This window comes from Nicotiana tomentosiformis, chromosome 4, assembly GCF_000390325.3.
Source record: "Nicotiana tomentosiformis chromosome 4, ASM39032v3, whole genome shotgun sequence".
Taxonomy (NCBI): domain Eukaryota; kingdom Viridiplantae; phylum Streptophyta; class Magnoliopsida; order Solanales; family Solanaceae; genus Nicotiana; species Nicotiana tomentosiformis.
In genome coordinates, this window is record NC_090815.1 from 132175086 (window position 1) to 132247174 (window position 72089).

Consider the following 72089-nt stretch of genomic DNA (forward strand, 5'->3'; position numbering starts at 1 on the left):
GGGATTTGGATCCTCTTCACAGACGACGCTTCGAACGTGAAAGGGTCCGGGCTAGGCATCGTTTTGAAGTCGCCCACGGGTAATACAATTAGACAAGATATCAAAACTTCCAAGTTAACTAACAATGAGGTCGAGTATGAGGCCATGATTGCATGTCTCGAGCAAGCTAAAGGTTTGGGAGTAGAGATCATAGAGGCCAAATGTGATTCCCTACTTCTAGTAAACCAAGTCAACAGAACTTTCGAGGTTCGAGAAGATCGAATGTAGAGGTACTTGGACAAATTACTGGTGACTCTACATCGGTTTAAAGAATGGACTACAGCATGTGCTTCGAGAACAAAACAGCGAGGCCGATGCCCTTGCGAATTTGGGGTCATCAGTCGAAGACGACGAGATTAGCTCGAGGACTGTCGTACAACTTTTAATGTTAGTAATCGAAGAAGGCCACGCCGAAATCAACTCCACAAGTATGATCTGGGATTGGAGGAACAAATATATTGAGTACCTAAAGAACGGGAAGCTTCCATCGGATCCTAAGGAATCGAGGACTCTACGTACGAAGGTTGTACGATTCACATTGGTTGGAGATGGAACACTATATGGAAGGATGTTCGATGGACCATTGGAAATATGTTTGGGACCAGGAGATACCAAATACGTCCTACGAGAAATCAACGAGAGAACCTGCGAAAATCATTCTGGTACTGAATCATTGGTTCAGAAAGTCATCAGAGCAGGATACTATTGGGCCGATATGGAAAAGGATACAATTTTGAGAGCAAATCCACTCAATCTTATCCACATGGCCATTCATGAAATAGGGAATGGATATCGTCGGCCCCAAGTAAAGCTAAATTTATTTTGTTTATGACTGACTATTTCTCTAAGTGGGTTGAAGCACAAGCTTTCAAGAAAATTAGAGAGAAAGAAGTCATAGACTTCATCTGGGACCACATTATATGCCGATTCAAGATGCTTGCCGAGATTGTATGCGACAATGGAAAGCAATTCGTCAGCAGCAATGTGACAAAGTTTTTCGAAGATTACAAAATAAAATGGATTATGTCAACACCATATCATCCTAGTGGGAACGGACGGGCCGAATCGACAAATAAGACCATCACCCAAAATCTAAAGAAAATATTGAACGGCGCTAAGGGAAAATGGAGAGAAATATTGCCCGAAGTCCTTTGGGCGTATCGAACAATGCCAAAATCTAGTATGGGGGCAACACCGTTCTCTTTAGTATATGGCATCAAAGCTTTGATCCCGGTTAAAGTCGGGGAACCCAGCATTAGGTTTCGATATGCAAAGGAAGAGTCAAATCATGAGGCTATAAATACAAGCCTCGAATTTCTAGATGAAAATGGGAAGCCGCCCTCGTTCGAATGGCCGCATAGCAACGCCAGATCAAAAGGTACTACAATCGAAGAGCCAATCTTCGACTCTTTAAAATCGGGGACTTGGTTCTGAGTAAGGTCACCCTCAATACTCGAGACCCAAATGAAGGAAAACTTGGCCTGAACTAGGAGGGACCAGATCAGGTCCTCGATACCATCGGAAAGGGATCCTACAAACATGGCACGATGAACGGCGAACTATTACCAAACAATTGGAACATATCACTCCTAAAATGATATTACTGCTAAGGTACAACCTTCTCCACTTTCGTTTATATTTTATACTAACCATTTGCAGGTGCTCAATCGAAGACATCAAAGGATTCTTCAAACACAAAGTCCTTAGGTCTGAAAGCACGTGTTGCACTCTTTTTCTCTTAGACCGTTTTTTGTCCCAAATGGGTTTTCCGGCGAGGTTTTTAACTAGGCAACCATTGTTCGTTCTAACTTAGAGCAATTCAAAAGTATCTGAGGCTCCTTTACAATCAACCTCGAATACTGGGGGGAATCACCCTCGGATAATTACAAGGAAAATACTTTGTGCCGATAGGTTCTCGATAGGTAAATTTTGTAAGGGTCAAATGGTCGAACGAACCATGACCATGTAGATTACTCGAGCCCTAATGGAAAACATGTACGCTTGTTAATATATTGAAAAAAGTATTTTTTTTCTTGCCAGATATTTTATGCCTTAGAGAAAGCTTTACTTTACAATGTCATGCTTGGGATCTATTGTGGAAACTGGCTTAAGGGCCGGTCACAACTAAAGTTCGAACAATTGACCCCGCACTCGGCGACTGCCATCCAAAAAATCGACATAATCGAATTACTAAAATCTCGAGATCGTACGACCTTAAAAAGGCAACCCTCGATTTTATATGCGACGGCCACCCCATTTGGGGACTGATATGACATGGGAACAAGCCCAAAAGGCGATTCCCAAGCTAAAGGCTACGGCCAAATTAACACTGGTCGGAGACGTCCGATTTTCGTTATAAAACAGACCTTTGAATATTTTCATAAACCGGTTAGAAAGGCTACCCTCAGCTGAATTACTAAGGGTCTCGATAATATCGATCCTCGAAAACCCTAATGGATACAAAGTCGTTCGAACTCTTGAACAAATTCTTTATTTTATGTTAAGGCATTACGAAACAAAAGGTTTCAATAATATTGACCCTTGAAAACCCTAATGGGTAAGTTATCATTAGAACTCTCGAGCAAATCCCTTATTTAATGCTAAGGTACAACACATTTTATATGATTAAATAATAAACTTTTCAAGCCAAAAGAGGGAGAAAGCCACTCTTTTTACTATGGCTGTATCGACCTAATTCAAGAGCCTAAAGAGTTTTTTATTTTTGAGTTTGAGAAATCATCCTCACTCAATTAAAACCTAAGGGTCACCCTACTCCGAGTTCGAGCAAGTACTCACTCGATTAAGACTACACTAGTCCAGCTTCGATCAAGTTGCCTAAGCCTCGAACTTATGAGCAAAGTTTTCATAAAGTATGAATGAAACAGAAAAAAGATCTTTTATATATATGAAGATATGTACAAGGACCGGTCAGAGTCCCGTACAAAAAATCAAAAAATAAAAAGCCTAAGATTCCTAATTTTCCTGAGGGGCAGTTTCTTCTCCATCGAGGTCCTTCCCATTCTCGGACCCGCTCTTGTTTCCATCATCATCATCATCATCATCGGAAGAGGCCAATGCTCCAGCATCAACTTCATGCTCTATAGCCTTTATTATCTCATCGGTAAGATCGAAACCTCGAGTGTGGTTCTCCTCGAGGGTTTCCCTCCGAGATTGGCATTTGGCTAGTTCAGCAATCCAATATGCTCGAGTTTGAGCGGTCTCGGCTGTCTCTCTTACTTGTACTTGAGCGGCTTCAGCATCGGCCCAGTAGACGGCCACGATTGCATTTACCTCGGCATTTGCCTTTTCCGCTTCAGATTTGGCCTTTGCAAGTTTGAAAGCCAACCGAGCCTTGAGCTCCTCTATTTTCTTTGCCTGAGCTGAGATTTTCTCCTTCATGCCTCGAAGCTGACTTTCAACCAATGACAACTGCGCTCGAACAGCCTCTTTTTCTGCAGCAAAGCGGCCCATACCTTCTTTCCACCCCAAGGCCTCTGCCTTCATCATGTTGACCTCCTCGCGGAACTGCTCGATCCTCCTGACCTTATGTTGTAGGGGTGAGATTGAAATATTAGCCACCATTCCCAAATCAAGCCCATGAGCTTTTAAGATTTTCATTACCTGCTCGATCAGGTCAGTCTGATCTTTGTGAGTCGTGGCCAACTCGACTCGGAGTTCCATGATCTTTTATTCCTTTTGCCCATCAAGAAGGTTGAGGACATTCTTCTCCTTGGTAAGCCTTTGAATGTCGGCCTCGTACCTACTCAGCTCAACTTGAGATCGAGAAAATGCTTCCCGATGAAGCGTTGTGGCCTACGCAGAAAGAAGAAAAGAAGCTACATAGGAAGGGAAAAATGAACACAATGGTAATACCAACAAAGGGATTTAAGGCTTACCTGATTCAGAGCTTGCTGCACTTCGTTGAAAAGGCTCGATGCCTCGCCCGAGTCCTTCCTCGAGACCTCCAAGTCGCTCAGGTCGGTAGTATCTTCGACCCCAGTAATGTAATCACGGAAGGGCCCCCCCCCCCTTCTGTGGGCTCCTTCGATGGAGGGGGTCTTCAAGGCCCGAGCCTCTTGAATCATCTCCTCATAAAACGAAAGGAGCAGCGGGGAGACTCCAATTTCTATTTCCCCAAGTGGATCACTTGGAGCGTTTTCTCCATCTTGAAGGGCCTCGAGACCAGCCCCTACAGCCGTACCCACTGTTGGCTCATTATGATGGGAGGCATCTTCAATACATGGTGACTCGGGGACTTCGCCCAAGTCTCTTCCCGAGACCCCCTCATCTCGAGATGGAGTCTTTGTAGCCTTCACCTATTCAGTGGCCTTTGGGGCCTTGATGTTCATTCCCATCCGGGACGCCAGCCCAGAGTCGTCCTCTTTCTCTTCTTCGACTTCCTCCCTTAGACACCGAACAGAGTCTTCGGTTAGAAGAATGATGTTCTTCTTCGGCTTACGAGCCTCCTTCTTCTTAGACTCTGGATCCTCGGAGGTTGAGGTCTTTTTCCTTTTTCTGTCTTTCGCCGGTTTGGTGCCAAGATCGAAGTCTCCTCCTCACCAGATAGGGGCCTCATGAAATCATCTTTTCCAAGGCTTGTATGAAAGGAAATTAAGTAAGGAATGCTTTAGCAAAGTCATCAAAGACGTGGAAAAGGGGCTTACCATGATTTTTGGCCTCTTATCGACCCTTTGATAAGTTGTGCCATGAGCGCTCGGCGTACGTAGAGGTCGAGGACAGGTCCCGAACCCAGCTCTCGAGGTTAGGAATTTCACCGGGCATCCAAGCGACCGCTACATCACGGAAAAGGATATCGATAAGAAGAAGCATTGGAGAAAAACAATAAATAGGAGCTAACAGTGGGATTATACTTACGCTTCATATTCCATTTCTCGGGAAATGGTATCTTCTCGGCCGGGATTTAGTCGGAAGTCCTCACTCAAACTAACCGGACCATCTATCCTCAGTCCTTTTCATCATCTATGCTCGAGAACAGCATATTGGCAGCCCGATGCTAAAGTTTTATTATCCCGTCTTGATAGAGGCGGGGACTGTACAACCGGATGAGGTGGTCGAGGGTGAAAGGCATCCCCTCGACTTTGCTCACGAAAAATCGGAGTAGAATAACAATCCGCCAAAAGGAGGGATGGATTTGACCTAGGGTTATTTGATACTTGCGGCAGAAATCGACGATAATGGGATCGACGGGGCCACCAGCGTGAAAGGGTAAGTGTAAACACTCAGAAACCCTTCCACGTGGGTAGTGATGTCTTCGTCGGGGACCGGAAGCACCATCCTTTTGCCTTCCCAATTGCAGTCATTCTTCACCTGCTTAAGGAAGCTCTCAGTTATCGAGCAAATATACCTCGATATTGACTCGCATCGACTAGGGACCGACGAAGTTCTGTCAATTTTAAAGTCGGAAGTGAGGACGGACCCCCCGGGAACACACTCCTCAGGGCGCGGCTCCACCGGTGTTTTGTCGTCGGCCGGCCGCGATGAAGAAATGTTTTCCTTTAGTGGAACACTTTTTGATGTTTTCTCCATTTGGATTTAAAGTTAAAAATATATGGAGATAACAGGACTTGGCGTTTGACAAAGGATTAATAGCAAAACCTGAAGATTTGTATAAGGGAAGAACTTAAGAGATGTAAAATCATTGGATATTAGAAAGAAGTGAAAGTAAAGTTTGAATCAATGAGGAAGGGGTATATTTATTGGATTCACGGTGACGGTTCAAAGGCACTTGTGGCCGACCACCAACTGACACTCACTAATAACTTCGGAAACTGTACTGATGGGACGTTTCGGTCACTTCCGTCGATTACACCACCACAGTGACATCATGGTAGGTCGAGGTAAATATTGAAGGCTCAATTCTTTTCTTGTCATTACACTCCAAAAAATGAGGGGACTATCTGTATATGGTTAAAACCGTGTCCGTCCAATTTAGCTTTGACCGGGACCATGAAGTTGCATCTAGGGTCGGCCCCGTAGTGGATCAGACCAAGGTACGAGGACAAGGTACCAAGTTCGGGATTCGAGGTACCTGTCGAGATCGAGGTACCAATTTTAAGGATAAACACAAGTGCTTTAAGCACAACATGAATTCCATTCCAATTTGGTAAATAAAATCTTTAATTACCAAAAAGGATTTTCTCCAATTGAATAAATGGCCATGAACCCAAGGAAATACTGAATAGAGATTGCGAAGCATTATTTTCTTCTTATGAATATTCTAATAACAACACCAAACAGCTCCCTGTCCAAGCGCCAAACAAAATAAAAGCTGAATATGATGGATGGAGTGGGTAAACATATCAGTCGTTATTCCCTTGGTGATATTTTCTAGTCCAAATGGATATTTCAATATTACATTTTCCAACCTGTGTACTTTTATAATAGTTGATAGTATCATTAATTGAATTCTCTGTGATTACATTCTTCCCTATAGCGAGAGAAACTCTAAATCGAATCCTTCAATTCGATCAGAACCCCGTGGAATGTAGCTGTTGCCAGTGCTAAAAACTAAATATTGAACGGGCACAATCTTTTAAAATCAAAAATCAATAAATTGTAGAGATACCAAAAAATGATTTAAAAATAACATAAACTATGCAGTCAAAAAGATCCCACTTTCAATTCCAAACATAACAACAAAAAGAATATGTCCGGGGATAGAAAGAGCAAAAGAGTGAACTTACAAAGAGATAGAGAGAAGACCGAAGAAGAGCAAAGGATGGAAAGCCTGTCCCCGTCCCGTCCCGTCCCGTCCTGTCATATGCTTTGTAAATGTGGTGGGTCTCTCTAATTGTAGTGCTCTGCCTTTCAGTTCTAAAATTGCCCTTGATATTTACTCGTATTTATGCAAAAGAGAGTTAAGTGACAATACTATGACAAAGGGCATAATAGACTTACCAAAATACCTTACGAGGACGCCAAAGAGCCATTTAACTTCCATGGAAAGTAGAAAGTATACATCTTTTGTCGTAATCTGCACCTAGTATGGATCAAAGGATATTGAGTCTTAGAGGGAGTTTAGCTAAGCTTATAAGTAGGTCAAATTAGCTTATAAACACTTTTCGACTTATCTACGTGCTTATAAGTCAAAACTAAACCAAAAGTCATAAGTTGGTCATCCCAGCTTATTAATTTTTAGCTTATAAGTGTTTTAAGTTTGACCAAGACTTTTACTATTTTCTCCTTAAAATATTCTTTTTTAGAAAAAAACTCTTACGTCGATACTCACTACCTCAAGTATTGTTTCAACTTAACCCCCCCCCCTCCTCCCGCCTCTTCAAGTCTTGAATTCTCATTGACTATTTAAGAAAAGCAAATTCTCTATTCCTTTGTATATTTGTATCTATGTGATTGTGCATTAATCTTTGAAATATATGTAATAAATGAGGACATATCAAAATTTTTAGTGTATTACTTTCTAAGTGTTGTGGTGATGAAGACAGTGTTTGTTTCTCTTCAAATATTTTGTCCTATTTAGGTTTATTTTTTACTGAAAAACTTTTGTCAATTTATTAACTATTATAACTTATAATTATACGCTTATCATAAAATAAATTATATTTATCATAAAAATTATCTTATCTAAGCACATTTGTATTTAAAATAAAATGACAAATAGAATATTTTATATTTGAATCGATCTGGAATCTAAAATTTTGAAGACATTACGCCATTATAAGTGTAAACAATTATAAGGTTATTTAAGTCATTTTAACAGAAAAAGAGCTTATCATCACTTTTTTATCAAACACTCAGCAACTTATTATTAATTTCAGTACTTGTATCCAAACACGTAACTTCTTATTTATTAAATCAGTTTCAACACTTAAAAATGCATTTCAGCACCTAATGCTTATGAGCTACTTCAAATCAGCTAATCCAAACGGGCTCTTAATCCACTTTATGTTCAATTTTTAAGACTAGTCGTTTAAGACTAATCTGCACTAGTCGTTTAAGTCCATGATTGGGTGTTTTGGTCCATTTCGGCTGGAAGAAAAAGTCGAGGACTATGTATATTTTCTGTTTGAGACAAAATCAATATAAAAAGGGATAATTTCAAATAATATTCTCTACGATTTGATTTCGTACTAATTTCCTTTGTGGTTTACAATATTGCGCTTATACATCACATCTTATTTTTTATAACTGTATACGGGTGAAACCGGACCCATGAGACGACCCGATTTACATTAAAATATATCGAGTAAGGGACGTGATGACAAGGAGACGGAATCGAGGTAAAGGAGTCATCGAGACAGGTTCCGGGGTACTACGCCCGCCCTCGAGAATATCGAGGGTGCGACCCCGGTATCGGTCCAAATCTTAAAAGACTTCAAAGAGCATTATCGGGCGATCAAATATGATTAACATGAGGCCGTGATATTCGTGACTGGTCGGGTATCGTGGCGTGGATCTCAGCACGTACTGGTGAAAATCCGGTGATTAGTTAAATGGAAGATATTTTACCTTTTATGGAAGTGTACCTAAAGTAGGACTCTCATACTATATAAAGAGGTTCTAATTATTTATTAGCGATATTGTAACACGTATACCGAGGCAATATACTATTATTTTTCTATTGTTCAAAGCTCTTACATTTGTTGATTAGTGTTTCATTATTATAAGCCTAGGATCGAAGACGGATATCTCATTGTTTTCAAGTGGTTTGATAATTTACTACATCTCTTATCTATTTATTCTAGCAATCTTTACCGTTTGTATTGAATAAATCCATGTATCCTTAAAACTACTAATAAATTTAATTGTTATTCGTTTTTTAGGGTAAACAGTTTGGTTCCCACTGTGGGACTAAGGATAATAGTGGCAATTTGATACAAATTTGCATAACGCACCCTATTTTACACTTGTTCTTTGAAGTGCCTTTAATTTCAGGTCAAAGTTTAAAATGTTGAACTCCTAATTTTCCCCTCTAAACGTGGATGCTGAGTCCGGTCACCATGGCGAGAATAACAATATGGTACCATGTAATGAGGTGACCTTTGTCGATCCCAGCGGAGTTCTGGCCACTGACCCGATCGACGTTAACTCACATGTGTCCATCAATGCGAATTTGCCTATCGATCTTGATAACAGCGTCCGCGGGGAGTCTGATTGGTAACCCAAAATACGCACGACGGTGAAGGTGATGGGATCAACTTGTGGCTGATCTTCGAAATGATACAGGCTCCATAGGCAGCAATATCCCAGTTATAGAACCAAAGCCACGCCCCCAACATAGTTGAGCCCGAGTCGGCCCAGGAATTCCCTCGCACAAACAAACCAGTCACAGAGAGGCCGAATGAAGTTGAACCCGGGACTAACCCCAAGATCATATAGATGCTCGAGGAGCTAACAAAACACGTAGAATCGAGAGAAAAGAAAATCGAAGCCAATGACAAAAAGGTGGAAACCTACAATTCCAGGGTCGACCAAATCCCAGGAGCACCACCGATATTGAAAGTCATGTATTCCAAGAAGTTTTTTCAAAAACTTTTTCATCTGAACGCAGCTCCAAAGCCAATCCCAAAGAAGTTCCGCATACCCGAGATACCTAAGTACAACGGAACAACTCGCCCAAATGAGCATGTGACCTCCTACACGTGCGCCATGAAAGGGAGCAACTGGAGGATGATGAGATTGAGTGTGTCCTACTGAAAGAGTTCGAGGAAACTTTGTCAAAGGGAGTTATGATATGGTATCACAACTTACCCCCATAATTCTATTGACTCGTTTGTTATGCTTGCATACTCCTTCATAAAAGAACACACCGGGGCCATCAAGGGCGAGACCAGAAAGTCAGACCTTTTCAAAGTAAAACAGAGAGATAATGAGATGCTTAGGGAATTCGTGTCCCGATTTCAAATGGAACGAATGGACCTGCCTCCGGTCACGGACGATTAGGCCGTTCAGGCCTTCACCCAAGGACTCAATACTCGAAGCTCATTGTCTTCACAGCAGTTGAAGCAAGATATGATAGAATATCCGGTAGTAACTGTCACGACCCAACTGGAGGGTCATGACTAGCACCCGGGCCATACTTGCCGAGCACCAACGTACATTTTATCTAACCTTCCTTATTATCTTTAAGGGCCGACAAGATCAATATAAATGGTAGACATAGATCATGAACATCCAACAATGAAAGATAATGTCATGAACATACATAACATGGGACGACAAGACTGTCAAGAAACTATATATAAGGTACGAGCTACCATGAGTCGACACCTGTCTATGAGCCTCTAAAGGAACATAAGTTCTACAACATTGCCGGAACAGGGCCCCGACATACCCATAATGTCTATAACAAAAATGCATACCAAGACCACGGCAAGTCCGGAGAAGGGATCTCGCCAATAACCGCTGAATTGGACAGCCTACTGTGGTGGGGGAGCTGCGTCTACCCGTCTATCAGGACCTGCAGCACGACATGCAGCGTCCACAAATAAAAGGGACGTCAGTACGAATAAAGTACTGAGTATGTAAGGCAGGAAAGCATAAGTAAGAACAGTAATGTAAACAGGGATAGGGAATATACAACCTGTGACATCTGGGTACCTCTGAGGGCTACTGACATGAAACACATGATACATACATATATATACATAAACTTTTAAAACATACGCCTTTGTGGGCATCACCATCATCATATCGTACCCGGCCGTAATAGGCTCGGTAAAACGTACCCGGCCATCATAGGGCTCGGTAGAATCATACCCGGCCACGTGGAGCTCGGTAAAACCCAACTGATCAGTGGTTGCACAATAGGTGTCGTACCCGGCCAACTATAGCACGGCTCGGTAGAGTAAAATAGATACATATATATGATGCATGCTGGACTCATTGGAATCACATTTTGAACCTTTCGGAGTGACATAAGGTCGGTATCCTTCGTACACGTTATTAGGATTAAATCTTCATCAAGAATCTTATAAGAATTAGGAACTACCAACAACATTGATAATATAAGAATAAGACAAGTAACATCAATATCAATCATTTCATAAGAAGGGCAGCAATGTAAGTACTGCTAGCTTCTAAGAGTAGAGTATCTTTGGGAGCTCATTCATTACATTATGTACAATCGGAGTCATGCAAAAGAATGAAGGGGATAGCCTCACATACCTTGTATATACTGCCCAACCTCAAGCTATGCAAATGTCACGGCTCCTTAGTCTACAATAAGAGAAATGACACTATCATTATCGTTTAAGCATCGTAACTATTATGTATCGACCGCAACCTATTTTACGATGAAACGGACAGCACCTCCCCTATTTATATGACTTCCCACAAGTCAATACAATCACCAAACAGCCCAAACAACATCATTAATAATCATATTGAGCCTCCAAAACAGTCCACCAACTAACAACATTACTACCAAGCCTTTCGATATATATTTCACAAGTTCTAGCATCAACGACTTAGCCACAACTTGGATAATCTTAAATATATATAGAGTAAGAGGTTCCTTACCTTTAAACAGAAAGAACAACTCCAATTTGACCTTAATTTTCCACGAAATATCCCTTCAATTCTGCCACAAGAACAAGGAAGCGAAACTAGCAATTAATTCGGGTTTTTCGGCACTAGAATTACTTTAGAAGACTTGAAATCACCTAGGGTTGATATTAAAAACTTGAAAGTGTATTTACAGAACATTAAACACTTAAATCAACCTCCCACATGAGCTGGAACAACACAAAAATCAGCAACAACAAGAAGAACAAGAAACTTACTAGCGCCACGAGATTCCCGACATTTGATTTGTGTTGTTTGCCCTTTGTTTGGATCTTGGATCATGAGAGAACCTTGAGAGACTGTTTTTAGGGTTCTAAGGTCTGAATATGCTGAAAACTAATGACTTAAAACGGGGTTGAGGGATCTTATATATATCCATATGTCTTAAACCGCCTATGTGGGCCCCATAGAGAGCTGCTTGGCGCACTCTCACAAAAACGCAAATATCTCTCTATTCTGAGATCGTATCGATGAACGGTTTAATGCGTTGGAAAATAAACTCATAGATCTTCAATTTGATAGGTAGAGCACCCCATAATTCCAAGCACATTGGGAGAAAAATGCAGTAACATTTAACCTAAAGTTTAAGTAAAATTATAAACCTAAGTTGCGACAACTTTTATCGACTTTTGTTTCATAACTCGCTTGACTTCAAGACTTATGATACGGATATTATATGATTCAAATACATTAAAACAAGACCTCTTGGGATAGTTAATCACCTCTAGTGTTACTCGAAAATACGGGTTACAACATCCTTGATTCGTTTAACTTCTAATACTTGTTAACCACTCTTATACACCCTTGTATCGTTTAAGACCAATAGGATTAACTTCTTATCATCTCAAAGATAATATCTTCTTGGATTTACGTCGACTAACTTACGGCATGATATAAGGTATGCGAATTTGGGTTGTAACACCCTCTCCCCCTTAGGAACATTCGTCCTCGAATGTAAGGGTTTATGGGGTGTCTAACTCATCGTGGATTCCGACGGAAATTTCCGGCTGAGCTTCCCTATAAAATGGACACTAGCCAAACTTGCAAGCAGTTAAACCCAACCTATGGCCTTACAAGACTATACAAAGCATTATGGATATGTACATTATCTGCATATCACCATTTTGTATTAAAAAAAGTATTCACAAGCTATTGCTTACCTCATAGAGCCGTTCCACCTTATAATGCGTCCTTCTTTCCCCCGGCATCCTCGTTATCTTCACTCTGGAATAGGTAAGGGTATTTAGACTTCATCTCCTCTTCTGCTTCCCATGTCATTTCTTCTATATTCTTGTTCCTCCATAATACTTTGACGGAAGCTACATCCTTTATTCTCAGCTTGCGGACTTGTCGATCTAATATAGCCACTGGCACTTCATCATATGATAGATCCTCTGTAACTTGTACATCTTTGATAGGGACGACCCGAGTAGGGTCACCAATAGATTTCCTCAACATAGATACATGGAATACCGGGTGGACAAATTCCAATTCAGATGGCAATTCTAACTCGTAAGCAACCTGTCCAATTCGTCGAAGAATTTTGTACGGCCCAATATACCGCGGACTCAACTTACCCTTCTTCCCAAAACGCATAACACCCTTCATCGGCGAGATCTTCAGGAAAACCCAATCACCAACCTCAAATTCCAGATCACGACGTCGGACATCGGAATAAGACTTTTGCCTGCTTTGTGCCGTCCTCAGTCACTCTTGTATCACTTTCACCTTCTCAATGGCTTGGTGAATCAAATCTTGCCCATATAATTCTGTCTCACCGACTTCGAACCATCCAACTGGTGATCTACATCTCCTCCCGTACAGTGCCTCATACGGGGCCATTTTAATACTGGAATGGTAGCTATTATTGTAGGCAAATTCTATAAGTGCCAGATGGTCATCCCAATTCCCCTTGAAATCTAGAACACATGCTCGTAGCATATCTTCAAGCGTCTGGATGGTACGTTCAGCCTGTCCGTCAGTCTGCGGATGGAATGCAGTGCTGAGATTTACTTGTGTGCCTAAACCCTTCTGAAAAGACCTCCAAAAGTTAGCCGTAAATTGAGCTCCTCGGTCTGATATAATAGATACCGGCACACCATGAAGCCTAACAATCTCCTTGATATACAACTTCGCATAATCTTCAGCCGTGTAAGTTGTCTTAACTGGTAGAAAATGGGCAGATTTTGTAAGTCGATCAACTATCACCCAGATGGAGTCAAACTTATGATAAGAGCGAGGTAATCCAATAATGAAGTCCATATTAATCACCTCCCATTTTCAGGTCGGAATCTCTATATTCTGAATCAATCCACTTGGTTTCTGATGCTCGATCTTTACTTGTTGACAATTAGGACACTGGGCTACAAATTCTGCAATAGACTTCTTCATGTTATCCCACCAATACTGCTCCTTAACGTCATGATACATCTTTGTCGAGCCAGGATGGATAGAATATCGGGACTGATGAATCTCAATCATAATCTTCTCTCGCAACCCTGCCACACTAGGCACACATAATCGGCCCTGGTATCTCAGTGTCCCATCTCCTCCGATCTTGAAAGCTGTAATCTTACACTGCTGAATTCCCTCTCTCAATCTTACTAAGGTAGGATCTTCATATTGCCGTGCTTTTACCTCGGCTACCAAAGATGATTCTGCTGTATTCTGTACAGTAACACCTCCGTCATCAGAGTCCAACAATCTGATTCTCATATTGGCCAGCTGGTGAAGCTCTTTGGTCAACCCTTGTCTACCTGCCTTAATATGTATTAAGCTTCCCATTGACTTACGGCTGAGAGCGTCTGCCACAACATTGGCTTTACCGGGATGGTACAATATCTCGACGTCATAGTCTTTCAGTAATTCAAGCCACCTACGTTGCCTCAAATTCAACTCCTTCTGCTTGAAGATGTATTGTAAACTCTTGTGATCTGTGTAGATGTCAACATCGACGCCATATAAGTAGTGCCGCCATATCTTCAAAGCATATATTACTGCAGCCAATTCCAAATCATGAGTCGGGTAATTCTTTTCATGCTTCTTTAATTGTCTTGATGCATAAGCAATCACCTTCCCACGTTGCATCAATACGCACCCCAAACCTATACCTGAGGCATCACAATATACCACATAACCTTCTGTTCCTTCTGGGAGAGTGAGCATTGGCGCGGATGTCAATCGATTCTTTAGCTCCTGAAAACTATGTTCACAAGCATCAGACCACTGGAACTTGGTAGCTTTCTGTGTTAACTTAGTCAATGGTGCTGATATAGAGGAAAACCCTTCTACAAACCGCCTATAATATCCTGCTAGCCCCAGGAAGCTGCGGACTTCTGACGGTGTTGTAGGTCTCGGCCAATTCTTCACTGCATCGATCTTCTGAGTGTCGACACTAATACCCTCATCAGATATCACATGGCCAAGGAATGCTACTGAGTTCAGCAAGAATTCACATTTAGAGAGCTTAGCATATAACTTATGATCCTGAAGGGTCTGGGCATAAGCCTGAATACGGGAAATATCCATGCCCTCTACCAAGGAGGCTGTTGTGCACTCATTTATCAGATGTGGTCCCAACCCATTCACGAACATGTGCACCCTATCACTCATCTCGGCCACCATATGGGGAGTATACCTTGCTAAAGAATCAAACTGTATACTATACTCTCATACACTCATATTACCCTATCGAAGGTTCAAGAACTTATCAGCTCTAGCTCGTCGTATCTCAGCTGGCAAGTAGTGACGAAGAAAGGCCTCAGAAAATTCCTTCCACACGGCTGGAGGAGCGTTCGGACCCCTAGATCTCTCCCAACTATCATACCATAAAATCGCTAAATCCCGTAACCGATAAGAAGCCAACTCTACTGCCTCCGTATCACTAGCATGCATAACCCGCAATGTACAATGAACCTAATCAATAAATGTTTGCGGGTCCTCCTTGGGGCTTGATCCGGTAAACACTGGAGGGTCTAGATTAATAAAATCACGAACTCCTGCACTAACCGGTTTATCAGCAGCACCGGTATTCTGCCTCTGAGCCTGAGCAGCTACTAAGCTACTCAACAACTGCACTGCACTGCGCATATCGTGGTCTGTAGTGCCAGACGGAGGAACTGGATGTACTGGGTGCCTCCTAATATCCTCTGGAGGAGACAGAGAGGTATGAGACGGCATCTCACTCTGAGGCTCACTTTGGCCTGCTATGGCTGGAGGCACCTGAATGTTACCCTCTCCTACAGCTGTATCAAGCCGTTTACTAATCGCTTGCTTCCTAGTCGAAGGCATCGCTAAAAGAAAATAAGGTGAATATTAGATATGAACACTTACGACTCAACTCTACGCACGATCTAGATTCAGGAAGAAGGTAACAACCCTAGATGTCACGTAGCCTCCTGATTATAAATGTGGCGCGCTACACATCCATAATCAAAACTCTACTAGACACGGCTCATAGACAACCCCTAGGACAGACTTGCTCTGATACCAAGTTTGTCACGACCCAACTGGAGGGTCATGACTAGCACCCGGGCCATACTTGCCGAGCACCAACGTACATTTTATCTAACCTTCCTTATTATCTTTAAGGGCCAACAAGATCAATATAAATGGTAGACATGGATCATGAACATCCAACAATGAAAGATAATGTCATGAACATACATAACATGGGACGACAAGACTGTCAAGAAACTATATATAAGGTACGAGCTACCATGAGTCGACACCTGTCTATGAGCCTCTAAAGGAACATAAGTTCTACAACATTGCCGGAACAGGGCCCCGACATACCCATAATGTCTATAACAAAAATGCATACCAAGACCACGGCAAGTCCGGAGAAGGGATCTCGCCAATAACCGCTGAATTGGACAGCCTACTGTGGTGGGGGAGCTGCGTCTACCCGTCTATCAGGACCTGCAGCACGACATGCAGCGTCCACAAATAAAAGGGACGTCAGTACGAATAAAGTACTGAGTATGTAAGGCAGGAAAGCATAAGTAAGAACAGTAATGTAAACAGGGATAGGGAATATACAACCTGTGACATCTGGGTACCTCTGAGGGCTACTGACATGAAACACATGATACATACATATATATACATAAACTTTTAAAACATACGCCTTTGTGGGCATCACCATCATCATATCGTACCCGGCCGTAATAGGCTCGGTAAAACGTACCCGGCCATCATAGGGCTCGGTAGAATCGTACCCGGCCACGTGGAGCTCGGTAAAACCCAACTGATCAGTGGTTGCACAATAGGTGCCATACCCGGCCAACTATAGCGCGGCTCGGTAGAGTAAAATAGATACATATATATGATGCATGCTGGACTCATTGGAATCACATTTTGAACCTTTCGGAGTGACGTAAGGTCGGTATCCTTCGTACACGTTATTAGGATTAAATCTTCATCAAGAATCTTATAAGAATCAGGAACTAACAACAACATTGATAATATAAGAATAAGACAAGTAACATCAATATCAATCGTTTCATAAGAAGGGCAGCAATGTAAGTACTGCTAGCTTCTAAGAGTAGAGTATCTTAGGGAGCTCATTCATTACATTATGTACAATCGGAGTCATGCAAAAGAATGAAGGGGATAGCCTCACATACCTTGTATATACTGCCCAACCTCAAGCTATGCAAATGTCACGGCTCCTTAGTCTACAATAAGAGAAATGACACTATCATTATCGTTTAAGTGTCATAACTATTATGTATCGACCGCAACTTATTTTACGATGAAACGGACAGCACCTCCCCTATTTATATAACTTCCCACAAGTCAATACAATCACCAAACAGCCCAAACAACATCATTAATAATCATATTGAGCCTCCAAAATAGTCCACCAACTAACAACATTACTACCAAGCCTTTCGATATATATTTCACAAGTTCTAGCATCAACGACTTAGCCACAACTTGGATAATCTTAAATATATATAGAGTAAGAGGTTCCTTACCTTTAAACATAAAGAACAACACCAATTTGACCTTAATTTTCCACGAAATATCCCTTCAATTCTGCCACAAGAACAAGGAAGCGAAACTAGCAATTAATTCGGGTTTTTCGGCACTAGAATTACTTTAGAAGACTTGAAATCACCTAGGGTTGATATTAAAAACTTGAAAGTGTATTTACAGAACATTAAACACTTAAAACAACCTCCCACGCGAGCTGGAACAACACAAAAATCAGCAACAACAAGAAGAACAAGAAACTTACTAGCGCCACGGGATTCCCGACATTTGATTTGTGTTGTTTGCCCTTTGTTTGGATCTTGGATCATGAGAGAACCTTGAGAGACTGTTTTTAGGGTTCTAAGGTCTGAATATACTGAAAAATAATGACTTAAAACGGGGTTGAGGTATCTTATATATATCCATATGTCTTAAACCGCCTATATGGGCCCCATAGAGAGCTGCTTGGCGCACTCTCACGAAAACGCGAATATCTCTCTATTCCGAGATCGTATCGACGAACGGTTTAATGCGTTGGAAAATAAACTCATAGATCTTCAATTTGATAGGTAGATCACCCCATAATTCCAAGCACATTGGGAGAAAAATGCAGTAACATTTAACCTAAAGTTTAAGTAAAATTATAAACCTAAGTTGCGACAACTTTTATCGACTTTTGTTTCATAACTCGCTTGACTTCAAGACTTATGATACAGATATTATATGATTCAAATACATTAAAACAAGACCTCTTGGGACAGTTAATCACCTCTAGTGTTACCCGAAAATACGGGTTACAACATCCTTGATTCGTTTAACTTCTAATACTTGTTAACCTCTCTTATACACCCTTGTATCGTTTAAGACCAATAGGATTAACTTCTTATCATCTCAAAGATAATCTCTTCTTGGATTTACGTCGACTAACTTACGGCATGATCTAAGGTACGCGAATTTGGGTTGTAACAGTAACTTGGGCTGACGTACATAATTGGTATCACTCAAAAATTAGGGTCATAGTTGATCAGTCTGGAGCCCCTTCCGGGTCCGTTTATCCCGCCAGAGCTATTGATAGATCCAAAAGAGACATTGATCATGAACCAAGATCAAATAGGGACCGGTATCAACCATACAGTGGAGACCGAAGAGGTAATGGGTCTGGGTAAAACACTGTGAGAAGTTAAAAGAGAAGCGATCTAGGTCAAAATAACTAGGGACTCATGAGCAAAAGCGGTTTCGAGAGTCCTATAGGGCCTAAGGAAGTGCAGAAGTTATAGGAGAACAACTTCAACGCTGATGATGATGTCATCAGACGCATCAAAGACACCAAGTGGCATTAACCTTTACAGTCTGATCCAACCCAAAGGGACCCCAACCTAATGTGTAAATATCATGGCGCTCACGGCACAGAACTTAAGATTGCCGACAACTGAGAGAGGAAGTAGCCCGGTTACTCAACAACGAACATCTCCGAGAGTTCCTGAGCGATCGAGCCAAAAACTATTTCACGAATAAGGACTCTAATAAGCAGATAGACAAGAGTAATCTCAACACATCATTAACATGATCATCGGTGGAGTAGACGTCCCAGGGGCTGATGTTAAAGCGCACCAAAGTATCCATCACAAGGGAAAAATGGACTCGAGATTACGTGCCAGAAGGAACCTTATGTTTCAATGAAGAGGACGTTAAAGGCATCGTGCATCCACACAATGATGCACTGGTAATATCGGTACTCATAAATAAATTTTGAGTTAAGCGTGTGTTAATTGATCCAGGTAGCTCAGCCAATATCATCAGATCGAGAGTCGTAGAGCAGCTGAGTCTACAAGACCAAATTGTGCCTGCAATCCAAGTTCTAAATGGATTCAACATGGCATGTGAGACCACTAAAGGGAGATACCACTACCGGCGAACACCACCGGAACAATTCAGGAAGCAAAGTTCAACGTAATCGAAGAAGATGTGAGATATAATGCTCTGTTCGGGATGCCGTGGATTCATAACATGAGGTCAATACCCTCGTCAATGCACTAGATGTTGAAATTCCCAACATCATGAGGGATTAAAACAATTTACAGAGAATAACTAGCCACAAATGAGATGTTCATGGTAGACGAGGTGCTCCCGATATCCACATTTTTTATACCAAAGGGTCCGAGTTCGATCACCAAGGAAGAGACCAAATAACAATTACCAACATCGGCCCTGACCGAACCAGAAAGACAGGGAATGGGTGAGGATGACGGCGACGGAGTTCCTAGGTCTTTCATAGCCCTCGACGATTCCAACACCACCAAATCAACGATCGAGGAAATGGAGCAAATCATATTGATAGAGCACCTGCTCGATCGTAAGGTATACCCGAGCACAAGGTTAAGTCCCTAGCTCAGGAAAAAACTCATTAAGTTCCTTATAGCTAACATAGATTGTTTCGCTTGATCCCACCTTGACATGAAAGGGATCCCGCCGGAAATAAATAATCATAAGATGTGCCTAGATCCAAAGTTCACCTGGTCAAACAGAAAGTGAGGCCTCAGTCCGAAGTCAAGTATGCATTCATCAAAGACGAGGTATCGAAACTCCTTGAAATAGTATCCATTCTGGAGGTTAAGTACCCGGATTAGTTAAAACGTATTTTCAATTTCATCACATATGTGTCGTAACTACTTACCCGTTGAGGAACATAATGCATAAGCCTGAGCTCTCGGGATGATTGTCCGTAGAAATCAACGGGTACGATATCGAATATCGACCCCGAACCGCCATCAAATCTCAAATTTTGGCAGACTTCGTGGTCGACTTCATGCCGACCCTAATACCTGAGGTAAAAAAGGAATTGTTGTTGAACTTGGGAACCTCCTCCGAAAATTGGACCCTCTTTACGAAAGGTTCCTCAAACCCAAAGGGGTCTAGACTTGGCATCGTGTTGAACCACCGACGGGTAATGTAGATAGACAATCCATTAGAACTGTAACATTGACTAACAACGAGGCCGAGTATGAGGCCATGATTGTAGGTCTCGAACTGGCTAAAAGCTTGGGCGCTGAGGTAATTGAAGCTAAGTGTGATTTCCTCCTTGTGGTGAACCAAGTCAATGGAATGTTCGAATTCAAAGTAGAAAAAATGCGAAGGTACCTGTATAAACTATAGGTGACGTTACATCGGTTAAAGAAATGGACTTTGCAACATGTACCTCGAAAACAAAACAACAAATCTGATGCTCTTGCTAACTTAGGATAGTCTGTTGATGATGATGAATTCAACTCAGGAACGGTCGTACAACTCATGAAATCGGTAGTGAAAGAAGGCCATGCCGAGATAAACTCGACAAGCTTAACCTGGGACTGGAGAAAAGAGTATATAGATTATCTGAAGACCGAAAAACTGCCCTCGGATCCTAAAGAATCGAGAGCTCTGCACAAGAAGGCGTCCAGGTTCAGCTTGTCCGAAGACAATACCCTATTCAGGAGAACGTTCGATGGCCCGCTCGCCATATGTCTGGGACCGGGAGATACCGAATATGTTTTGAGGGAAGTTCACGAAGGCACCTGTAAGAACCATTCAGGTGCCGAATCATTGGTTCGTAAGATAATCAGAGTCGGATACTACTCGATCGACATGGAGAAAGATGCAAAGGAGCTCATGCAAAAATATGATGGATGTCAGAGGAATGCACCCATGATCCATCAGCCTGGGTAACTACTACATTCGGTCTTGTCACCCTCGAGATTTATAAAATGGGGAATGAACATCATTGGTCCCCTGCCATAGGCACCTGGTAAGGCTCAATTTATATTATTTATGACTGACTATTTTTCTAAAGGTATGGAAGCCCAGGAATTTGAAAAAGTCAGGGAGAAAGAAGTTATTGACTTCTGAGATGACTCGGTACTGACCCCGCCATTATGAAAATGCTCACGGAGCTCACTATACGGATTGAATCGGGAGAAAAGAAAATCGAGGCAAATGACAAAAGAGTTGAGACATACAACTCTCGGGTTGACCAAATACCAAGGGCACCTCCGATTCTAAAGGGTATGGATTCAAAGAAATTCGTACAGAAGCCTTTCCCTCTAAGTGAGGCACCGAACCCCATTCTGAAGAAATTTCGAATGCCAAAAATTCCTAAGTACAATGGGACCACCGACCCTAATGAGCATGTCACTTCTTATACATGCGTAATAAAAGGGAATGACTTGGAACACGATGATATTGAATCTGTTCTACTAGAGATATTTGGAGAAACTTTGTCAAAAGGAGCAATGATATGGTACTATAATTTGCCACCTAATTCCATCGATTCCTTCACCATGCTTGCAGACTCCTTCATAAAGGCACATGCCGGAGCAATAAAGGTTGCGACTAGGAAGTCGGACCTCTTCAAGGTGAAACAAAAAGATAACAAAATGTTGAGGGAATTCGTGTCTCGATTCCATATGGAACGAATGGAACTACCACCGGTCACAGACGATTGGGATGTTCAAGCCTTCACTCAAGGTTTGAACGAACGAAGTTCGGTGGTATCACGACAGCTAAAGCAGAACTTAATTGAGTATCCTGGGCCGATGTACATAATTGGTACTAGTCAAAGATCAGGGTCGAGGACGATCAATTGGGGACCCCTTCCGGTTCCGTTTATCCAAACATGCCCGTCGGCAGAACTCAAAGGGATATTGACAGAGAACCCTAGTCGAACAGAGATCGGTATCAACCATACAATGATCGTAGAAAGAGCAGCCCATGATGCAATCCCATCCAAAATGATCGAAGGAACGATCGAGGACAGAGCTCTCGAGGGCTTATTAGCAAAAGTGTCTTCCATAAACATGCCGATCCCACAGAAGCACCACGATTATCAGAATACAACTTCAGCATCGACGCATCAGGTGTTGTGTCAGCCATTGGGAGAATCAAAGATACTAGATGGCCCAGACCCCTACAAACCGATCCATCCCAAAGAAACGCCAATCAAATATGAAAATACCAAGGTACACATGGTCATAGAACCGAAGACTGCAGACAACTAAGGGGGGAGGTGGCCCGTCTATTTAACGAGGGTCACCTTCGAGAATTCTTGAGCGACCGAGCTAAAAACCATTTCAGAGACAGGGATACAAATAGGAAAAACGAGCAGGAAGAACCACAACACTTGATTCACATGATCGTTGGTGGGGTCGATATTCCACAAAGTCCCGTGTTCAAACGCATTAAAGTATCAATCACCAAGGAAAAACGAACTCGAGACTATGTGCCAGAAGGCACTTTATCATTCAATGATAAGGAAGAAGGAGGGATCTCACAACCCCATAATGATGCCTTGGTAATCTCTATCCTTATGAATAAAGTTCAGGTTAAATGTGTTTTAATTGATCCAGGAAGCTTGGCCAATATTATACGATCGAGGGTCGTGGAATAGCTCGGCCTACAAGAACATATCGTACCCGCAACTCGGATTCTCAATGGCTTCAACATGGAGAGTAAAACAACTAAAGGTGAAATAATCTTACCAGTAAATGTAGCTGGAACTATTCAAGAAACAAAGTTCCATGTGATCAAAGGTGATATGATATACAACGCACTGCTCGGAAGACACTGGATTCACAACATGAGGGCGGTCCCCTCAACCCTTCACCTAATGCTGAAGTTCCCAACACCGGATGGAGCAAAAATGGTGTATGGGGAACAACATGCTGCCAAAGAAATGTTCGGGGTCGACAAAGTAACACCGGTATCGGCACTTTCATCGACAAGAGGATCATAGTCCAAAGGAAAACATGAGGCTACCTAGTAACCACGGCAACCAGCCTCGACTCGGTCGGAGAATCAAGGAACGGACGAGGATGATGACTATTGGATCCCTCGATCCTTCATAATCCCCGAGGATTCCAACACCACCAAATCGACTGTCGAAGGGCTGGAGCAAGTCATACTGATCGAGCATATACCCGATTGAAAGGTATACCTGGATACGGGGTTAACCCACGAACTTAGAGAAAAACTCATTAAATTTATTATCAATAACATGAATTGTTTTTCTTGGTCCCACCTAGATGTGATATGGATCCCGCCAGAGATCACTACACATCAACTGAGCTTGGACTCGGAGTTTCACCCGGTAAAACAAAAGAGAAGGCCCCAGTCCGAGGTAAAACATACATTCATCAAGGACGAGGTAACCAAACTTCTTAAAATAGGATCCATTCGGGAAGTATAATATCCTGAATGGATAGCAAACGTAGCCGTAATCCCTAAAAAGGGAAATAAACTTAGAATGTGCGTAGACTATAAAGATTTAAACAAAGCATGTCCTAAAGACTCTTTTCCTCTAGCAAATATCGATTGCATGATCGATGCCACGGCCGGCCATGAGATCCTTAGTTTTCTCGATGCCTATTCTGAATACAATCAAATGCAAATGAACCCGGAGGATCAAGAAAATACTTCGTTCATCACTAAGTACGGTACCTATTGTTATAATGTAATGTCGTTTGGACTAAAAAATGTTGGTGCCACTTATCAACGCTTAGTAAATCGAATGTTCGAAGAACAAATAGGTAAATCAATGGAGGTTTATATTGGCGATATGCTAGTTAAGTCCATGCGAGCAGAGGACCATTTGACACATTTGCAGGAGACCTTCGATATACTAAGGAAATACAACATGAAGCTCAACCCAGAGAAATGTGCATTCGGGGTCGGCTCAGGCAAGTTCCTCGGCTTTATGGTATCAAATCGGGGGATAGCAATCAACCTCGATAAGATCAAGGCAATCGAAGATATCACAGTCGTGGACAATGTTAAGGCCGTACAAAGATTAATAGAGCGCATAGCCGCCCTAGGCCGATTCATCTCGAGGTCTTCAGATAGAAGTCACGTGTTCTTCTCACTGCTCAGAAAGAAGAACAGTTTCGCATGGACCCCGAAATGCCAACAAGCATTGGAAGAATTAAAGTGGTACCTTTCGAATCCGCCACTTCTTCATACTCCGAAAGCGGATGAGCGACTCTACTTGTACTTAGCAGTCTCGGAAATCGCGGTAAGTGGGGTCCTAGTACGAGAAGAGCAAGGTATACAATTTCTTGTTTACTATGTTAGTTGAAATTTAGGTGAGGCCGAGAAACGGTACCCACACTTAGAAATATTAGCGCTTGCCCTAATAAGTGCCTCTAGGAAATTAAAACCATATTTTCAGTGTCACCCGATCTGTGTGGTGACTACTTATCCCCTTCATAATATTTTGCATAAGCCCGAACTTTCGGGCCGATTTGCCAAATGAGCCATCGAGATTAGTGGGTACGATATCGAGTATCAACCCTAAATGGCCATCAAATCTCAAATCTTAGCGGACATCGTGGCTAATTTATGCCAGCCCTAGTACTCGAGGTCAAAAAGGAACTATTATTAAAGTCGGGTACATCATCAGGGGTGTGGACCCTCTTCATAGACGACACTTCAAATGTGAAGAGGTCCGGGCTAGGAATCATTTTGAAGCCGCCCACGGGTAATACAATTAGACAAGTTATCAAAATATCCAAGTTAACTAACAATGAGGCCATGATTGTAGGTCTCGAGCTAGCTAAAAGTGTGAGAGCAGAGATCATCGAGGCCAAATGTGTAAAGCCCCGTGAATTTTCATAATTAATTCGAATTATCTAGTTTAAAGCCCCATCAATAAATGTATTCGGAGCATATCCAGTTTCTATGTTAGAAGGGCCGAAATTATGAGAACTCAATGGTATGTAGCTAACTTTGAAGAATTGAAATTTAATTAGAAAACAAGGATTTTAAAATTCTAGCCTCTTACTTTCAACAAAAAGGAGATTTAGGAAAGTAAGGGATTTAGAAAAGTAGAAAGGTCGTTGACTAACAAAGGGACAAAGGGGACAAAGGAATTAATTATTAAAGACAAAATCAACATGTAAAGTTGGGAAATTGAATAAACAAAGTTGAAGACCAAAATGTTATTTCAGTGATGGACGTTGCACTTGATGCGTCGCATCTCCATCGCGTCCGAAATAAGTTGGAACCCAGTGTGAGGCAGTGAACTTGTCCCATAGCGCCAAAGTTGGCATCTTCTCAGGTTGAAGGAGCTAGGACGCATGCGACGCGTCCCATGCAGCATCCGAATTCTGAAGCCTTTTAAAGGCAATTACGGGAGTAGATTGGTCTTTTATTTTGGGGCTTTGTCTTTGAAGACTTAGAGAGAGAAGAGATATATCTACCATTAATACACCTTTAAGGTAAGGATTTAATTCTTTCTTGGTAGATTTAGTTCATTAATTATTTCTCCTGACTCTTCAACTACATGAAAATTATAGATTTTTGAAGAAAATCTCAAGAACACTTCAAGAACTCAAATGTTGAAAATTCTAGGGTTTAACAAAGAGGTAATCCCTATACTCCAAACTTGGGTATTATACTTCATGGACATAATAGAGTATATTTATGAAGTTAGATTTGTATTTAAATAGCTATTCATAAAATCTTTAGAAGTTAGCCTTGAAATTGAAGAGTTGGTTGGTAGGGATGATTAATAGTGTTGGGCCTTGTTTGAATGATGGTATTTTGAGTTTCTAGTGGAACGACTTAGATCCAATAACAAGTGTAACAAATGAGTTGGAGTTAAAATTCAAGGATTGACCTTCAAATGATGAAATGAGTATTTTTGCTAAACTTATGAAATTTGGACTTAAGTGTTAAACACTTAGTTGGCTCGGTTGGTATTGTTGTAACAGGTTAGTAAATTGTGTTAGTCTGTATATGTAGATTGTGACTCATCGGCATCATTGGATCATTTGGGGTAAGGTTGGAAGCAATTTGAGGTACGTTGAAACTTATTACCCTTGAAGCTTTTCTCCAAACTCATATCGAAACACGATTAAAATTGAATTTCTAAATATGAGTCCTAGCCTGTGGGGACGAGCGAGTTGGGATTGTACCATTTCTTGCATCATAAAAGATTTAAGTGCTATGGATATTATTTTCTTCAAATGTTATTAAAAATTTTAAAAACTAAATAAATGAGGAATAACACTTGTAGTATTTTTGAAATAAAAATATATGAGTTGTGAAATATCTTGGATTTAACTATTCTCAAATAGTTGATTTGGCAACGAATATCGTCATTTATAAATGTAAAGGTTTTGGGAGTTGCTTAAGTTCTCTGAGATTCACCTTGGATACTTTTCCTCATTAGGTCATGAAACTACACGTGTCGGTATAGGCGTAGAACCTACCTTACGGTTGGGAACTACGGCAGAGTACTTCCCATTAGGGGGTACTGTTGTGCTACTTTATTAGCACGGCTGAGTCGATTCGTGCGGCATAACGATAAGACGACCTGAGCAAGTAGGGTATATAATACTTGCCGCTAGGTACATAACCTAGTTGACCTCCTTTCGTGTCGGTGATGCTATAGTGCTCCCGGTAAATGAAAAATCTAACATGATTTGCAAATATTTATGCTAAAGGAAGACTTTGAAATATGTTTTACCATATTATTTTATTTTATTTTCTAAATTGTTAGTTGATATGAAGGCTTCTTTCTTATATCAATTGATATTGCATATCTTATATCTTCTTAAGACTTGTCCTGTTTTTTTTTGGGGAGCGGTTCATGATTCGTACTAAGCATGTGGAGCTTAGGCCTTTCGGCCACATTTCCATTTATGTTTTCAGGGACTGGACCTGAGCAGTTTGGACCGCGTGGTTAGGGCAATTCTACATTTTCTGTTGACGCTTTTGGTGAGACTCCACCCTCGTACCCGTGGAGAACTTTATTATATTATTATCCTTTTGAGCCACCAGGTTATGCCTTGGTTGACTATTCTATTCCGTGTCATAGAGATTTCATAGACAATATTAGTATTCATTTTGGGTTGTATTCTTATGGTTACTCATATGGCATGCATGAATGAAACTTTATTTTATCTTTATGCAGTTATCTTTCAAAGAAAAATATTTACTTAAAGATATTATTCATGTCTTGTTTTATATCTTAAAAAGATTGTACTTGAAGAGGCTTCCACATCCTCTTGTTAGGCACATAGGTGAGTATTAATTTATGGGATGGTTCACTCAGGTCGGGTAGAGTATCGAGTGTCGGTCACGTGATTTTAGGGCATGACAAACTTGGTATCCGAGCCATAGGTTCTAATTCGAGTCCTAAAAAGTCTATGGAATCGTATCTGGTAGAGTTCTCCTTATTGGTGTGTTGTGCACCACACTTATATCGAGAAGGCTATATGGACATTATAAGAATACTTCACTCTTTCTTCTTGTTCTAGAATTGTGTAATAGAGCTAAGAAATATTTCCTAACTCGTATGCTATATCTATTAGCAGAAGATGGTGAACACGCATGGCAGTAATATGAACCAAGAAGCTGCTCATATACCCGATGCGGCTTCAGGAGGGGTTCCCGCTATACCTAGGGGCCGATCTCCAAAGGCTGCAAGAGCACGGACTGTGCCAGTTCCAATGGCTCCAAGGGTGGTCCATGAGCTCGAGGAAGAAGTTGATGAGGCACCTGCTCCACCTCCAGAACCAAATCACTTGGAGAAGACCCTCACTGATATTAGGAAGGCTATGGATACTTTTGCTGACCTCATGGCTATGCAGACCCAACAGAACCTTCAAGTGGGTATTCACGCACTCCAAAAAGGAGGGATGAGAGCACTAGTTGTTGATGACATGGCGCAATTGGCCATGAAATTCGTGAGACTTGAGCCACCAATTTTCACCGGTACATATCCTACTGCAGACCCTCAGGACTTATTGGAGGAAGTTGAGAAAGCTACTACTTTGCTGGGAGCTAAAGACTATCGGGTGGTTCGATTGGCAACCTACCAGTTGAAAGACATTGCTGACCTCTAGTTCAAGGGGTAAAGAAGAGTCGACTGGAGGATGCACCTCCAATGATTTAAGCGGAGTTTAAGAAGATCTTCATTAAGAAGTGGTTACTACCGGGAGTGAGAGCCTCCCTTGCAATATTGATTGAGACCTTAAAGCAGCATACTATGACCGTTCTAGAATCTAGCATCAAATTCGAGAAGTTATCCCATTATGCTCCCCACCTCATCCCCATTGAGGATGAGAATATTGATCATTTTGCTCGTGGCTTGATTCCGGGCATCAGAAAAGATACAGCTAGTGGGAGAAGACACACCAGCTTTACTGACTTTGTGGATTTAGCAATGGATCTTGAGAGGATTCATCAGGAGGAGAGGGCCAATAGGGAGCAGAACAAAAAGGCCCGGACTTTTGCCACTTTCAGTGCAGTGCCTAATTCAGGCAAGGGGCAGAATAACAAAGGGTCATCTGGCCCACCGCAGTCTAGGATGCAGACAGTTACCAGTAGCCCTCCAGTGGCATACAGCACCGGACAGGGAGGCCAATCTAGGCCTGTTCAGAGTGGCACCATACTGCACAACAGGCTCAGAGTAGTGTGGGATCTCGTCAGCGTCAGTCTAGTGCTACCAGGGGACCCCGTGGTCCATGCTTTGGATTTTAGGATAGAGCTAGAACAACTACTTGAACCATTTTCTGTGTCGACTCTGGTGGGAGATTATGTTATTGCCTCCCGCGTCTATAGGGGTTGTGTGATTATAATTCAAGATCGAGAGACTAGGGCACACCTCATTGAGGTAGAAATGGTTGACTTTGATGTGATCATGGAAATGGATTGGTTATACAAATGCTACGCCATTCTTGGTTGTCGTGCTAAAGTGGTCAATTTTAAGTTTCCTAATGAGTCAGTTCGTGAGTGGAAAGGCAATATTACTGAGCCTTGAGGTAAGTTTATTTCATACCTTAAGGCAAAAAAGATGATTACGAAGGGATGTCTTTATCATTTAGTCAGAGTTACTGACACAACTGCAGAGGTAGCAAACATTCATTATATGCCAGTTGTTAATGAGTTTCTTGATGTTTTTCCTTACGAGCTTCCAGGTATTCCACCATATCGAGTCATCGACTTTGGGATAGATTTGGTGCCAGATATTCAGCCGATATCTATTCCCCCATACCGAATGGCTCCAGCTGAGTTGAGAGAATTGTAGGAGCAATTGAAAGATTTATTGGATAAAGGATTTATTAGACCTAGTGTATCACCTTGGGGTGCGCGAGTGTTATTTGTGAAAAAGAAAGATGATTCTTTGAGGATGTATATTGACTACACGCAACTTAACAAGGTGACCGTCAAGAATAGGTATCCATTACCTCGAATAGATGACTTGTTTGACTAGTTGCAAGGGGTGAAGTACTTTTTGAAGATTGATTTAAGGTCGGGGTATCATCAATTGAAAATTCGAGAGAAGGATATTCCCAAAACGGCTTTTCGGACCCGCTATGGGTATTATGAATTTTTGGTGATATCATTTGGGCTAACAAATGCACCCGCAACCTTTATGGATCTAATGAATCGGGTTTTTAAACCATTTCATGACAGGTTCGTGATTGTTTTCATTGATGACATATTAGTCTATTCGCGAAGTCAAGAAGAACATGCCAACCATTTGAGGATAGTATTGCAGATGCTTCTAGAGCATACGTTGTATGCGAAATTCTCTAATTACGAATTTTGGCTTGAATCCGTAGCATTCTTGGGTCATGTGGTAACTGATGAAGGTATTAGGGTTGATCCCCAAAAGATTGAAGCGGTTAAGAGTTGGCCTAGACCAACTACACCGACAAAGATCCGTAGTTTCTTGGGATTAGTGGGCTACTATCCGCGGTTTGTTGAAGAATTTAATGCTCTTGCATCCCCATTAACTAAGTTGACGCAGAAAGAAATGAAGTTTCGGTGATCCGATGTTTGTGAGAGAAGTTTTCAAGAGTTGAAATCTAGATTGACTACGGTGCCGGTGTTGACTTTGCCAACAGGTTCAGATAGCTTTGTGGTATATTGTGACGCCTCTAGAGTTGTGTTGGGTTGTGGCTTGATGCAGAAAGGTAAGGTTATTGCTTATGCTTCAAGACAATTGAAGATCTATGAGAAGAACTATCTGACCAATGACTTGGAACTTGCCACGATGGTATTTGCTTTGAAGATTTGGTGGCACTGTTTGTACGGTGTGCACTGTGAAGTATATAACGACCATAAAAGCTTGCAATATATATTCAAGCAGAGGAAATTAAACTTGAGGCAAAGGAGATGGTTAGAACTATTGAAGGATTATGATTTAAGCATTCTTTACCATCCGGGGAAGGCAAATGTGGTAGCCGACGCACTAAGCCAAAAGTCAAGAGGTACTTTGGCATATTTACCGATAGATAAAGACATTGCCACTTGTGCCATAGCACGTTCCTCTCTTATTGAGCTTGTCAAGGCTAATCAATTTGAAGATCCAAATTTGATGAATATTCTAAATAGTGTACAATCTAAATATATTCGTTCATTTTCTCTTGATGAGGATGGGGTGTTGAAGATGAACGGTCGTTTGTGCGTGCCATATGTTGATGGAATTCGAAATGAAATTATGGCTTAGGCACATAGCTCGAGATATTCTATACATCCAGGGTCCACAAAAAATGTACAAGGACTTGAGGGAGATGTATTTGTGGAATCGAATGAAGTAAAACGTTTCGGACTTCGTGGCTAGATGTTTAAATTGTCAGCAAGTAAAAGATGAGCATCAACAACCTGGTGGGTTAGCTCAGAATATTGAGATTCCACTTTGGAAGTGGGAAATGATTAATATGGACTTTGTCGTGGGTTTGCCTCGCACTCTCTTAAAGCATGACTCTATTTGGGTGATTGTCGACCGACTTACAAAGTCGGCGCATTTCTTACCGGTAAAGATGACAGACACAGCACCGCAGTATGCTAAGTTGTACTTGAAAGAAATTGTCAGACTTCACGGTATTCTAGTTTCCATTATATCTGATATAGGGGACCAGTTTACTTTTGGCAGTCCTTTCAAGAAGGATTGGGTACAAGTATCAATTTGAGTACCACTTTTCATCCACAAACTGATAGACAGACTGAGAGGACTATTCAGACGCTTGAGGATATGTTGTGGTCTTGTGTCCTTGATTTTGGTGGAAATTGGGATGAACACTTACCTCTGATTGAATTTGCCTACAATAATAGCTATCAAGCTAGTATCCAAATGGCTCCCTATGAGGCTTTGTATGGACGACGTTGTAGATCACCTATTGGATGGTTTGAGCCGACTGAGGTAGGACTACTTGGTCCCGATCTTGTACATGATGCCTTAGAGAGGTGACTTTAATTCAACAACAACGTAAGACCTCTCACAGTCGACTAAAAAGTTATAAAGATGTACATCGACGTAAGTTGGAGTTTAAAGAGGGTGATCAAGTGTTCTTGAAGGTATCACCAATGAAGGGCGTTATGAGATTTGGGAAGAAGGGCAAGCTAAGTCCTAGATTCATTGGTCCATATCGAATCTTGAAAAGTATTGGTGAGGTAGCCTACAAGTTGGAGTTACTTGCATCAATGCCTTTGGTTCATCCTGTTTTTCATGTATCGATGCTACGGGGGTATGTGCCCGGCCCTGCTCACATCATCTCACCGGAGGTAGTAGAAATAAATGACGGTTTAACTTATGACGAAGAACCGGTTGAGATTCTTGATAGGCAAGTCCACAGGTTGAGGACTAAGGACATAGCTTCAGTTAAAGTGTTATGGCGTAATCATGATGTCGAGGAGGCTACTTGGGAGGCCGAGGGAGATATGAAAATCCGATATCCCCACTTATTCGCGACTTCAAGTATGGCTATTTATTTTTTGAAAATTTTGAGTTTAGAGTTTATCATAATTTACTTCCATGGGATAGGTGATTGATTGGCTCATCTATTCTACATGGTTGTTAGACTTGTCTTATGGTAATAAATATTATTGTTGTGATACTAATAGTGGGTATAGTGGTGTTTTGAGGTATATGATATTGTGGATATATTTATGGAGGTAGCTATGATGAGTAGAGGCGCGTGGGGACTTTCATATTACATTCTCGTGGTTCACTGGCAGGTTGAAACTTTTGGATAGGCCTATAAACAAAGGAAACTCTATCAAAATTCTTGGAAATTAAGAGAGTTAGTAAAATTTTGAATCCTTAAAAGTTGAGGAGTTAGGAAATACATGGAGATTACACTTTTGAACGTTAATACGACCAAATATTTACATTCGAGGATGAATATTTCTAAGTGGGGGAGAATGTAAAGCCCCATGAATTTTCATAATTAATTCGAATTAATTTATTAAAAATGAGATACATGGTTATTCGAGTGGGGACAAAGTTATTGGAATGCTTAGGGATAATTCCAATAATTAATCATTGAATTAGTGGAGGTTATAAGGTCAATAAATATATTCGGAGCATATCCAATTTCTATGTTAGAAGGACCGAAATTATGAAAACTCAATGGTATGTAGCTAACTTTGAAGAATTGGAATTTAATTAGAAAACAAGGATTTTAAAATCCTAGCCTCTTACTTTCAACAAAAAGGAGATTTAGGAAAGTAGAAAGGTTGTTGGCTAACAAAGGGACAAAGGGGACAAAGGAATTAATTATTAAAGACAAAAGCGACATGTAAAGTTGGGGAATGGAATAAACAAAGTTGAAGACCAAAATGATATTTCAGTGATGAACGTTGAACTTGATGCGTCGCATCTCCATCACGTCCGAAATAAGTTGGAACCCAGTGTGAGGCAGTGAACTTGTCCCATAGCGCCAAAGTTGGCGTCTGCACAGGTTGAAGGAGCTGGGACGCATGCGACGCGTCCCATGCGGCATCCGAATTCTGAAGCCTTTTAAAGGCAATTACGGGAGTAGATTGGTCTTTTATTTTGAGGCTTTATCTTTGAAGACTTAGAGAGAAAAGAGATATCTCTACCATTAATACACCTTTAAGGTAAGAATTTAATTCTTTCTTGGTAGATCTAGTTCATTAATTACATCTCTTGACTCTTCAACTACATGGAAATTATAGATTTTTGAAGAACATATCAAGAACACTTCAAGAAGTCAAATCTTGAAATTCTAGGGTTTAACAAAGAGGTAATCCCTTCACTCCAAACTTGGGTATTATACTCCATGGATATAATAGAGTATATTTATGAAGTTAGATTTGTATTTAAACATCTATTCATAAAATCCCTAGAAGCTAGTCTTGAAATTGAAGAGTTGGTTGGTAGGGATGATGAATAGTGTTAGGTCTTGTTTGAATGATATTATTTTGAGCTTATAGTGGAACGGCTTAGATCCCATAACAAGTTTAACAAATGAGTTGGAGTTAAAATTCAAGGATTCACCTTCAAATGATGAAATGAGGATTTTTGCTAAACTTATGAAATTTGGACTTAAGTGTTAAACACTTAGTTGGCTCGATTGGTATTGTTGTAAGGCGTTATTAAATTATGTTAGTCTGTATATATAGATTGTGACTCGTCGGCATTATTGGATCATTTGGGGTAAGGTTGGAAGCAATTTGAGCTACGTTGAAACTTATTACCCTCTAAGCGTTTCTCCAAACTCATATCGAAACACGATTAAATTGAATTTCTAAATGTGAGTCCTAGCGCCTGTGGGGACGAGCGAGTTGAGATTGTACTATTTCTTGCATCATAAAAGATTTAAGTGTTATGGATATTATTTTTTTGAAATGTTTTTCAAATATTTAAAAACTAAATAAATGAGGAATAACACTTGTAGTATTTTTGAAATGGAAATATATGAATTGTAAAATATACTGGATTTAACTATTCTCAAATAGTTGATTTTGCAACGAATATCGTCATTTATAAATGCAAAGGTTTTGGGAGTTACTTAAGTTTTCTGAGATTGACCTTGGATACTTTTCCTCATTAGGTCATGAAACTACACGTGTCGGTGTAGGCGTAGAACCTACCTTATGGTTGGGAACTACGGCAGAGTACTTCCCATTAGGGGGTACTATTATGCTACTTTATTAGCACGGCTGAGTCGATTCGTACGGCACAACGATGAGACGACCTGAGAAAGTACGGTATATAATACTTGCCCCTAGGTACATAACCTAGTTGACCTCCTTTCGTGTCGATGATGCTATTGTGCTCCCGGTAAATAAAACATCTAACATGATTTGCAAAGATTGATGCTAAAGGAAGACTTTGAAATATGTTTTACCATATTATTTTATTTTATTTTCTAAATTGTTAGTTGATATGAAGGCTTCTTTCTTATATCAATTGATATTGCATATCTTATATCTTCTTAAGTCTTGTCCTATTTTCTTTTGGGGAGCGGTTCATGATTCGTACTAGGCATGTGGAGCTTAGGCCTTTCGGCCACATTTCCATTTATGTTTTCAGGGACTGGACCTGAGCAGCTTGGACCGCGTGGTTAGGGAAGCTCTACATTTTCTGTTGACGGTTTTGGTGAGACTTCACCCTCGTACCCGTGGAGAACTTTATTATGTTATTATCCTTTTGAGCCACCAGGTTATGCCTTGGTTGACTATTCTATTCCGTGTCATAGAGATTCCATAGACAATATTAGTATTCATTTTGGGTTGTAATCATATGGTTACTCATATGGCATACATGAATGAAACTTTCTTTTATCTTTATGCAGTTCTCTTTCAAAGAAAAATATTTACTTAAAGATATTATTCATGTCTTGTTTTATCTCTTAAAATGATTGTACTTGAAGAGGCTTCCACATCCTCCTGTTAGGCACATAGGAGAGTATTAATTTATGGGATGGTTCACTCGGGTCGGGTAGAGTACCGAGTGCCGGTCACGTGGTTCCAGGGCGTGACAAAATGTGACTCCCTGCTTGTGGTAAACAAAGTCAACAGAACCTTTGAGGTTCAAGAAGATCAAATGTAGAGGTACTTGGACAAATTACAGGTGACTCTACATCGGTTTAAAGAATGGACTACATCATGTGCTTCTAGAACAAAACAGCGAGGCCGATGCCCTTGTGAATTTAGGGTCATCAGTCAAAGACAACGAGATTAGCTCGGGGACTGTCGTACAACTTTCAAGGTTAGTAATCGAAGAAGGCCACGCCGAAATTAACTCCACAAGTCTGACATGGGATTGAAGGAACAAATATATCGAGTACCTAAAGAACGGGAAGCTTCCATCGGATCCTAAGGAATCGAGGACTCTACGTACGAAGGTTGCACGATTCACATTGGGTGGAGATGGAACACTATATGGAAGGATGTTCGATGGACCATTGGAAATATGTTTGGGACCAGGAGATACCAAATACGTCTTACGAGAAATCCACGAGGGAACCTACGAAAATCATTATGGTGCTGAATCATTGGTTCGGAAAGTCATCAGAGTAGGATACTATTGGGCCGATATGGAAAAGGATACAAAAGAGTTTGTTCGAAAGTGCGACAAATGTCAAAGGTATGCACCGATGATTCACCAATTCGGAGAGCAACTCCACTCAATTTTATCCCTATGGCCATTCATGAAATGGGGAATGGATATCGTCGGCCCTCTACCATCGGCCCCAGGTAAAGATAAATTTATTTTGTTTATGACTGAATATTTCTCTAAGTGGGTTGAAGCACAGGCTTTTGAGAAAATTAGAGAAAAAGAAGTCATAGACTTCATCTGAGACCACATTATATGCCGATTCAAGATGCTTGCCCAGATTGTATGCGACAATGGAAAGCAATTCTTCGGCAGCAAAGTGACAAATTTTTTCGAAGATTACAAAATAAAATGGATCCTGTCAACACCATATCATCCTAGTGGGAACGAACCGGCCAAATCGACAAACAAGACCATCGTTCAAAATCTAAAGAAAATATTGAACAACACTAAGGGAAAATGTAGAGAAATATTGCCCGAAGTCCTTTGAGCGTATCGAACAACGCCAAAATCCAGTACGGGTGCAACACCGTTCTCTTTAGTATATGGAGTCGTAGCTCTGATCCTGGTTGAAGTCGGGGAACCCAGTGTCAGGTTTCGATATGCAACAGAAGATTCAAATCACAAGGCTATGAATACAAGCCTCGAATTGCTAGATAAAAATCGAGAAGCCACCCTCGTTCGAATGGCCACACAGAAACATTGGATCGAAAGGTACTACAATCGAAGAGCCAATCTTCGACACTTTAAAATCGGGGACTTGGTTCTGAGGAAGTTCACCCTTAATACTCAAGACCCAAACGAAGGAAAACTTGGCTCAAACTAGGAGGGACCGTATCAGGTCCTCGATACCATTAGAAAAGGATCCTACAAACTTGGCACGATGAACGGCAAACAATTATCAAACAATTGGAACATATCACTCCTCAAACGATATTACTACTAAGGTACGACCTTATCCACTTTAGTTTATATTTTATACTAACCATTTGCAGGTGTTCAATTGAATACATCAAAGGATTCTTCAAACACAAAGTCCTTAGGTCTGAAAGCACGCATTGCACTCTTTTTCCCTTAAACCGGTTTTTATCCCAAATGGGTTTTTCCGACGAGGGTTTTAACGAGGCAACCATTGTCTGTGCTAACTTAGAGCAATTCAACAGTATCTGAGGCTCCTATACAATCAACCTCGAATACTGGGGGGGAAATCACCCTCGGATAGTTACAAGGAAAATACTTTGTGCCGACAGGGTGTCGATAGGTAAATTTTGTAAGGGTCAAACGGTCGAACGAACCATGCCCATGTAGATTACTCGAACCCTAATGGAAAACATGTACGCTTGTTAATCTATTGAAAAAAGTATTTTTTTTCCTTGCCAGATATTTCATGCCTTATAGAAAGTTTTACTTTACAATGTCGTGCTTGTGATATATTGTGAAAACTGGCTTAAGGGCCGGTCACAACTAAAGTTCGAACAATTGCACCGCACTCGGGGACTGCCATCTAAAAAATCGACATAATCGAATTACTAAAACCTCGAGATCGTTAGACCTTAAAAAGGCAACCCTCGATTTTATAGGCCACGACCACCCCACTCGGGGACTGATACTTCGAACAAGTTCGAAGTATAACAGGGGAACAAGCCCAAAAGGCGATTAACACGGGTCTGAGACGTCCGATTTCCGTTATAAAACAGGCCTTCGAATATTTTCATAAACCGGTTAAAAAGGCTACCCTCGGCTGAATTACGAAGGGTCTCGATAATATCGATCCTTGAAAACCCTAATGGGTACAAAGTCATTCGAACTCTTGAACAAATTCTTTATTTTATACTCAAGCAATACGAAACAAAGGGTATCGATAATATCGACCCTTGAAAAACCTAATGGGTACGGAATCATTCGAACTCTCGAGCAAATCCCTCATTTCATGCTAAGGTACAACAGATTTTTTATGATTAAACAATAAACTTTTCAAGCCAAAAAGGGGGAGAAAGCCATTCTTTTTACTATGGCAGTATCAGCCTAATTCAAGAGCCTAAAGGGCCATTTTATTTTTGAGTTTGAGAAATCATCCTCACTCAATTAAAACCTAAGGGTCACCTTACTCCGAGTTCGAGCAAGCACTCACTCGATTAAGACTACACTAGTCTAGCTTCGATCACGTTGCCCAAGCCTCGAACTTATGAGCAACATTTTCATAAAGTATGAATGAAACAGAAAAAAAATCGTTTATATATATGATGATATTTACAGGACCGATCAGGGTCCCGCACAAAAAATCAAAAAAGAAAAAGCCTAAGATTCCTAATTTTCCCCAGGGGTAGTTTCTTCTCCATCGAGGTCCTCCCTATTCTCGGACCCGCTCTTGCTGCCATCATCATCATCAGAAGAGGCCAGCGCTCCAGCATAAGCTTCATGCGCTCTAGCCTTTATTATCTCGTCGGTAAGATTGAAACCTCGAGCATAGATATCCTCGAGAGTTTCCCTCCGAGATAGACATTTGGTGAGTTTAGCAATCCAATATGCTCGAGTTTGAGCGGTCTCGACTACCTCTCTCGCTTGGACTTGAGCAGCTTCAGCATCGACCAGCTAGACGGCCACAAGCACATCTGCCTCGTCCTCTACCTTTTCGGCTTCAGATTTGGCCTTTGCAAGTTCGGAAGCCAACCGAGCCTCGAGCTCCTATATTTTCTTTGCTTGAGCCGAGATCTTCTCCTTCATGCCTCGAAGCTGACTTTCGATCAATGACAATTGGGCTCGAGCAGCCTCATTTTCAGAAGCAAAGCGGTCCATACCTTCTTTCCACCCCCAAGGCCTCCGCCTTCATCATGTTGACCTCCTGGCAGAACTGCTCGGTCCTCTCGACCTTCTGCTGTAGCTGTGAGATTGAAATGTTAGCCACCGTTCCCAAATCGAGCCCATGAGCTTTTAAGATTTTCATTACCTGCTCGATCAGGTTGGTCTAATCTTTGTGAGTTGTGGGCAACTCGGCTCGGAGGTACTTGATCTTTTCTTCCTTTTTCCCACCGAGAAGGTTGAGGGCATTCCTCTCCTCGGTAAGCCTTTAAATGCCAGCCTATACCGATCTTTTGTGAAAAAGTCATATAACCTAAATCACATTTGTATTGAATTACAAAACTAGATCTTCCTGCTTAACTGTGATTTTTGAATTCTTCTAAATTTTTTAAAACTACTGCTCATTTAGTTCCAATTACAGAACCACCTTCCAAAGAAATTTAATTAGATTGCATATGAGAGTATAAATTTGGAAGCTATGATTCATTGCCATGAACAAGAAAATCGACTGCAACGAAAAACATCGACCAGGGACCAACGAAGTTCTATCGATTTTAAAGTCGGAAGTGAGGACGTACCCCCCGGGAACACACTCCTCAGGGAGCGGCTCCACCGATGTTTTGTCACCGGCCAGCCGTGATGAAGAAGCGTTTTCCTTTTGTGGAATAATTTTTGACGTTTTCGCCATTTGGATTTAAAGTTAAAAATAGATGGAGATAACAGGACTTAGCGTTTGAGAAAGGATTAACAACAAAACCTGAAGATTTGTAAAAGGGAAGAACTTAAGAGATGTCAAGGCTTTGGAGATTAGAAGGAAGTGAAAGTAAAGTTTGAATCAATGAGGAAGGGGTTTATTTATTGGATTCACGGTGACAGTTCAAAGGCACTAGTGTTCGACCACCAACTGACACTCATTAATAACTTGGGGAACTGTACTGACGGGACGTTTCGGTCACTTCCGTCGCTTACGTCGCGGCGGTGACATCATGGCAGGTCGAGGTAAAGATCGAAGGCTCAATTTGTTTCTTGTCATTACACTCCAAAATATGAGGGGACTATCTATATATGGTTAAAACCATGTCCGTCCAATTAGATTTGACCGGGACCAGGAACTTGCATCGAGGGTCGGCCTTATAGTGGATCAGATCAAGGTACAAGGACAAGGTACAAAGTTCGGGATTCGAGGTACCTGTCGAGATCGAGACCAGCAGGGATCGAGAGTGAATGAGACAAGCATCGAGCAAGATTGAAGATAACATAATAACGGAAAGGTAAAATATCCGTGATTGGTCAAAGATCATGGCGAAAATCGTGGAACAGATCAAATTAGAAACGGTTAATTAGCTAATCATGAGATTTCCTTCTGTAATTAGAATTATACCATAAGTAGAATTCGTCTACTATATAAAGGGGAGTATTAACCATTTATAAGACACATTATTCTCGTATAAAAAAGCCAGTATAACTCTCTCTCTCTCTCTCTCTCTCTCTCTCTCTCTCTCTCTCTCTCTCTCTCTCTTTATCTTAAACTTTCTTATTCATCAGCTTGCTTTATTTTTAATTGTTTTGGTATCAATCAGTTCGATGGAACCCAAGCTCGAGGGTCGAATTCCGTTTCAACACTAGATCACTTTACTTTATAGTTCAATTCTGTTATTAATCTTCATATTTATCAATTGGTATTAAGTGAAATCATGTGTCCTTAGAACCTCATTATAAGTTTAATTGTTATCCAATTTTAAGGGTAAACACAAATGCTTTAACCACAATATGAATTCCATTCCAATTTGGTAAATAAAATCTTTAATTACCAAAAAGAATTTTATTCCAATTGAATAAATGGCCACGAACCCAAGGAAAAACTGAATAGAGATTGCGAAGCATTATTTTCTTCTTTTAAATATTCTAATAATAACTCCAAACAACTCCCTAACCAAGCACCAAACAAAATAAAAGTTGAATATAATGGATGGAGTGGGTAAATATCTGAGTCGTTATGCCCTTGGTGATATTTTCTAGTCCAAATGGATATTTCAATATTACATCTTCCAACCTGTGTACTTTTATAATAGCTGATAGTAGCATTAATTGAATTCTCTGTGATTACATTCTTCCCTATAGCGAGAGAAAATCTAAATCGAATCCTTCAATTCAATTAGAACCCAGTGGACTGTAGCCGTTGACAGTGCTAAAAACTGAATATCGAACGGGCACAATCTTTTAAAATCAACAAATTGTAGAGATACCAAAAAACGATTTAAAAATAACATAAATTATGCAGCCCAAAAGATCCCAGTTTCAATTCCAAACATAACAACAAAAGGAATATACCCGGGGATAGAAGGAGCAAAAGAGTGAACTTACAAAGAGATAGAGAGAAGACCGAAGAAGAGCAAAGGACGGAAGGCTTGTCCTCGTCCCGTCATATGCTTTGTAAATGCGGTGGGTCTCTCTAATTATAGTGCTCTGCCTTTTAGTTCTAAAACTTCCCTTGATATTTACTAGTATTTATGCAAAAGAGAGTGAAGTGACAATACCATCACAAAGGGCGTAATAGACTTACCAAAATACCCTGTGAGGACGCCAAAGAGTTGTTTAACTTACATGGAAAGTAGAAAGTATACATCTTATCTTGTAATCTAGACCTAGTATGGATCAAAGGATATTGATTCTTAGAGGGTGTTTGGCTAAGCTTATAAGCAGGTCAAACTAGCTAATAAGCGTATTTCGACTTATTTATGTGCTAGACTAAGATTTTTACTATTTTATCCTTAAAATATTTTTTTTAAGAAAACAACTCTTACGTGGATACTCACTGTCTCATGTATTGCTTCAACCTAACATCTCCCCCTCCCCCCTCTCTTCAAGTCTTGAATTCTCATTGACTATTTAATATAAGTAAATTCTCTATTCCTTTGCATATTTGTATCTATGTGATTTTGTATTAATCTTTGAACTGTATGTAATAAATGAGAACATATCAAAAAATTTGGTGTATTGCTTTCTAAGTGTTGCGGTGGTGAAAATAATATTTGTTTCTTTTCAAATATTTTGTCCTATTTAGGTTTATTTTTTACTGAGAAATTTTTGTCAATTTATTAACTATTATAACTTATAATTATATCCTTGTCATAAAATAAATTATATTTATCATAAAAATTATCTTATCTAAGCACATTTATATTTAAAATAAAATGACAAATAGAATATTTTGTATTTGAATCGATCTGGAATCTAAAATTTTGAAGAAATTACGCCCTTATAAGTGTAAATATTTATAAGATTATTTAAGTCATTTTAACAGACAAAAAGCTTATCATCATTTTTTTATCAAATACTGCAGGAACTTTATTATTAATTTCAGCACTTGTATTCAAACATGTAACTACTTATTTATTAAATCAGTTTCAACACTTAAAAGTGTTTTTCAACACCTAATGCTTATCAGCTATTTCAAATCAGCTAATCCAAACGGGCTGTTAATCCAAATTATGTTCAATTTTTAAGACTAGTCGTTTAAGACGAATCTGCACTAGTCGTTTAAGTCCATGATTGGGTGTTTTGGTCCATTTCGGCTAGAAGAAAAAGTCAAGGATTATGTATATTTTTTGTTTGAGACAAAATCAATATAAAAAGGGATAATTTCAAATAATATTCTCTAAGATTTGATTTCGTACTAATTTTCTTTGTGGTTTAAATTATTACGCTTATTCATCACATCTTATTTTTTATAACTTTATACGGGTGAAACCGGACCCATGAGACGGGTCGATTTTCGATAAAATAAATCGAGTAAGAGACGTGATGACAAGGAGCCGGAATCGAGGTAAAGGACTCATCGAGACAGGTTCTGGGGCACGACGCCCGCCCTCGAGAATATCGAGGATGCGGCCCCGGTATCGGTCCAAATCTTAAAAGACCTCAAAGAGAATTATTGGGCGACCAAACATGATTAACATAAGGCTGTGATATCCATGACCGGTCGGGTATCGTGGCGTGGATCTCGGCACGTACTGGCGAAAATCCGGTGATTAGTTAAATGGAAGATTTTTTACCTTTTATGGAATTGTACCTAAAGTGGGACTCTCATACTATATAAAGGGGTTCTAATTATTCATTAGCGATATTGTAACTCGTATACCGAGATAATATACTATTATTTTTTTGTTGTTCAAAGCTCTTACGTTTGTTTATCAGTGTTTCATTATTATAAGACTAGGATCGAAGACGGATACCTCATTGAAGTTGCCCTCGAGTCTAGAATCATCCCCCTTATTTTCAAGTGGTTTGATAATTTACTACATCTCTTATGTGTTTATTCTACCAATCTTACCATTTGTATTGAATAAATCCACGTATCCTTAAAACTACTAACAAATTTAATTGTTATCCATTTTTAGGGTAAACAGTTTGGCGCCCACCGTGGGACTAAGGATAATAGTGGCAATTTGATACAAATTTCCATAACGCACTCTATTTTACACTTGTTCTGTGAAGTGTCTTTAATTTCAGGTCAAAGTTTAAAATGTCGAACTCCCAATTTGCCCCTCTAAACGTGGATGTTGAGTCCGGTCACCATGGCGAGAACAACAATATGGTACCCAGTAATGAGATGCCCCATGTCGATTCCAACGGAGTTTTGGCCGCGGACCCGATCGACGTTAACTCACATGTGTCCATCAATGCGAATTTGCCTATCGATCCTCATAATAGCATCCGCGGGAGAGTCTGATTGGTAGCCCAAAATACGCACGACGGTAAAGGTGATGGGATCAACTTGCGGGTGATCTTCGAAATGCTATAGGCTCAACAGGTAGCGACAGCCCAGCTGCAGAACCAAATCCACGCCCCCAGCATAGTTGAGCCCGAGCCGGCCCGGGAATTCCCTCGCACAAATGAACCAGTCACGGAGAGTCCAAATGAAGTTGAACCCGGGACTAACCCCGACATCATAAATATTGTCGAGGAGCTGACAAAATAGGTAGAATCGAGAGAAAAGAAAATCGAAGCCAATGACAAAAAGGTGGAAACCTACAGTTCCAGGGTCGACCAAATCCCAGGAGCACCACCGATATTGAAAGGCATGTATTTAAAGAAGTTTTTTCAAAAACCTTTTCATCCCAGCGCAGTTCCGAAGCCAATCCCAAAGAAGTTCCACATACCTTAGATTCCTAAGTACAACGGAACAACTCACCCAAATGAGCATGTGACCTCCTACACGTGCGCCATCAAAGGGAACAACTTGGAGGATGATGAGATTGAGTATGTCCTGCTAAAAACGTTCGGGAAAACGTTGTCAAAGGGATCTATGATATGGTATCATAACTTACCCCATAATTCTATTGACTCGTTTGATATGCTTGCAGACTCCTTCGTGAATGCACACACCGGGGCCATCAAGGTCGAGACCAGAAAGTCAGACCTTTTCAAAGTAAAACAGAGAGATAATGAGATGCTCAGGGAATTCGTGTCCCGGTTTCAAATGGAACGAATGGACCTGCCTCTGGTCGCGGACGATTGGGCCGTTCAGGCATTCACCCAAGGACTCAATACTGGAAGCCCATTGGCTTTACAACAGTTAAAGCAAGATATGATAGAATATCTAGTTGTAACTTGGGCTGACGTACATAATTGGTTTCACTCAAAAATTAAGGTCAAAGTTGATTAGTCTGGAGCCCCTTCCGGGTCCGTTTATCCCATTAGAGCTATTGACAGATCCAAAAGAGACATTGATCATGAACCAAGATCAAATAGGGACTGGTTCAACCATACAATAGAGACCAAAGAAGTAATGGGTCTAGGCGAAACCCTATGAGAAGTTAAAGGAGAAGAAATTGAGGTCAAAGTAGCCGGGGACTCATGAGAAAAAACGGTTTTGACAGGCCTATAGGGCCTAAGGAAGCACCGAAGTTATCAGAGTACAACTTCAACGTCGATGTTGCTTCCATCGTATCTACCATCGGATGCATCAAAGACACCAAGTGGCCTCGACCTTTATAGTCTCATCCATCCCAAAGGGACCCCAACCTAATGTGTAAATATCATGGCACTCACGGCCACAGAACTGAAGATTGCCGACAACTGAGAGAGGAAGTAGCCGGTTATTCAACAACGAACATCTCTGAGAGTTCCTGAGAGATCGAGCCAAAAACCATTTCACGAATAAGCACTCTAATAAGCAGATCGACAAGAGGTACCTCAACACAACATTAACATGATCATCGGTGGAGTAGACGTCCCCCGGGAGGGTGTTAAAGCGCACCAAAGTATCCATCACAAGGGAAAAATGGACTCTAGATTACGTTCCAGAAGGAACCTTATCTTTCAACAAAGAGGACATTGAAGGCATCGTGCAGCCACACAATGATGCACTGGTAATATCGGTACTCATAAATAAAGCTCGAGTTAAGCGTGTGTTAATTAATCAAGGTAGCTCGGCCAATATCATCAGAACGAGAGTCGTAGAGAAGCTGGGTCTACAAGACCAAATTGTGCCTGCAATCCGAGTTCTAAACGAATTCAACATGGCATGTAATACCACTAAAGGGTAGATAACACTACCGGTGAACACCACCGAAACCATTCAGGAAGCAAAGTTCTATGTGATCGAAGGAGATATGAGATATAATGCGTTGTTCGGGAGGCTGCGGATTCACAACATCTGGCCAGTGCCCTCGATACTGCACCATATGTTGAAATTCCTAACATCATGAGGGATTAAAATATTTTACGGAGAATAACCGGCCGTAAATGAGATGTTTGTGGCCGACGAGGTGGTCCCGATATCTATATTTTCGATACCAAAGGGTCCGAGTTCGGTCAACAAGGAAGAGACCAAATAACAATCACCGACGTCGGCCCCGACTGAACCAGAAAGACAGGGGACAGGTGAGGATGACAACGATGGAGTTCCTAAGTCTTTCATAGCCTCCGACGATTCCGACACCACCAAATCAACGGTCGAGGAACTGAAGCAAGTCATATTGATGGAGCACCTGCTTGATCGTAAGGTATACCCGGGCACAGGGTTAAGTCCCTAGCTCAAGAAAAAACTCATTAAGTTCCTTATAGCTAACATAGTTTATTTTGATTGGTCCCACATTGACATGACAGGGATCCCTCCGAAATTAACTACTCAGAAGATGAGCCTAGATCCGAAGTTCTACCCTGGTCAAATAGAAAGTGAGGCCTCAGTCCGAAGTCAAGCATGCATTCATCAAAGATGAGGTATCGAAACTCCTTAAAATAGTATCCATTCGGGAGGTTAAGTACCAAGATTAGTTAGGAAACATAGTGGTAGTCCCTAAAAAGGGAAATAAATTAAAAATGTATGTAGACTACAGAGACTTGAATAAGGCATGCCCCAAGGACTTTTTCCCTCTGCCCAACATCGATCGCATGATCGATACCACTACCGTCCACGAGATCCTCAATTTTATCGATGTCTATTCCGGGTATAACCAAAATTGGATAGACTTGGGCGACCAGAAAAAAATGTACTTCATCACTAAGTGTGGCACCTATTGTTATAATGTAATGTTATGTGGACTAAAAAAACGCCGGTGCCACTTCCTAACGCCTAATAAATTGGATGTTCGAAGAGCAAATAGGAAAATCAATGGAGGTTTATATTAGCGATGTGTTAGTTAAATCCCTGCGAGCAGAGGACCATTTGAAACATTTGCAAGAAGCCTTCAACATATTGAAGAAATACAATATGAAGTTGAACCCAGAGAAATGCGCATTCAGAGTCGGGTCTGGGAAATTTCTCAGATTTATGGTCTCTAACTGGGGAATCGAGATCAATCCATAAAAAATCAAGGCCATCGAGGACATTACCGTGGTGGGCAATGTCAAGGTTGTTCAAAGGTTAATCGAGTCCATAGCCGCTTTGGCCAATTCATTTCAAGGTCCCCCGACAAGAGCCATCGGTTATTATCATTTCAAGAAGAAGAAGAATTTCCCATAGACCTCGGAGTGTTAATAAGCCTTGGAAGAACTCATGTGGTACCTTTCAAGCCCGTATTTGCTTCATACTCCGAAAGCAGATATAATTGTACTTGTACGTAGGGGTATTCAAGTTGGAAGGTATGTAATTTCCTATCTACTATGTTAGCATGACTCTAGGTGATGCCGAAACTAGGTATCCTCAACTGGAAAAATTGGCGCTCGCTTTGCTAAGCGCCTCCAGGCAGTTAAAACTGTATTTTCAATGTCATCTCATATGTGTCGTGACTACTTACCCGTTAAGGAACATAATGCATAAGCCCAAGCTCTCGGGACTGGCCAAATGTGTCGGGTAAATCAGCGGGTAAGATATCGAATATCGACCCCGAACCACCATCAAATCTCAAATTCTAGCGGACTTCGTGGCCGATTTTATGCTGACCCTAATAGCCGAGGTCGAAAAGGAATTGTTGTTGAACTTGGTGACCTCCTTTCGGAAACTGGACCCTTTTTATGTAAGGTTCCTCGAACCCAAAGGGGTCCTGACTTGGCATCGTGTTGAACCACCGACGGGTAATATAGATAGGCAATCTATTAGAACTGTAAAATTGACTAACAACTAGGTCGAGTATGAGGCCATGATTGTAGGTCTCGAACTGGCTAAAAGCCTGGGCGCTGAGGTGATTGAAGCTAAGTGTGATTTCCTTCTTGTGGTGAACCAAGTCAATGGAATGTTCGAAGTCAAAGAAGAAAGAATGCAAAGGTATCTGTATAAACTATAAGTGACGTTACATCGGTTCAAGGAATGGACTTTGCAACATGTACCTCGAGATCAAACATCAAATCGGATGCTATTGCTAACTTAAGATAGTCGGTTGATGATGATGAATTCAACTCGAAAACAATCATACAACTCATGAAATCGGTAGTGAAAGAAGGACACACCGAGATAAACTCGACAAGCTTAACTTGGGACTGGAGAAACAAGTATATAGATTATCTAAAGACCGGAAAACTGTCCTCGGATCCTAAAGAATCTAGAGTTATACGCACGAAGGCGGGCAAGTTTAACTTGTCCGAAGACAATAACCTATTCAGAAGAACGTTCGCTTGCCCGCTCGCCATATGTCTGGGACCGGGAGATACCGAATATGTTTTGAGGGAAGTTCACGAAGGCACATGCGAGAACCATTCGGGTGCCGAATCACTGGTTCGTAAGATAATCAGAGTCGGCTACTACTCGATAGACATGGATAAAGGTGCAAAGGAGCTCGTGCGAAAATGTGATGGATTTCAAAGGCATGCACCGATGCTCCATCAGCCTGGGTAGCTACTACATTCGGTCCTGTCACCCTGGAGATTCATAAAATGGGGAATGAACATCATTGGTCCCCTGCCATAGGCACCCGGTAAGGCTCAATTTATATTCTTTATGACTGAATATTTTTCTAAATGTGGAAGCCCAGGAATTCGAGAAACTCAGGGAGAAAGAAGTTATTGACTTCATTCGGGACCACATAATGTGTCAGTTTGGAATGCCGACCGATATCGCGTGCGACAATGGGAAGCAGTTCATCAACGATATAGTGCTTAAATGTTTCGAGGACCATAAGATCAAAAGGATCATATCGATACCATATCACCCTAGTGGGAACGGGCAGGCAAAATCTATGAACAAAACCATACTCCAAAATATTAAGAAGAGGTTGACTGACGTCGAAGGAAAATGGAAAGAAATTTTGCCCGAAGTCCTGTGGGCACATCGTATGACCTCAAAATCTAGTACCGGGGTCACCCCGTTCTGGTTGGTCTACGACGCCGAAATGCTAATACCGATCAAAGTAGGAGAACCGAGTCTCAGGTTCTGATATGCTACCGAAGAGTCAAATGATGAGGCCATGAGCACGAGCATGAAACTATTGAACGAGAGGCGCTAGGTTGCCCCCGTCCAGTTGGCCCAACAAAAATAACATATCAAAAGGTATTACAATAGGAGAGTCAACCAACGACATTTCAATATTGGGGACTTAATGTTAAGAATAGTGACACTAAACACCCGGAACCCGAACGAAGGTAAGCAGGGACCGAATTGGGAAGGTCCGTATCGAATTATCGAGATCACCGGCAAAGGATCATACAAACTCAAAGAAAGAAACGGTGAGCGACAACAGAACAACTGGAATGTGACCCACGTAAAATGGTACTACTGCTAAGGTATGACCCCATTCATTATTTTATTTACATATACTACAAATTGAACTAACACTTGCAGGCAACGGCCAAAGAATGATGCAGTTATTAGGCATGAAAGCACGCGTTGCATTCTTTTTTCCTTGAACTAGTTTTGTCCCAAATGGGGTTTTTGGCAAGGTTTTTAACGAGGCAATAATAGATCATGCTAACTTAGAATTGAAGACCGGCTATGAACCGGAGTCGAGGGTCACATCAACAGTATCCGAGCCTTCCCTACGATCAGCCTCAAATACTGGGGGCTACCACCCTCGGATAATGATTTTAGAAAGGAAAGAAATTTTGTGCTCAAACAGTATAGGCTCGGTGGATATGATTTATTGTAAGGACCAAACGGTCAAATGAACAGTTCCTACATAGACCACCTAAGCCATAACACAGAGCTTGTACACATTTGCAATCTTGTATGATACGCACAGAAATAAAAGAAAGTTTCTACCTTGCAGATACATATTTTGTCTCCTAAAAACTACTACATTTTGTTCCTTAATGACATCGAGCCCAAGGGCCACCTCTATCCGGATCCAAGAGATCACCCCACTCGGGGACTGTCGTCTAAGGCAAGCTCGGATGGCTCGAGCTATTGAAGCCCGGGGGCACAAAAACCTATTAGACAGTGCCCGAACTTTAAAGGTTGTGACCACTTCACTTGGGGACTGTCGTCGTGGGCAAGCCCGGACGGCTCACGTATCGAAGCCCGGGTTAATAAGCCTATTGGGAAATACCCGAACTTAAAAGGCTACGGCTATCCTAAAAATGGATCGGAGACGTCCGAAACTCGTAATCAAAATATAAGGCCTTCAAAAATTCCAAACTAGTTCAAAGGCTACCCTCGGCAAAATTACAATCTAAAAACTTCTAAGTAAGCACTTTGGGGAAAGCTTCCGGTCATACTAAGCCCCCACTAGTTTTAAGCAACATTACATCGAAAACAAGCCTTGTTCGAACCTCCGAACAAGACCTTGCTACTACATGCTAAGGCATTTGAAATCTTTGCAATCGTAAAGAAAACGCCAAAAGAAACAAACTTGAAAATTTCCAAAGGAAAAAAAGAAAAGCCTTGTATATATATATAAAGATCTTTACAAAGGCCAAACGGCCTCAACAAAATATACAAAAATACAAAAACAAAGAACATCTACAAGGCACCTAACCCTGATCTTCGTCGGAGCCCGCCTCGTCACCGAGACCATCGGAGTCTTCTCCGCCATCGGATACGTAGGAACCCTCAGAGTCTTCCTCGTCCTTAGGATCTGCCAACTTCTTGGCCTCAGCATCTAGCCTCTTAGCATTTTCGATCTCGGCTGATAGGTCGAAACCCCGTGCATGAACTTTCTCGAGAGCCTCTATTCGGGACTACCACTTCACGTATTCGACAGTGACTTTCATGCGGTCCTGGGCTGTCTCAGCACCAGCTCTATATCGGGCCACCATCTACGCAACATCGACCCTAGTTATTTCCACCGCTGACTTAGATATTTTAAGCTCCTTGTCAAGGGTATCCCGTTCAGCAACGGTCGAGCCCAACTGAGACTAAAGGTGTTCAATATTTTAGGATCGGGCCTCAGTTTTCTCCCTCGCCGTTCGAGGTTGGACCTCAATCGAGACCAGCTGCTCCTGGGAAGTCTCCTTTTATGAAGCCAACCGGTCCATTTTGCCCTTCCACTCTTTGGCCATGGCCTTAACCTCGTCCATCTCGGCTCGAAGCTCGTTGATCCGATCAAGATTCTGCTGGAACTTTAGGTTTTGACTGTTAGTCACCATCATAACTTGTCATCACTAACTTCAAAGATCTTTACCTATTCCACCAAAGCAGCATGTTCTTTCTGAGCCGCATAAACTCAACCCGGAGATTCTTGACTTCTCCTTCACGTTGCTCGATGAGAAGCTTATACATGTCCCTCTTCTCAGCAAGCTCTTTGACCTCAGCCTCGAGTTGGCTAAGCACATCCCGGTACTAGATAAAGGTTTCATGGTGGAGCACTGAGGCCTGCAAAATGTGAAAAAAGGCATTAGAGTCATCAAAAGTTGAATTCGAAGATAAAAGAGTGTGATAACACCTTACTCGGTTCAACGCATGTCGTGCTTCATTGAACAAGCATGGCGCATCCACCTCGTTCATTTTTTGCCTGGTCTTCTTTAGTTACCAGGCACCGGAGGTAGCTAGCAACCCCGACAAAGGCTGAAATTACCTGGGCATCCTCCGAAATGGTGATAACAACTGATCACTTCCGGTCGGGATCCATGCTCGAAGTAGGGAACCGGTTGATCAACCTCGAGCTCGAGTTCGGCCCACCGACCTCCAAGGATGAACTTTTCCTCGACACATCTAAGTCACCCAACTCGGAGAAGTCTTTCAGGGCGGTTGAGTCTACACCATCAAATAAGCATCGGAAGGGATCATCCTCTCCATGAACCCCTTCATTGGATCGCTCCTTCATCGATCGGGCTTCATCAAACTTGGACTCTATGAACGAGGGTGATCCTGACATTTATATACACCGGGAGGGGCAGAGCCGACAACTCGATAGGTCTCGACCCTCACCTCTGTACCAGCCTCGTGAACTTGAGGAGGATTAGCCTCTGTTGTTTCCCTCTTGACTACCACATGTTCCTCGGGAACGGATGGCTCACGGCCCACAAAAAGTTCGTCCTCCTCGGGCTCGTCCCTGAGCCAGAAGAGTGAATCCGAGTTAGGCACTCGGGAGCTGAAGCTTTCCTCTGGCATACGAGCCAACCTTCTCCTTGGTTTCTTTTTCTACGAGCTTGGGAAACTTCGAGCCCTCATCATTTTCCTCTCTCAAGTTGTGGCTTTGGGCTACCCCGAAGCAAAAGGATCAACGGGCAGGTCCTCGCCCCCTACCAAGGGCCTAAGATCGATGGTCTTAGGCAATCCTACAAAAAATAAGAGAAGCAATGAGGACATAATGTTGAAAACGAAAGTCTAGTGCTACTTATTCGGAGAGAGGAATCTTAGTGTGAGAACGGGCCTCACATCGACCCTTCGAGAGCTCAAGCCACGAGCGCTCGACATAAGGCATATGCGAACAAATGCCTCTGATCCACTCCTAGAGCAGAGGGATGGAATTTGGGACTCGAGCGATGGCTTCACCACAACGAATACCGACTGGAACAATAAAGATAAGACATAAAGTCGACATTTAAAAGGAAGATATACTTGCGTGTTACGTTCTACTTATAGGGTAATAGCCTCTACTCGGCAGGGATCAAGTCTGCGGTCCTCACCCAGACAAATCGTCCATGCCAGCCTCGGTCCCGGTCCTCGTCGATACTTGAAAATGGGGCTTTGCTGGCTCAGCGTACAAGCTTTATCAGTCCCCTCCAAAAAATTCGGAGACTGTACAAACGGAGTAGATAATCGAAGGTGAACGTACATAAGTCTATTTTGTTCATAGAGAATCGTAGGAGGATCACGATCCTCCACGGCGATGGGTGGATTTGGCTGAGGAATACATCGTACCTCCTACAAAAATCCAAGATAATCGGGTCCATCGGGCCCAATATAAAGGGATAAGTGTAAACATTGATATATACCTCAACATAGGTAGTGATGTCATCATCGGGCCCAAGAATCATTACATCCTTGCTCGCCCAGCTGCAGTCCTTTCGAATTGCAGGAAGAACGACCTCAGTAATGGAGCAGATGTACCGTGACACCACCTCGCATCAAGTTCCTAAATGGCTTGCTCTTCAGTGGAGGCCGCGTCCTCGGTATCTTCCCCACCTTCAGATTCGCTCGAGCTATTGGAATCTTCCTCAAGGAAGTCCAACATTCGAGCCTTGTTTTCCTCCGCCATGGCAATTTCAATCTTGGTCCCAACATCAAAGCCTTGAGCACTGACCTCCTGGAGATCTTCTCTCCGAGCCTACCACTTAGCAAAGAGATTAGCTAACCCTAGGACTCGCCTATTAACTTCGAAATAATTTTGGAAAAGATTATTTGGGGTTGGGAAAGATTAATTGACAAGAACTTGAGGCTTTAACCCTCACTTTATAGATTCTACCTAGGAATAGGATTGAATTACTTGTAGCCGTATCCGGGTATGCTTAATCTCTTAATTATTTTAGGGATAATTCAATTAGGAAGTTTTGTTAGTCTTCGGAAGAAGCTAATATAGAATTATTACTCAAGGCTAACTAATATAAACTCGCTCATATTTGTAAAATCGTAAAATACATTGGATCGTTACTTGAGTGTAAATCCCGATGCATCCACGGTTGTAGCCCTTGATCATTTTACTTGCTTTCTAGGTTAGTTTACTTTTTTGAATTTAGCTAATATTTTCACAACCAAATTCTAAGTGTTTGGCATTGCATAACAAGTGATAATTCTTTTACATTCCTAATTGCCTACATATTGTTCTCTGTGAGATTCGACTCCGACTCATAGTTGAATAAATTATATTGCATGCGACCATGTCCATTTACTTTTTAGTAGTGGATTTGGACGTCATCAAGCAACCGAGCACAAAAGAAATGTTTGCCATAGATGAAGTAATTCTATTATCTTCACTATCATCGACCAAAGGATTGGATTCGAAGGTGGAATGGAATACCAAATAGCAATCACAAACATCAGCCTCGACCCAACTAGGGAATCAGAAGACTGGCGAAGATGATGAATATGGGGTCCCTCGATCCTTCATGGTCCCCGATGATTCCGACGCTACCCAATAAACGGTCGAAGAACTGGAGCACATCACGCTGGTCGAACATCTGCCCGAACGAAAGGTATACATGGGCACAGGGTTAAGTCCCGAGCTCAAGAAATAGCTTATTCAATTTCTTATAGTTAACATGAAATATTTCGCTTGGTCCCATATTGAAATGAGAGGGATCCCACCATAAGTAACTACTCATAGACTAAGCTTGGATCCAAAATTCCATCCGGTAAAGCAAAAACAAAGGCCCCAGTCCGAGGTCAAATATGCCTTCATCAAAGACGAGGTAACCAAATTTCTTAAAATATGATCCATTCGAGAAGTAAAATACCTCGAATGGCTAGCAAATGTTGTGGTAGTCCCTAAAAAGGGAAATAAACTTAGAATGTGTATAGATTATAAAGACCTGAATAAAGCATACCCTAAGGATTCTTTTCCTTTGCCTAATATCGATCGTATGATCGATGCCATGACCGGCACGAAACTCTCAGTTTTCTCGATTCCTACTCCGGGTACAACTAGATACAGATGAACCCGGAGGACCAAGCAAAGACCTCATTCATCACTAATTACGGTACCTACTGTTATAACATAATGCCATTCGGTCTAAAAAATGCTGGTGCAACTTATCAACACCTAGCAAACCGAATGTTCGAAAACAAAATAGGAAAATTAATGAAAGTTTATATTGATGACATGTTAGTTAAGCCCCTGCGAGCAGAGGACCATTTAAAGCATTTGTAGGAAACATTCAACATACTAAGAGAGTACAATATGAAACTCAACCCCGAAAAATATGTATTCGGGGTTGGCTCGGGCAAGTTTCTTGGTTTCATGGTATCCAATCGAGGAATCGAGATTAACCGCGATAAAATCAAAGCTATCGAGGACATCACAGTAGTAGATAATATAAAGGTCGTACAGAGGATAACGGTATGGATAGCCACCCTAGGATGATTCATTTCGAGATCCTCAGATAGGAGCTACCAATTTTTCTCACTACTTAAGAAACAAAGCATCTTTGCATGGACTCCGGAATGCCAGCAGGCTTTGGAGGAGCTGAAGCGGTATTTATCGAGCCCGCCACTTCTTCATACCCCGAAAGTGGACGAACAACTTTACTTGTACTTAGATGTGTTGGAGATAGCGGTAAGCCGAGTCCTGGCCCGAGAAGAACGAAGTACACAATTCCCTATTTATTATGTAGTCGGACATTAGGCGAGGCCGAAACTAGGTATCCACATTTAGAAAAATTAGCGCTTGCTTTAATAAGCGCCTCGAGGAAACTAAAACCATATTTCCAATGTCATCTGATACATGTTGTAACAACTTATCCTCTTCAGAGTATTTTGGAGAAACCCGAGCTTTTAGGTCGGCTGGCTAAATGTGCCATAGAAATCAGCGGGTACAATATTGAGTACCGAGCCCGAACCGCTATCAAATCCCAAATCTTGGCAGATTTTGTGGTTGACTTTACGCTGGCCCTCGTACCCGATATTGAGAAAGAACTATTGATAAAATCGGGTACTTTCTCGAAAGTCTGGACCCTCCTTATGAACGGTGCATCAAACGCAAAGGGGTCCGGACTAGGCATCGTACTAAAATCGCCCACAAGTAATATAATTAGATAGTCTATCAAAACTGCAAAATTGACTAATAATGAGGCCGAGTATGAGACCATGATTGCAGGTCGTGAACTAGCCAGAAGTTTGGGAGCGGAAGTCGTAGAGGCTAAGTGTGATTCCCTCCTCGTAGTCAACCAGGTTAACGGGACCTTCGAGGTCCGAGAAGATCGAATGCAGAGGTACTTGGATAAATTACAGGTGACTCTACATCGATTTAAGGAATGGTCTTTGCAGCACGTACCCCGAGAACAAAACAGCGAGGCCGATGCCCTTGCAAACTTAGGCTTAGCGGTCGAAGATGATGAAATCAACTCGGGGACTATCGTACAACTCATAAGATCAGTGATCGAAGAATGTCACACCGAGATAAACTCCATAAGCCTGACCTGGGATTGGAGAAACAAATATATAGAATACTTCAAGAACGGGAAACTTCCTTCAGATCCAAAGGAATCGAGAGTTTTGCGCATAAAGGCAGCATGGTTCACCCTGTCCGAAGACAATACACTGTTTAGAAAGATGTTCAATGGGCTATTAACAATATGCTTGGGACTAGGAAATACCGATTATATCTGACGTGAAATTCACGAGGGCACTTGTGGAAACCATTCCGGTGCCGATTCGATGGTTCGCAAAGCAATCAGAGCAGGGTATTATTGGACCGATATGGGAAAAGATGCGAGAGAGTTCGTTCGAAAATGCGACAAATGCCAAAAATATGCGCCCATGATTCATCCCGAGGAGCTACTCCACTCGGTCATATCCCTATGGACTTTCATGAAATGGGGGATGGACATCATCGGCCCATTCCCATCGGCCCTAGGTAAAGCTCAGTTTATTTTGTTTATGACTGCTTATTTCTCTAAATGGGTTGCAACATAGGCTTTCGAGAAAGTCAGAGAAAAAGAAATGATATATTTCATTTGGGACCACATCATAAGTCGATTCGGGATGCCATCCGAGATTGTATGTGATAATGGAAAACAATTCATCGGCAGCAAAGTAACTAAATTTCTCGAGGATTACAAGATCAAAAGTATCCTATCAACTCCGTACTATCCCAGCGGAAACAGGCAAGCCAAATCGACCAACAAAACCATCATCGATAATCTTAAGAAGAGATTGACCAACACCAAAGGAAAATGGAGAGAAATACTACCCGAGGTCCTGTGGGCATATCGCACAACATTGAAATCCAGTACCAGAGCAACGCCATTCTCATTAGTCTATGGCGCCGAAGCTTTGATCCCGGTTAAGGTCGGTGAACCTAACATCCAGTTTCGATATTCAACAAAGGAGTAGAATAATAAGACTATGAACACGAGCCTAGAATTATTGGACGATAGACGAGAGGCCGCTCTCGTCTGATTGGACGCCCAAAAACAACGGATCGAAAGATACTATAATCGAAGAACCAATCTTCGATATTTCAAAATCGGGGACTTGGTACTAAGGAAAGTCACCCCCAACACCCGAAATCTGAATGAAGGGAAACTGGGTTCGAACTGGGAAGGACCTTATCAGGTTCTCGAAATCGTCGGAAAGGGATCCTACAAGCTCGGCGTGATAAATGACAAACAACTACCGAGCAATTGAAACATATCACACATAAAATGATACTATTGCTAAGGTACGACCCTCCCGTGTTTATTTGTATTTCGACATTAACCCTTGCAGGTGATCGACCAGAAACATGGATGGATCATTCGGCTCGAAGCCTTTAGGCCTGAAAGCACGCGTTGCACTCTTTTTCCCTTAGAACGGCTTTGTCCCAAATGGGTTTTTCGGCAAGGTTTTTAATGAGGAAACCATTGATCGTGCTAACTTAGAACAATTTAACAGTATCTGAAGCCTCTTTACAATCAACCTCGAATACTGGGGGGGCATTACCCTTGAATATATCAAGTTCAATGCAAGCAAATTACTTCATGGCAACATGGTTTCGATAGGAAATATTGTAAGGGCCAAATGGTCAAGCCATGCCCATGCAGTTTGTTCGAGCCCTGGCACAAAACATGAAAACATGTATAATGACTTATAAAGAGAAATTTCTTCTTTACCGATATTTTATATCCCAGAAAAATTCCTTTATTTGGAGATATATTATGCAAACAAGCCTAAGGGCTACTCTTATTTCGAGTTCGAGCAAGTACTCACTCGACCACTAAGCATAAGGGATATCCTTATTTCGAGTTCGAGCAAATCCTCACTCGACAATAAAGACTAAGGGCTACCCTAACTCGAGTTCGAGCAACCACTCTCACTCGGGGTCTATCTATCGAGCCCAAGGGCTGCCATTAATTCGAGTTCGAGAAATCATTCTCACTCGAATAAAAAGCCTAAGGGCTACTTTAATTCAAGTTCGATCAAATACTCACTCGACTGAAAAGCAAAGGGTTACCTAACTTCGAGTTCGAGCAAACACTCACTCGACCATCAAGCCTAAGGGCTATTCTTATTTCGAGTTCGACCAAATCCTCACTCGACTACAAAGCCTAAGGGATACCCTAACTCGAGTTCGAACAACCATTCTCACTCGGGGACTATCTATCGAGCCCAATGGATGCCATTAATTCGAGTTCGAGAAATCGTTCTCACTCGACTAAAAAGCCTAAGGGCTACTTTAATTCGACTTCGAGCACGCACTCACTCGACTGAAAAGCCTAAGGGTTACCTTACTTCGAGTTCGAGGAAACACTCACTCGACCATTAAGCCAAAGGACTACTCTTATTTTGAGTTTGAGCAAGTCCTCACTCGACCACTAAGCCTAAGGGCTATTCTTATTTCAGGCTCGAGCAAACACTCACTCGACTGAAAAGCCTAGGGGTTACCTTACTTCGAGTTCGAGCAAACACTCACTCGACCATTAAGCCTAAGTGTTACCTTACTTCTAGTTCGAGCAAGTCCTCACTCGACCACTAAGCCTAAGGGCTATTCTTATATCGAATTCGAGCAAATCCTCACTCGACTATAAAGCGTAAGAGCTACCCTAACTCGAGTTCGAGCAACCATTCTCACTCAAGGACTATCTATCGAGCCCAAGGGCTCCCATTAATTCGAGTTTGAGAAATCATTCTCACTCGACTAAAATGCCTAAGGGATACTTTAATTCGAGTTCGAGCAAACACTCACTCGACTAAAAAGCCTAAGGGCTACTTTAATTCGAGTTCGAGCAAACACCACTAGACCATTAAGCCTAAGGGCTACATTACTTCGAGTTCGAGCAAGTCCTCACTCAATCACATGGATATTCTTATTTCGAGTTCGAGCAAACACTCACTCGACTGAAAAGCCAAAGGGTTACCTTACTTCTAGTTCAGGCAAACACTCACTCAACCATTAAGCCTAAGTGTTACCTTACTTCGAGTTTGAGTTCGAGCAAGTCCTCACTCGACCACTAAGCCTAAGGTCTATTCTTATTTTGAGTTCGAGCAAATACTCACTCGACTATAAAGCTTAAGGGCTACCCTAACTCGAGTTCGAGCAACCATTCTCACTCGGGGGCTATCTATCGAGCCCAAGGGCTGCCATTAATTCGAGTTCGAGAAATCATTCTCACTCGACTAAAAAGCCTAAGGGATACTTTAATTCAAGTTCGATCAAACACTCACTCGACTAAAAAGCCTAAAGGCTACTTTAAATCGAGTTCGAGCAAACACCCACTCGACCATTAAGCCTAAGGGCTACATTACTTCAAGTTCGAGTAAACAATCACTCGACCATTAAGCCTAAGGACTATATTAGTTCGAGTTCGAGCAAAACACTCACTTGACCATTAAGCCTAAGGGATACATTACTTCGAGTTCGAGAAAACACTCACTCGACCATTAAGCCTAAAGGATATATTAGTTCGAGTTCGAGCAAATATTCATGAGACCATTAAGCCTAAGGGCTATATTAGTTTGAGTTCGAGAAAACACTCACTCGACCATTAAGCCTAAGGGATACATTAGTTCGAGTTCGAGCAAACACTCACTCGAACGTTAAACCTAAGGGCTACATTACTTTGAGTTAGAGCAAACATTCACTCGACCAGTAAGCCTAAGGGTTATTTTTCACTTCGAGTTGGAGAAATCATTCTCACTCGACCATTAAGCCCAAGGGCCACATTGATTCAAGTTCGAACTATTTCCCCGAACCGGGGACTGCGTATCAAGCTTAAAAGGGCTACTCTATTTTCAAGCTTGAGCAAATCATTTCATTTTACATCTATCCATCGAGCCTAGGGGCCACCTCAGTTCGAATTCAGACATTCACTCGGGGAATACCTAATCATTCAATGCTAAGGCACTTTTGACATTTGTATAAATTAACAAAATGGCAAAAGATTCGGAAGCCATAAAGGGGAAAAGTGCTTTGGTTAAGGTAGGTCACAATTTGGATAAGGGTAACACTCCGTGATCGCATAGAGCAACTGACAACAATCCATTTTTCCCAACTTAACACATTTTGACTTGTTTTCTTCCGTATCTTCTCCAAATGATGTGATACCTGAAATATGCCACTAAACCTCAGAAAATGCCTTAGTTTCTCATCAAAATCATACAAAATCCTAAGTATTAAGAAGAGATAAGTTGGTAAAATACCAACTTATCAAACCCCAAAACTTAAACTATTGCTTGTCCTTAAGCAATTCAAGAAGTGAGAACATCCTTCAATAAAATATCAATTAAGCACAATCGCATACCAAACATCATTTCAAGTCAAAAAGGTTCAAATTAAACACAATCTAGTGACTTTGGTTGGGACCAACAATTAATCTAAAGCATATGAATCACCAACTTCTCACAAATTTCATTTCAATTCAAGTGTTCAAACACCACATTAATCAAAGTGGCAACTAAGTCATGACACTAAAGCTTCAAAATTTGCCTCATTATCGCAAATAATTTTCTTTTGTTCATTCCTCCCAATTGGAGAAGTTCACAACTCAAAATTTTCATGTGCCCTCACACTTAAGAGAGAATACCAACTTATAAATTGCAATTTAAACACACATGGGATATTAAATGGAAAGAATTACTCTCACTCTCACAAAGATATTCAAATGCATAAAAGTAGTGCCATATGCTTGCCCTTCATGTATTTCTCCAACCAAATAGGGCCTTTCGACACATCAGGGGCGGTTTCCTCAACCTTAGTGGTCGGTTGCGAAGAAGAAGGAGCATCTTTCAGGGGAACAGTTTTGGAAGCCTTCTTGATGGATAAAAATGTTTGAAAGTATGAAGGAGAATGAGGAGATAAAATGGTGAGAACTTTCTAAGAAAATCAAGCACACTGGCTTAAGTGAGGGGTAAAAGAAAGGTTGCAATTTGAAGAATGAAGGTAGGAATATTAAAGAATGAAGGAAGGCAATGATATCTTGAAGCATCGAATGTAGAATCTTGGTCAAAAGTAAAAACAATGAACGAAAGAAGGGATATTTTTAGGGGCTTGGCATCGTTTCACATCCAGGAGCGCCTTGCCGACAGTTAACATGCGTTGGGGGGGCATTATGACGCGACTGACGCAACTGACGCAACGTTTCGGTTTCTTTGTCATTTTATGTCGCAGTGTGTTGGAGAAGAGATCAAAGAACTCATGTTGTTCCTTGTCGTTTCCGTAAAACTTGCTCTTCGAAAAACGAGGGGACTATCAGTATGCAGGTTAAACCAGACCCATGAGACAACCCGATTTCTGATAAAATAAATCGAGTAAGGGACGTTATGACAAAGAGCCGAAATCGAGGTAAGGGACTCATCAAGACAAGTTCCGGGGGCACGACGCCTGCCCTCGAGAATATCGAGGTCGTGACCCCGGTATCAGTCTAAATCTTAAAAGATTTCAGAGAGCATTAACGGGCGACCGAACATGATTTACAGGAGGCGGTGATATCCGTGACTGATCGGCTATCGCGGCATGGATCTCGGCACGTACCGACGGAAATCTGGTGATTAGTTAAACGGAAGATTTTTTACTTTTTATGGAATTGTACCTTGAGTAGGACTCCCATACTATATATGGGTGATGTGGTCTGATTATTCATTAGGGACATTGTAACACGCATACCAAGGCAATATACTACTCCCTCTATTTCAATTTAGATGATGTAGTTTGACTTAGCACGGAGTTTAAGAAAAAAAAAGACTTTTGAAACTTGTGGTCTTAAAAGTTTAAGGGGTAAAAGCTTTGTGGGGTCATGACATTTGTGTGGTTATAAAGTCTCTCATTAAGGGTAAAATAGGTAAAATGAAAAGTTTAAAGTTGAATTATTTTCAAATTTAGAAATGTATCATTTATTTTGGAACAGACTAAAAAGGAAAGTGCCCCATCTAATTTGAAACAGAGGGAGTATTATTTTATGTTTTTCAAGGTTGTTACGTTTATTGATCAGTGTTTCATTATTATAAGCCCGAGATCGAAGACGGATACCTCATTAAGGCTGCCCTCGAGTCCAAAATCATCCCCTTTTATTTTTAACCGGTTTGATAATTTATTACATCTATTATCTATTTATTCTAGCAATCTTTACCGTCTGTATTGAATAAATCCATGTATCCTTAAAACCACTTACAAATTTAATTGTTATCCATTTTTATGGTAAATAATAGCAATTCTTTTAACTTGTTTGTTGTTAATTTAAAAAACATTATGAATCGTATTTAATACATTTCACATAGTTTGAATCCTTACCATTCCAACACTATTAGCTAGGGGTGGGCATTCGGTATTTCAGTTCGGTATTTAAAAAACTACGGTTCGGTATTTCGGTATTCGATTATATCAATTGTATATGCCAAATATCGTACCAAAGTAGTTCGGTACAATTAGGTATTTCTTATTTTGGTTCGGTATAGTTTCGATTTGATACATTAGCAGAATATAAGATTACTGGATAGTGGACTGGATAACGGTTTCGGTGTGCTAATTCAACTACAAATTCTAAAACTAAGAGTAATGGATGAAGAAGCACAAGCTCAAAATCAAGAACATTAGCTGATTCTGAAAGTGTACATAGACAAGTTCAACAAAAGATTTAAATCTTTAAAAGAAGAAGATCGTCAAATACATTTATAATTTTTCAACTTAATAAAGTTTGTGATTTATTTAGTCACATTCTTTCTTTGTCTCAATGTCAGCCTCACTATCCGCTTTTCAAGCAACAATAGTACTTTTTATATACTTGTGCTAGCCACAATTACCCTAACGAGGAAGATGACAAATAGAAAGGGTTAGGGAATAGAAAAGGGAAAGGGGGTAAGCAGGTACTTCCGTAAGTCTGCTTGAGCGCTAAGGGATTAGGCAATTAGGGGGCTTGGGGTGTTGGGCTTAGGTTGTTATTGGGCTGAAAAATAAAAATATAGTTGGGCTTGTACATAATTATTTTGGTATTTCGGTATTTTGGTATACCGAAATATCAAAAACTCAATACCGTATACCGTACCGAAATACCGTAATTTTTGTATCGAAATACCGAAAAAATCGTAACCGAAAAATCAAATTAATTCGGTTCGGTTCAGTATTTGATTTTTCGAATTTTATGCACATCCCTACTATTTAGAGAGAAGAGTGGATAAGAATCTAAACCAAGTGAAGTGTATAAAAGATAATTTTCAACAAGTGTTGACATAAGATAATGAGGTCGCACTGCAAGTTTAGTCAATATGAGAAGAGTGAAGTTGAGGTGAGACTAGAAGAAATGTTGTGCCAAAATGCAAACAACTTAGATATTTAGTTTTTTAAGAGAATAAAATGAAATGTTTCTCATACTAATAAAACTGAATAATTGACATGGAAAACTGCTACGAAAATATTATGCGGTAAAAGGACCTAACTAAGTAAAAGGTAAGTTCTACATAACAGTTATAAAATCGATAATGTTATATGTAGTAAAAGCTGGACCTCTAAAATTCAACATATTCGCAAGATGACTGTTGTAGAAATGTGGATGCTAAATATATATGTGATCATACAAGATTAAATAAGATTTAAAATGATCATATTCGTTACAAGTTGCAAGTAGCTTGCATTGAGGTTAAAACGAGAGAAAGTCGATGATTGTACCATATCCTACATCGACCTATAAATATACCCGTTCACAAGTGTGAAACTATGCTAAATAAACATATTAAAAGGGACGGGATATACCTAAAATTACATGAAAAGAAATAGTCTTGAAATACCTACAAAATTCTATGCAGACTTAACTAAAGACATGACATAATGGAAGAAATTGACCCATCATCATCCTTCCTACTTATCCTTTTATCTCTCCCTTTTCTTTTCTCTACCATCTTTCTTTCTTTCTTGGTTTCCTCTTCTTCTTCTTGCCCTTCCTGAGACGAGGGTCTACCTGCATTAGGTAGGGGTAAGGTCTGCGTACAGGCTACCCTTCCCAGACCCCACATGTTGGGATCAAACTGGTTTTGTTGATGATGAAATTGACCCCTAGGTAATATTTACTATTTGGAAATATATATATATATATATATATATATATATATATATATATATATATATATATATATATATATATATATATAAAATTTATTTTTTTATTTTATTTAGTATGATGGTACATGAGTTAAGCTTAAATTAATGCATCAACGAGGATTCATATTAATCAACTCTAATTTGTTTAGGACTGGGTACAATATTAACGTTGAAATGGTGGTATCAACTGAAATATTTGGGATTTTTATAGAATTAGTCGCTCGGACAAAAATATTTATAGTATGCATATTATTCGCTTAGCTTTCTAGGCGATCGGTTATTTAAGTTAATTTATCAAAATATTTGAGAGTGGGGATATCTAGTTTAAATAATTTTATACAAGTGTAGACAATTGACAATACAATAAATTTGACAATATTCATTCAAAATGGACCCCATACTGTGAATGTGTTTGGGTTGGCCTAGGCTCAGCATGGGCCGGCCCGTCTGGCAGTAGACATAAATTGGGTTGATGAGAATCGTCATAATGTCGGGTAAAATTTCTGGTTTCTTTGCCTATCATCGGTGCGGCTGCTAGGGCTTGTTTATTTTGTTTCGAGAAAGAGTGCTGTGTGTTATGGCTTTCCGTTTCGGAGGGTGCGTTGGTTTCAGCTTAATGTTGTCTTTTTTTTCTTTTTTATTTATCCGAGGATTTGATCGATTTTTGTCTTTCTTTTTCTTTTTTGGTTGAGTAGAAAACAATTGGCTGGTGCTGGTGCTGGCCGGGTTTTGCTTGGAGCATCAACAGCACAAATCAGGTTTATAAGTTTTTCTTTTTTATGCAAAATTTTACCTTTTTTTAATATATATTTCGGTATTGATTTTGATTTTGATTTGTTAGGGGATATTGCCAGCAAGCCTCATCCGCTCCAGAATGCACAGTTCGCCGTGGTGGTAAATTGATCACCCAACTTGTTTAATTCTCGCTTCAAATTTCTACTACCATTATTTTTACTAATTTCCGGGTACGCCTACGCCCCATATGAGTATTTAATTTGAAAAATCACATGGAAGTATAAAAGTGTAAGCTTTTGAAACTGAGGAATGTTGATCCCATTAGGTTAGCTCGACGAAAGGAAGAAATCATGCCCCACACAAGTCCTCACATGTCTTATTGTGATTACTGAGGACTTCCGCAGGAATCTATATCTTAAGAAAATTGTTCTTATTTCTATAACCTAATACTGGAAAAGACAAGTAACTTTTATCATGATTTTCAGAGATTTGTCAAATAACACAAATTGAAAAACTGTATCTTTTGTCTTTTAGAGTTTTGGGAATGAAGAGGTTGACCTTATATCTCCTAGAGAAAATTGATAAGTGGCAATGTAACTACTAATGTTGCGTTAATATTTTTTTTGAGAAAGGGCAACAACATGTTGCGTTAATACTTTACAACAAAGAACCTAATATATATATATATATATAGGGAGTTGTCATTTGTTTGGATGAATGGAAAGATAAAGAAAATTAAATAATAACTAACTTTTTTAAAACATTGTACTTCATTTTTTGTTGATTCAAATTAATGATATTATCTCACCCTTTAGATTCTCTAAACTTCCACACCTGTGTTTGTGTTTCTATTACCTCTAAACTTCATTTTTTGGTTTGGATCGCATTATGGACTTCAAATGCATAGTATACAAAGCTAGAACCAATTCCTCTTAAAACGAAAAAAAATGAAAAACAATAGAATTTTACCTCTTGTTTTTATTTTTAATATTTTTTGAAAAGGAGAATTTCACCTCTTATTATCTTGTGTTTTACCTTATTATAGTGTTTAAACAATTCAAAAGAATCTTCCTGGATTTTGAATTTGGTTGACACCCTATACGTTTTCAAAATCATAAGTCCTTAATCTATATTATTATAAAAGCATGAATAAAATATTGGTTTACAAAAATAACCTTTTAATATTAAGCATAATAACTCACAATAAAAGGACACAACTAGAATTCTAGATATTAGCTTTGTAATCCTATTAACTTTAGGACATAATACTACACATTGGGAAATCCTATATGATTACATTTAGGAATCCTATTAGTATAATTATTTTCGGGCATAGATATATAATACTGCATATTAGCATGTAAACCCAATACCTTTAGGAACACGTTAGATTTCCTTTTAGTATAATTACTTTCGGGATATGGACATATTTTTAGCTATGTAATCCTATTACTTTTAGGATACACTTAAAAAATTTGTATTACTAATTTAATTTGAAAACGTATTATATTGTCCAAATCCATTTAGAAACAAGAGAGCCTATGTCTATATCTATATCTATATCTATTATAAAAGCATGAATATAACGTTGGAAGACCAAAATAGCCCTAAAATATTAATTGAATTGTATAATATTAATGTACAAAAACGTAAAATTAGTTTATTAGTCGTAGCATCCAAATCAAAGTTTGGTATATCTACGTACAAGTAAATTAACTTTCTGCATTTAATTTTTTTGAAGTTTAACTTTAAGAAACACTAACAGTAACAGAGAGCCGACCATATGTTTTTCTCATTAATCGCTACAGAAAAAGGCTTATTATGTGAGAGTGAAAAGAATTACTTTTTGTTTACTTTTCAAGTTGTGGTTTTTCTGATATTCTAAAAATATACTTTATGTAATAACTTTTTTCTTTTTTCTTTTTTCTTTTATTGAGTAACTTTATTATGAGAGTACTGTACAATATATTTTAATGGGTAGCTCTAGTTGGATAGTCGTAGTTATAATGTAGTAAATACTTTAAAATTAGAATAAATACTATAAGACAATATTTTAAATTTAATGGAATTATCTACTTCTATTATCTCTTCCTTGAAAATTACAATCAGCTATTAACGACAACTCTAACTAAATTGACTACTCATATATTCTCCCCCTTTGAAAGATAAATAGCACGGCTTATACCCTAGGGCTATTTTATCTTCGTTAAAATTTCAATTAGGCATTAATTACAACTTTGATTAAATTCCTCTCTCCCTAAGTTGCTCTGACACGGGTGCGGATCTAGAGGTCGGATCCTTTGAGATGGAAATTTTTAGATTCGGGGATACGGATCCTAGAACCGACACGGGTGCGGGGATCCGCCTAAAAATAATTCAAAAATAAAAATAAAAATATATCTACATTATGAGAAATTTTATGGAATACTTACCTATAACTTGTAAAATGTGGATTTCTTTTTTATTCTCAAGTTGTAGGCGCGATTTCTTGATTTTCTTCCATTCTCATATTCTCCTACAAGTTACACAAAGTATATTAAAACATAATATATATCATATAATTACATAAGTAAAAGAGTTGGATATATAAAGATAAAGAAAACTGAAAACATACCTTTTAGGCTTTTACTGCTTTTGTCGAAGAACATGACCTTGACAAGAACATAGAGAATAAAAGATGTATCATTTAGCAATTAGCATTTCTCTCACAAGCCACAAATTATGAAGAGTTAGCCATTCTCATTAAGTCAATCAAAATAAGTATGAACACCAAAAAGGCAAAAATAAACTACAAGTCTACAATTGCAATCACCATTCGAGCATTCCCATATAAAGTTACATTAACATTGAACTATATAAACTAACAAAAAGTAGGAGAGGATAACTACTAAGTTTTAACAATTGAACAATAACATTTAGCATTCTTCCTCAATATTTTCAAGATCAATTTCTTGCACATCTTCAATCTCCTTTTCAAATATGACTCTTTCTAGTTGAGGTTCATTGATTGATAAGTCAAGTAGATCATTGGTGGCTTCATCAACATCAAAACGATCTCCACCTAAAGCAAAATTAAAATAAAAATGATTTAAAAATAAAAAAATACTGAAGGAAATATAAATTCAAGAAAACATAAATTATAGACATACCCACATCCCAATACTTGCTTGGGCCACTTGTATATGTTTCTTTCTGACGAGAAAGCAAGCGAAGATTGTAGTGCACAAAAACTAGATCTTCGGCTCTAGAAGTCTCTAACTTGTTTCTTTTGATACTATGGATCAACGAATAGGTGCTCCAATTCCTTTCGCAAGAAGAAGAAGAAGCCGGTTGTGAAAGCAATTCGTACGCCAAGCTTTGTAAAAGTGGAGCGTTTACACCATGGTTAGCCCACCAAGATAGAGGCTCCTCATACATCATAGCCTCAACCACATGAGGCTCACTAAAGAAACCACTACCACTTGCGAATGCTCCATACTCCAAAGATGCTTGTTTTAGATCATTTGAATCTTTAAAGCATCTTTGAAAGCATTTAACTCTATTTAAGGAAATCTCTCTATCCTCATTTGGAGCAAGCCTTCGAACCCCATTGCCTTCCCCTTTAAGCCATGATTCATGGTAGTATTTTGGTACCAAAGAATGTGCCATACAATGCAAAGGGGTGTTACTCTTATTCCACCTAACAAGAAGAATTTCTTGAATTGTATTAAAAAAGTCTGATTGCCCGACAATAAGATCCTTTCCCTCATGTTCAAAGATAATTGCTTTCACCTTTTCGATCATTGTATCCCACATATCATAAACAAGATGCAACTTTGGAGCATCAAGATCGACACTTCTAAGCATAGACACAATTGGTTCAGTAAACTTTAAAAAGTACTCAATCTTATCCCACCATTCGTCATTCATTACAAGGGATTTAATTTCACGCGTTTTAGCTTCAATCACTTTATCTCCCTTATAGTTTCTCCAATCATCATCCATTACTATTCTTTCCAAAGATGCTTTCACTTGATGAACACGACTAGTCATGACAACATGAGATGCAAATCTCGTTTCGGCAACTTTCAACAAAGACAACGCTGAATGCTTTTGAAAAAGAGCATGAGCCATATCATGATTCAACACAAAATTTTCAAGCTACTAACTTCACCAATCAAATCTAAAATCCATTTGCAATTTATAAATTGAGTTGATTTTTCGGAAGGTTGGCACATGCTTTTTAGTGCAAGGTTCAAACAATGAACAACACATGGTGTCCAAAATATATGTGGATAAGTTTGCTCAACCGTAGAACCGGCAAGCTTCATATTACTTGCATTATCGGTGATAACTTGAACAACATTACTTGCACCAACTTCCTCAATTGATTTAATGAACAAATTAGCTATATATTCTCCACCCTTCACAACGCCACTTGAATTGATTGATTTTAAAAATATTGGACCACCACTAAAAGCCGCCATTATGTTTATCAATGGCCGCCTCTTAATATCCGACCATCCATCAGAACAAATAGACAACCCTTTTCTCTTCCATGCATCCTTAATAGGTTGCAATTTTCTATCAATATGAGCTTTTTCTTGAGCTAAAAGGGTAGTTTTTAACCTATTGTACGTTGGCGGAACATAACCGGGTATAGAAGTATTTGCCAAAAACTCTGAATACCTTCTAAAATAAGGAGACTTGGCAAAATTAAAAGATAAACCTGAAGCGTAGAACATGCGGGCTACCATTTTGTCGGTGATGTTTCTATTCTCAATGCCGAACGACTTCTCTAGAGCTCCAACGTTTGAACCTTTTCTTTTTTTAAAATGCGATAAATCCGACCCTTCATGAAGCGATACGTAATCTGACTTTTTCCTCGCATCAAGTTGTACAAATGCTTTTTTATTTTCAGCTTCTTCATGTTCTTGCTTCAAAGCTTCACAAACTTCTTTGCTTATCTCTTTACATATTTGAACACCTTGACCAGAGATTTTTAACAAATGAGCTTTGACTTTAGAATATGATCCCGTAACTCTTTTGTTACAATAGTTACATGACCATATTCTATTTCCACCACCATTTGGAGCAAGTGAAAGAACTTTGACATGGTTCCAAAGAGGTTTATCATCAAAGTCGGAGCCTACACTTTTTATTGGCCTTAACAAACCTTTCCCCTTTTGATTTGCTGTTGAAGAGGTAGAAGAAGACATTTTTAAGAGCTAAAGAAAATGGTAAAGAAGAAGATGAAGATGCAGCAAAATGGAATTGACTTTGGAGGCAGTAGGCATTTGGACTTTTGAGGGACTTTGTTTGGTGAGAAAATACTTTTGAAAGGAGTTAGTAGCCTTATGGGTCACTTTTGTACTTTTGGGGGGAAAACCAACGGTGGGGGAACAACTAAATAAACATTTATTAAATAGACTAATGCTAATGTGATTTATAGACTAACGCATATACTAACATTAAATAGGCATTTATTAATGTGATAAATGTGATTTGTTTAAGAATAATATGATCGTAGTGCCGTATGCCTTATTAATAGATAACTAGATAAATCTATATTTTAGCCCTAATCAAATATATAATTAAACTTTGTGCAATTCGTTATATCAAAACTTATACTAATAAAATGAAATAAATGTCATTAATGGTTAACTGGATATATCGTAATGTCATTAATGCCCTAAATATATCGTAATGTTTTATTAATGGTTAACTGGATAAAGTTAAGTTGTAGTCCCGAAGAAATATGTGATTAAACTTTGTGCAATTAGTTATATCAAAACTTATACTAATAAAATGAAATTTTTACCCACTTGATTTTATCATTTTAATTTGAAAATATTTTTTAGTTTAATAGAAATATAATTATTAATCAAACTCCAAACCTCAAACCCCAAAATCATATAACCTTATGCATTGTTTACTTACATATGATAGTGTTTATATCTTGTTATCGGTCAAATTAGTCAGATAAAGTCAATTGAACCTTTTCCAATCAGAAATATATAATTAGATTTCAAGTATTTCGATAGTTCATAACTTGTACTAATAGGAAGAACAACCAATCTGTTAATTTACAGCATGTATATAGTGTAGTATTGTCCCACATTGGTAGAGGAGTAGTATGTCCTTGTATAGTATAGCTATAAATAAGGACCTCTTGTGTAGCATTATTCATTCATTCAATATATCAATAATATATTTTCTCCCGTGCCTTCTCACATGGTATCAGAGCAATTGTGAGAGACTTATCGCTGTGCATAAATTCCAGCGATTCCGGGAAAGAGAAATCAGTATTTTTTAAGGTTGTTTTCTATCTGCTTCATTTCTGTCAGTGTTGTGCAAAATCCAACACTACCACAAGAGTCGTCACTGTCCGGCGACCAAACCCCAGTGAACAACTCCGGCAGAAGCAGCCTCACGCGCCACCAGAAGCTCACGCGCCGGCGCGTACGACCACTTCCGGCCATTTTTTGAAAATCTTCCTTCTGAACAATTGGGTCGCCTGGTAATTCCGATCCTACCCCTACTGTTTTCATTTCATTCCGACAACTTTGAGTTTTTTCCGGTAGCTACAGTACTATTCCGACAGCTACAGTAGATTCCAGCAGCTACAGTATTTCAGTATTCTGTTTCTGTGTTTCCGTACACTGTTTCAGTGGTTCATAGTTGATTCTTTCTCCTATTTGGTAATAATTTGCAACAATGTCTTTGGGATTTGATGCTTTTGGGTCTAGAAACATGAGTTCTGGAAACTCTAGTGCTATTATTACCTCGGAACCTTTAATGGGAGGTTCAAACTACTTAGCTTGGGCTTCATCTGTTGAGTTATGGTGTAGAGATCAAGGTGTTCAAGATCATCTAATCAAACAGTCTAGCGATGGAGATGAAAAGGCAATAGCACTTTGGGCAAAAATCGATGCTCAGTTATGTAGCATCTTGTGGCGATCTATTGATTCCAAGTTGATGCCCTTGTTTCGTCCATTCCAGACATGTTATTTGGTTTGGGCAAAGGCACGCACCTTATACACTAATGACATATCTCGCTTCTATGATGTGATATCACGGATGACAAACTTAAAGAAGCAGGAATTGGATATGTCTACTTACTTGGGTCAAGTACAGGCAGTCATGGAGGAATTTGAGAAGTTGATGCCAGTTTCAGCTAGTATGTAGGACTTCCTAATGATCTTGATTCAGTACGCGACCAGATTTTGGCTAGTCCGTCTGTCCCGACAGTTGATGAATTATTCTCTCGATTACTCCGCCTTGCTGCAGCACCAAGTCCACCAGTGAGCTCATCACAGATACTTGATTCCTCTGTTCTTGCATCCCAGACAATGGATGTTCGGGCATCTCAAACTATGGAGCATAGACGAGGAGGAGGTCGTTTTGGAAGATCTAGACCCAAGTGTTCTTATTGTCACAAACTTGGACACACTCGTGAAATGTGTTATTCTCTACATGGTCGTCCACCCAAAAATGCTTACATTGCTTAGACCGAGACTCCAGGTAACCAAGGATTTTCTTTATCTAAAGAAGAATATAATGAGCTCCTTCAGTATCGAGCAAGTAAGCAGACATCTCCACAAGTAGCCTCAGTTGCTCAGACTGATACTTCTGTTTCTGGTAATTCTTTTGCTTGTGTTTCCCAGTCTAGCACTCTTGGCCCATGGGTC

General features: G+C 40.3%; 1 long non-coding RNA gene across 1 annotated transcript; it reads right to left on the reverse strand.

The window, feature by feature from the left end:
- Nucleotides 1-16163: 16163 nt before the first annotated feature.
- LOC138910698 (uncharacterized) lies at nt 16164-41182 on the reverse strand. Its single transcript, XR_011415847.1, has 4 exons — nt 41072-41182; nt 17565-17625; nt 17211-17261; nt 16164-16503 (listed from the first exon to the last, which is right to left on the reverse strand). It is a non-coding gene; the product is annotated as an uncharacterized lncRNA (long non-coding RNA).
- Nucleotides 41183-72089: the final 30907 nt, after the last annotated feature.